At 40.8% G+C, this 72,089-nt stretch overlaps 7 protein-coding genes across 7 annotated transcripts; 6 read left to right on the forward strand and 1 right to left on the reverse strand.

Annotated features, from left to right (window-relative positions):
- Positions 1-1,420: 1,420 nt before the first annotated feature.
- On the reverse strand, positions 1,421-28,317 carry LOC139628028 (solute carrier organic anion transporter family member 3A1-like). Its single transcript, XM_071489345.1, has 10 exons — positions 27,740-28,317; positions 24,096-24,555; positions 6,357-6,455; positions 5,876-6,145; positions 5,618-5,782; positions 4,975-5,173; positions 3,811-3,946; positions 3,512-3,684; positions 2,356-2,420; positions 1,421-2,059 (listed from the first exon to the last, which is right to left on the reverse strand). The coding sequence occupies exons 1-10, from the start codon at positions 27,896-27,898 to the stop codon at positions 1,683-1,685; spliced, it is 2,103 nt and encodes a 700-aa protein (XP_071345446.1). The 5' UTR covers positions 27,899-28,317; the 3' UTR covers positions 1,421-1,682.
- A 5,786-nt stretch (positions 28,318-34,103) lies between these two features.
- LOC139628029 (high choriolytic enzyme 1-like) lies at positions 34,104-34,917 on the forward strand. Its single transcript, XM_071489346.1, has one exon. It carries the CDS (start codon positions 34,132-34,134, stop codon positions 34,915-34,917), a length of 786 nt encoding a protein of 261 aa, XP_071345447.1. The 5' UTR covers positions 34,104-34,131.
- A 5,922-nt stretch (positions 34,918-40,839) lies between these two features.
- Positions 40,840-43,126, forward strand: LOC139628415 (high choriolytic enzyme 1-like). The gene has a single exon (XM_071490075.1). The coding sequence runs from the start codon at positions 40,846-40,848 to the stop codon at positions 41,629-41,631; it is 786 nt and encodes a 261-aa protein (XP_071346176.1). The 5' UTR covers positions 40,840-40,845; the 3' UTR covers positions 41,632-43,126.
- A 1,668-nt stretch (positions 43,127-44,794) lies between these two features.
- Positions 44,795-45,769, forward strand: LOC139628421 (high choriolytic enzyme 1-like). The gene has a single exon (XM_071490085.1). It carries the CDS (start codon positions 44,801-44,803, stop codon positions 45,584-45,586), a length of 786 nt encoding a protein of 261 aa, XP_071346186.1. The 5' UTR covers positions 44,795-44,800; the 3' UTR covers positions 45,587-45,769.
- A 2,909-nt stretch (positions 45,770-48,678) lies between these two features.
- On the forward strand, positions 48,679-49,945 carry LOC139628422 (high choriolytic enzyme 1-like). Its single transcript, XM_071490086.1, has one exon. The coding sequence runs from the start codon at positions 48,684-48,686 to the stop codon at positions 49,467-49,469; it is 786 nt and encodes a 261-aa protein (XP_071346187.1). The 5' UTR covers positions 48,679-48,683; the 3' UTR covers positions 49,470-49,945.
- A 1,808-nt stretch (positions 49,946-51,753) lies between these two features.
- LOC139627735 (high choriolytic enzyme 1-like) lies at positions 51,754-52,682 on the forward strand. The gene has a single exon (XM_071488779.1). It carries the CDS (start codon positions 51,754-51,756, stop codon positions 52,537-52,539), a length of 786 nt encoding a protein of 261 aa, XP_071344880.1. The 3' UTR covers positions 52,540-52,682.
- A 2,143-nt stretch (positions 52,683-54,825) lies between these two features.
- LOC139627734 (high choriolytic enzyme 1-like) lies at positions 54,826-55,859 on the forward strand. Its single transcript, XM_071488778.1, has one exon. It carries the CDS (start codon positions 54,826-54,828, stop codon positions 55,609-55,611), a length of 786 nt encoding a protein of 261 aa, XP_071344879.1. The 3' UTR covers positions 55,612-55,859.
- Positions 55,860-72,089: the final 16,230 nt, after the last annotated feature.

Below are 72,089 nucleotides of genomic sequence, written 5' to 3' on the forward strand. Positions count from 1 at the left end.
ATGTAATTGCAGTGTCACAGGTTCAGTTACCGAATCAGCTCAGATGTGTGTCTAATCCAAGTATTCATGAGCAGGCCTCCTAACTCCTTTATCCTCACCCATAGTCAGTTACTCTGGGTAAGATCATCATTTAAACAATGGGAAGGATTTTTTTTTTTAAATTACCTTTCGGGAGGTGTACCTAATTACTTTAAACACCAAAGGAAAAACAAAGAAGATCAACTGAATTGTGTGAAGTAGGAAAAAAAAGCAGTTCTATGGCTCTGAAATGGAAAATTGGTCTCAGACTCTTGTCTAGCATTCATAGCAAAACTCCACACTATAGCACAGTAAAGGGATAATTAATACATACACACTCAACACTCTACCATCAGCAAAAATGTCCTAAAATTCCCACTAGAACAAGAACAGGCCAATTACCCTGAAAGCTATTAAGAAAGACTGTTCCTTATTTTCTAAAATCTGAACAATTTGTGCAACGTCAACTCAAACTGAAGAGTTTGGCTCCAAAATGGGATATCCACCTTTTGAGAAAAAGTCAACCCCACGTTTAGCATAACAATGTACAATAAATGACTATACTGGTAAAATATTTTTGTAAACTTAACTTTTGGGCTATTTTATAAGATAATTAGTTATTTTCAAAACTACATTTTCAATTAATTTCATGCTCCTTATGATGATCTGGGTCTGGGTCTCTGGGGTTAAGGTTAAAGATAAGAACAGTTATTTTACAGTGGGTTAGGATTTAATTGGTTTGGTTTTAGGGGCAGAGATTTTATCAAAGCTTATTTTCTCCTTTCCTTTTATCCTAACTTTTTAACAATGTAGCCAGGCCTGACTAGAGTTATGACATCTCTGTAAGTTAAAAAACGTTGGTGAGGGTAAGGGGGTTATTGGCACAAAAGTGTGTTAAGAAGTGTTTGGTAGGGCTGCTAAGAGTGACACTCCCTGAATAGAAAAGGCCCAATTGCACTACAGCTGTATGATCTTTATATCTGGAAAGTGCTCCAAAAACAAGCTAAAAATGCATCATCAAACGATGACCGACCATGTTAACTTTCACTCTTTCTATCTGATGTTCAGACCTGAGAAATACTTCCTTCTAAAGGAAAATAAACTGTCTAATAAAGCTAATGAATAAACAGATTTGTACTCCTCACAGAGCTCTGAATCTGAAGTAAATCTGAACCTAATATGAATGTTATCACTTAACTCTTGATGTTAATGTAAAGAAAATAATTTCTGGGGTGTTGTGGTAGATGAACGGTCAAGGATGCATAACACATAAGTGCAACATCCGTCTTTGATATATGGTGTAGTTTATGTGTCATCCTTCTTTTCTCTCCCCGTGTTGGCTTTCAGTCCCTATTCGAGTGTCAAATAAGGGAAAAATGCCAAAAAAACCAAAAAAGTTTCGTTTTTTTTTTCTTTTGATAAAATACCAGATAATTTATATTTTAGTAAAAAATAGAAAATAAAAAATTGAGTGCAATGTGGATATAGAGCATTTTGGGAAACATCTCTTCAGTTTTGTCATTATGTTTGATGTTTTGGGTGAGAAGAAGATAAAACCCTTACTGAGGACATTCTTCCAAACCAATACGACACCAAAGAAACATTGCACATCAGGTCAGTTTCACATTAACAGTTCTAGTCTGCAGTCCCGGTGCAGAGTCCCACTATAAAACTGACTCCATGTTGTTACACATCTCATGGTCCTCCAGGTTGTATATGAACTTTGTCCTGTTGGCTGGGTTCTGCGTGATCTCCTTGCCCAAATTGTCTAGAGTCACATTGGAGGCGAAGAGTTCGGTGGGAGTGAGGTAACCCTCACTGTTCTTGATGTATTTCCTGTAGTTCTTTCTCAAACACTGCCACGTGGTGGTGTACAGGAGGAAGGCTGATGACTTGAGGACGATGGCGATACTGACATACAGATGCCTGTAGGCCACATTGTCGTATAGCAGGCAGGCTCCCTTCTCGCCGCAAACCGAGCTCCAGAACAGACAGGTGGAGTCGATGCCCATGCCAAAGATCAGAGGGGGAGGGATGAAGCCTGGAGAAGTGGGGATTATGGACAAACAGCAGGTCAAAAGATCAAAGAGTACCAGTTTGAATTAAGGTTTCCTAACTAGGTCAATGAAGTTCATTTCAACCAAGGTGCTCTGACATTTACATGACAGAATAAGACTACAGGGCAATAACAAGTGGAAAAAACACATCACTACGACTTATTACAGAAAGTGTACCAGTACAAATGGCGAATTTATAGGTGCTTGTCAAATACTATAATAAATATGCTGTTTAAAGAATACTATAAGACTTATGTTAATGTTAGCTGAAGTTTCTTACCTATAAGTCTCAGGAGCAGGAACAGAACTCCAAGGGCGTATGATTTAAGCTCTGGACTTACAGTTCTGAAACAAAGCAACACCTGGGATGAAAAATGTGCTCTAGTAATCTGAATGCTTAATAGCCACTTTCACAGACTACAGGTTCCTCTGCCACTGGGGTTAAGTAAGATCAGAGATCTCTGGGTTGCAAACCCCACAGGTGAAGAATATTTCTGGTTTACTGCGACTTGCAGCTGGTTTTGAACATTTGGCCATTGCTTCTATTGGTCATGATATGATTGTTGACACTTAAGTAGTTGCTGAGTTCTGGGGATGCAGCAAATTTCATCCTGAAATCTGAAATCAGTCCAGTTGTGAACGAGCCAACTTTATAGCCAGATTCTCTAAACTAGTGGTTCCCAACCTGTGGGCTGAGGCCCACTGGTGGGCCACAAAGGTATTGCAGATGGGCTGACAAATCATCACATCCATTTTCTATACCATTTATCTGTACAGGGTCGTGGGGGGGCTGGACCCAATCCCAGCTGACAGTGGCCGAGGGTGGGGTACATCCTAGAGAGGAAACCAGTCTACCACAGGGCTGACATATAGAGACAAATAACCATTCATGCTCACATTAACACCTACAGGTAATTTAGACCTAATGTTAACCTAATGTGCATGTCTTTGGACTGTGGGAGGAAGAAAGTGTGTATATGAGTTAGTAGTTTGTAGTATTGTATAGACTGCAAACTCATTGTATATTATTTCAGCAGTAGCACAAAAAATCTATAGACTGAAACATTTTATACTAATCATAAATGATACAGCATGTGGAACGTCAGACATAAATAAACTTGTAACTTCTGTAATATCATTTATTTGATCATATATTTAGAATAACAATCATTTAGTGGATAGACAGATTTCATTATGTAGGGTGATGTACATACACATCTACTCAACTGTCTGTTCTGTACCCTACAATGCTCTTTGTCACTATATATGACAAATTGTTGCCTTGTCTTTCAGTATTTCACTGTACCAGTGTCACCTTGACAAATCTCTCCTCTACATTTGAGAAGGCTAAAGCAATTCCATCATTTCGCCCTTGATCGGCCTTAAATGTCAACAGCTCCCTCTTGTGGAGTTATGTATAACAACAGGTGTCATACCTGATGAGGATGATGACAGAGGGCGTCTGGGCCATAGCTCCGATCATGCTGCACACACAGATAACACATAGGAAGGTGAGGAAGGCCTGCTGACAGCCTGGACTGGGACACTTTCCTGGTAAAGCCACTGCCTCTTCACTGTTGCTGGATATACACGCACAGCTGGTCAGGTTCTTACACAAAGACAAAAGGAGAGATTGGAGCGTAGTTACTCCACTGTCTAAAGAAAGGCTGTTGCACTGTTTAAATGAGTGGTCATCACACAGCTCATTTCAGTCAGTGTTATCGTCTCCACTCACTGGTTTGGTGCAGCCCGCGAAGCATGCTGAGAGGTAGGTGACTCCATTGGAACCACAGACAGGGCTCACTGATGCTGTGTAGCAGTTACAGTTACTGATGCATGCTGACTCAGGTCGCTGCCAGGACTGCAATGTCCTGTGGAGGAAGTCAAAGGTCATATTAAGGAGGATGTATGAGTACAATGTTCACATCAAGCAAAAATCACAAGTTGACAATCAAAGTTTTTTATGAAGACTTTACCATTTGACCCTGCATGGACATCAATTCATTTTTGACCACATGGGACACTCTATGGGCTGAATATTCAACCAGTGAACACTGAAGGCACCAAGTAATCAGTGAAGCAAAAGCAAATATTTGTGACAGTTGTCAGTTGCATAATGGATGCATTTGCTATTTATGTATTGGATATTCCCTTAAAGCACAATAAAAATTGAAAATGGTTAGGGTCTTTCATCTGTCATTTGAGAAATCACATTACAGATACAAATCACAATGATAACACATAAACCTGATTTTACTGTGGACCCAAGTAGGATCATTTTGTGTGTAACAGAGGAGCGATGGGAGGAAACATATGGTGACAGGAGTAATAACTGTTGTGTGATTTGAAGTCTCTTACACATGAGTTAGGAATAGATGGAGGAAGGGATTAAGGAATAAAGTTTAACATTTTGCTTTCCTGCCAAGAGTTAGATGAGAAGGTTGATGCCACTCTCATGGCTCCATTACAAACATGACTTCTGGACAGACCAAGGCAAGCTGCTTCCAGTGTTTATGCTACGCTAAGCTAACTGTCTGCTGACTGTAGCTTCTTATTTACTGTATTGGCCTGAGAGGAGTATTGATCTTCTCATCTTGGCAAGAAACAAAGAAAATTTATTTTTCAAAGTGTCCAATTATTCCTTTAAATGCTGCATTAATAGATCGGGTATTATAGTAAAGAGAAATATGGAAATACTAAAGTAGTAATAGCTACAACTAAACAACAAAGTTGCATGTTTGGAGAGCAAGTTGTGCATAACTAGAATATGTTTATTTTTTTGAATATCTTAAACTTCAAACAAGCATAGAAACATGAGGAAAAACAACAGTAAGGCCAATATACAACTAGAAAGTCTTGAAAAGACTCCTCATTCACATCAGCAGGTTATGACCCTTACTCATTGCCATAGGCCACTGTAACCCCAGCAACAGGTCCAGTGTCACATCCCAGGAAGAGAAAAGAGACGTAGCAGGCAGTGGACACCAGGTTGACCAGCATGGCCATACGGACAGCGCCCAGAGCAGACAGGTTTAGCTTCTTAACCAGCAGCCCTCCAAGAAAGATGCCCAGACAGGCACAGGGGATAGCTGTCATACCTGAGGAGAGAAAGACAGGGATGTCCATTGTCCCCCCCAAAAATTCAACTGGCATTTTCTTTGGTAGAGGTTTCTGCACTGCACAAATATTCTCATTATAGTTCTTAATTTTTTGGTTTACATAAGATTAAAGGAGCCATTTGTAAGTTGTGGTATTGTTACATAGCCAAAGTTACTATTAACAGCTTTAATTAACAGTCTAGAAGACATGTTGCGAATTCAGCATCATATTTCATGCCTTTCCTCTCCAAGAGCTGTTCCCAGCAGTGAAAGAACCCTATTGCTTTGTTTCTATTTATATCACTTCTTCTTTCTACTGAAGTTCGCACAAATAGCTCCTTTAACCTGCTTCTTCTGTCATGATGTTTTAATGGTTGAACAACTTGGTTGTGAAAAAAGGCTTTACCCAACGAGACAATCAGAGAAAGACAATGACCTGCCTACCTAGCAGCTGATTGGCTGAAGAGGTGGTAAGGTTAAACTGCTGCTCCAGGTATTTGCCAAGGAAAGCAGCAAAGCCAGCAACCACAGCAATCTCCATGCAGGCTGCCAGCGTGATGCAGCTGAACACTGGATTAGAGAGTAGGTGCCTGGTTACCCGAGGGATTACTGAGTCAATGACAAAGAGAAAAAAATGTTAGAAAAGATAAGGATATTTTGTTTCTTATCAGCTGTCTGCACACTTTCTCTTTTCCCCCTTACCTCTCAGATGCTCACAGACTGAGAGTCCACTGTTCATGTCAAAACCATGAATGGTCCCGTTGGGTTTAGAGCCTGGGTACTCCAGGGTCAGAGAAGAAGGCAGCATGGCCTGCTCACTCTCCCCTCCACCGTCCATGTCCTGCTCGTCCAGCGACTGGGGGAAGCCGAACATGAAGAGGGCTGACAGGAAGAGTAAGGCACCACAGAGGAGGAAGCCGCCCCACCATGCCCCGATCCAGCGAGGGTCATCTGGGGTGATGTCCAGCTTACCTGGGCAGGAGGTAGGGGAATTTACCACAATGAATGGACGCTCACATCAATGTGAAGAAATTTGGTTCCATTGGGAGTAAATTCAGTTTGCTATAATGTTGCAGTATTCTTATTTCTCCCAAAAGGGTCACTACAAATATAATTACCAACCAGTGAAAAAATTAAGGAATGTATCTGAAGAAATGCAAACAAAGAGTAAGCACCAACTCACTGGTGTCAATGAAGACAGCATCAACATAGACTTTGGTACAGACAGAACCTAAGATGAAGCCACAGGCCGGGCCGAACACCAATGTTGAAAATAAAATACCTGCATGACAAAGAGGGACAGAAGAATATAATATGTCAGTCAGTTAAACAGAAACTGCAACAGCAAAAACATTATATTTCAATGTTAGTATCATAAAATCAACATTTATTTTTGAATTATTTTTATTTAGTTCACTTTAACTTAGCTGAGCTGTAACTGCATTTCACTTGATCTTTCAGCAGAGGGCAGCATTATATCAAGACTCTAAAGTGTTTATAACTAGACCCTTTTATTAAATATGTTGTCACATGAAACTCTTTACACCAGAAAACACTCATGCTGTTAAATCCATTGTATGATTGGGAACCAAATATATTCTACTCAAACAAAGATCTGTTTTGAATCCATGCCAAAGGACTTTCAATTTCACCAGATGTCTCCCACTGACAGATTTATTCACTGTCACTGTAATATGCAGCTCATAGGTTTCTCAGGGTAATTGATCTAAGACTAGATTATTCAGCAGCATCATAAATAATCAAGCAGGAAATGGCTTCTTAGTGTAAGAGCAGTGAGGAAGCACTGATACACAGCTCTGGTTGACTTCCTCTTCTGTGCAAAGCTGCCCTGCTCTGGCCCAGAGGCTGAGAGGTTTCCAATAAGCAGCAGACTGCACAGGACTCTGTGTGTGTGTGTGTGTGTGCGCGTGTGGCAGTGAAACTCAGTTATCTATGCTGGTGGTAAGTGGCGTAAAAGCAGTGAGCTGAGAGCCCGGAGCAGAGGAGGCTGCTCCCTCCTGAAAGAATGAGACGGCCAGTCAGTTTCTCTGTGAGGGATGTAATGATCAGTGCTTATCGCCAGTGATAAATCTGAGAACAGAGTGGCTGCTGCATTTCTCGTAGTCTTATCAATGGATTTCTTCAGATGCAGGGAGATTTAGATTTCTGGTCACCATTTAAAAATTGTATGCATATGCATAAAGCTGTATCTTGGTACTGATGTTGACAGAGTTAATCAATGCTATTCAATGTTAACACCACTTATTCTGACTTTAGTGTCCTCAGGCAGTAGTAGAAGTAGTGGACGGCAGTGCAAACCTTACAGTCACACCAGATAAACAGCCTAAATTGGCTGTTTTGATGTGTCACACATTTGTAGCAGTTTGTTATCCAATAAAATGAGCTGAATGGATCGTATTAGTGTTAATGTTGGATTTAGTTTTGATGTAATTGCCGGCAGTGGTGCGTCTGCAGGCATTCTGCTAAAGGTTTGTTGATATTGTCAGTGTGATATCGCTGACTCAGAATCACAACTTGGAGGCTGAGATGAACAGTTTTCCCCAGCTAAAAGCTAATGTCAGCATGCTAACATACACTCAGTAACAATGCTAAAATGCTAACGTTCATCAAGTGCAGACGTTGTTACCAAGTTAAAAATCTTAATTTAGAATGTTAGCATGCTAACACTGGCTAATTAGCACTAAACAAAGTACGACTGATGGGAATGTCGTGAGCTTTTCAGGTATTTGGTCATAAACCAAAGTACTGGACATGCTGGAATTCTGATCTGATGATAATGTAAGATGTTACTACAGTTTATCTTGTGGGGACCATGACTTTCTGAACCAAATTTCATGGTAAACATGTTGAGCTCTGAGAGTCTGGACCAAAGAGGTGGACCAATTACCATTGCCGCATTTCTTGAAGACAGTTCTTACAATTACAAAAAATTAAAAAATAAATTAAGTAAACAAAAAACCAATACTTTTCTGCACTGAGTTGCTTTTTCACACCAAATGTTTCTAGCTATTCTATTTCAAATCTGATGGTTTTGTGTGCTCTATAATTAAAGATTATTATTATTATCATTACGTTACAAATCATTCATGTTAAGAAGAGTCATTAAACTTTGGCCATCCTCTTCCTGTTTGACTTTCTCTGTCAGCTAGAAACATTATGTTCATTTCAGTCACTGGTGCCAGTGGGACTGAAGTCAGGTGACAGAGGAGGTTACAGCAGGTCCAGCTCAACCCCCGACCAATGAACAACCTCCTATCTCCTGCTCTGCCCCCCACTAGGAATGAAATCACAGAAAAACACAGGACAACACAGCTAATCCATAATGTATGTGATGCAGGCAGGCTGGGGCACACACACACACACACACACACACACACACACACACACACAAATCATGGCAGTGACCCAGCAGAAAATGTTGGTGGCCAGCCAATCCGTGAATCCGATCTACAGTACACCAAAGCTCCACATCCTCTAAACTTCACTGTGGGTACAGCCAGCTTTACTTTGTCCTCCCTACACTGGAATAAGGTAAGCACCCACACAGGCCTTCAAAGGGAACAGCTGATGTTAATAGCAGCAATAAGCATGATGAGGGAGAATTACCAGTAAGCTTTTTTATGCTGTGAGAAAAGACAGAAAGCTCATAATCCTATAGTAACAGCTGCTGGACACCCGTCAGGAGAAGCAGTCAGGACTAAGGCCAGCCTGTTGTTTGCACTCAACAGTTGTTACATCTGAGGCCATTTCCTTGGAGACATGACTGAAGGGTCATGGCAGTGAAAGTTTTAAAGTTAAAACCTTTATTACTGTATACTAAAAACTATGTACAGTATTTAAATATTGTGTTTTCTTGACTTTGCTGAAAGATAGTTTACATACAATAATGTGAAATGTAAATGATGTGAATTATCATTACAGTGGCAGAGTTACATTTTGGCTTAAAATTGTGATGTATGGATTGTGACCTTCAGTTTTTAATGACTGATTTTAATTAAAAACGTACAGATTGTGTCCTATTTTTATATGATTCTACTGTGGGCAGTTTATGGAGTATGTGTGGCCTAAACCCAGTGCATATTTTGCCTGAAACTGTAAAATTAAAGAACATTTTAGCACTCCCCAAAAGACTGAAGTAGAAAACTGTATTATACTGTTATCTTCTTTAAAAAAAAGTCAAATTTAAAAAGCCTGTACAATGTGTAAAATCCTTCTCAAGAAAACGTATTTATTTACCTTATTATTATTATTTACTTATAAGCAATATTATGTTTTAGAAATACAACAAACTGTAATAGTCATTTCTTAAAGCTCCTGAGTCTTGAATAGCAAAATTTGTGTAATTTTAACCTGACAAATCTATTCTATTTCAATTTAAATTTTACTTGAAATAAAAGTTGCTCCATTGTAATTTGAAAAATTTTGCAAACAACAGCATCTGCTGCAACGATTTTGGAATTATGATGTGCATGCATCTTTAAATACATTAATTACAAAAATCAATACCTCTGAGATAGGTTTATTTTCACAGGGCTGGTTGGACTTTTGATTGCTCATTAGAGACTGAGTGTAAATCTCTCTGGACTTATTGACTGTGCAGTGATAGCAGTTCTGCCTCAGTGTAGAGCGAGAGCGAGATGCTCTCAGTGTTTTTCAGTGTAGCTGCACTTATGAAAGGACTGAACTGGGAGGAAGGACTGGAACATGCTGTCAGCAGAATCCGGTACAGGGAGATGGTCATGACCTTAAACTAGACTTTCAGAGTGATCATCCTGAGAAAGCTTATCTAGCAGTGATGGCACTTCTTAAAACTTCAGCTACACACTTGGGTAGAAAATCATAAAAACACTTGAATATTAGAAGACTTCTCTTTCTCAAACAATATCAACTACAGTAATTCTACTACATTAATACATTAACTTCATCAGCTCAGTCTTATCCAGTCTGGGCAATTTATCAACACACTTGACTTACACATTTACCTAATTATCCTTTAAAACTACCTCTAATTAGTTTAAATGTAGTTCTATCAGTAATCAATAAAAATAAATTAAATTAAATTAAAATATTTTCCAAAACACATTGTAATTCTTAGCTTCTTTTATATAACCCTAGACTGCATATCTGTTATGCAAAGCATGAAACCTGGCACCCAATGTGAAGATCTCAAACACACGTGGGCTTTTTAGCAGACCATGATTTTCCCTGGAGATGCTGCACTCTATAAAATATTTCCAGAGAGAGCCTTAATGGATTACCATTATTTCTATGCAAAAAAATCAGACTGCTGTTGTATCCTCCTTTACGCTGTTTTATACCTACTGTTTCTGAGCTGTGACAATGAACGCTGACATCAGGCCAGCGGGAGATAAAGGTCAAGGTACCACAGTCTTGCTGGACATCAAACCAACAAAAGATGATATTATTTTCTCTGGTGCACTTATTCCATATTCCTTTGACATGAGGCTCTCTGTGCTAAAGTGACTTTGCGTGACAAAAATGTATAATTCACAGGATCACTTATTAAAGTGCAGATGATTTGGGAAGACTTAGGACTTTAGAGATAACTCAGATATCCATGTAACGCTCTGGCAGCTTAGTCTTTGTGAGTCTGACCCGGCCATTTGGAAATGTCAGGCAGAGACACTCCACTTAAGCAGAGAGCTTGTAGAGGATCTGACAGCTCCTCCTCGTGTAGCTGAGTAAGTTTAATACTATATATAATATAGGCCTGTAGCTTAGCCTGAACCTGACACAAGTTTCTAAATGATTAATATCGAAATTACAATTATACATGATTACACCGCAAATGTACATACACACAAAAAAACAGGCACAAGGAGTGGCATCAAGCCAGCAGATCACTACATATTCAACCATATTAATAGAGTATATCAGGAGTAAATATTGCCTGTGAGAACTTATAACACTCTTCTATATGTGATCACGCATATTGTCAGTAATGCTTGTTCTCAGAGCCCAGTTTTCTTTCTACTAATTACCAGAAACATGTGTACATCATATTGCAAACCAGTATAACAGCACAGGTACAGGCACTTAATTACATATATGATAGGGTTGTGAACGATAAACCGATGCGACCGGATACTCGGTTCAACAAGTGAGAGATACGGCTGCATCGGTAGCAGCCTCCTCAATCGATACATATTATCACTGAATTCCTAGAGGAATCGGTTATAGAGTCATGGATCGGGTATCGCGAGACTTTGAATCAGTTGGCGGCGTTACACACGCGCCAGGTCTCTAAAACAACGCGAGAGCTGAGGCTGCCCGCGAAACGCCGTAGCTGCCTAGCTGGTATTAGCAAGAGTGAGAAACAAGGGACGACACGGAAAATGGAGGAGGTGGAGAACGAAAGCGTCAGTCTGACCGAAGGTGATAATGCACCGAGAAAGATTTTCAACACATCAGGGAAACAAAAATCCCAGGTGTGGACCGTTTTTGGGTTTTATAAGAAGGAAGGGAAGCTCGAACAAAGTTTGTTGTTACTATTCTGTGCTACTTTTACCTCTGGAGTTCCCATCCAACGATTCAGCCAGACTTTTTTTTGGTCCATGTCTAAAAACAAATACATTGACATGTGATTTTGTTCTGTTCTTGTTTTTGCCAGTGCCAGTCTTTTACATATTTAAAAAGAAACTATTGTACTGTCACTTTCATAGACTTGGCTTCTTTATTATATAAAATATCTACAACAAATATTAACCATAGAATCGAATCGTATCGTTCTTACACTGTATGGAATTGATTCGTATCGAATCGGTCTGTAATAAAAAGATATCGTTTTTGAATCGAATCGTAACCTGTGTATCTAGATGCATATCGAATCGTTTATCACAGAGAGATGTGCAACCCTAATATATGATGGAGCAGAAATATTACAAACATCTAACAACATTATACAATACGATCTGATGATTTTCACCAGTCATCAAAAGTAGGGTTTCTATATTTTTTATTTGTTTTATTTTATTTATTTATTTCATATTTTATTTGTTTGTTTATTTTATGAATTATATTTTCTGTAAATTTTATTTCTCAGCGTAAAGGTCTAAATGTTTTTTAAAGTTTTCTTCTCATAAGTCGAAAAATATTATGGTCATTTCCCATGCTTATTCTAATTTGCCAAATTTGCCTTCAGGGGATCAATGAAGTTTCTTCTTATCTTTTGTCATAAAAGTAGTTAGGGAGCTAAAACCCTCAAAAACAAGGGCTCTGTTTTACCGACTGGAATTAAGTGGAGGGTAGCTCAGTCTACCCACCTTTAATAAAACAAGTAGGACCAAGCTGATTTGTACAGAGTACTGTTAGAATAACAATATAAAACAATATATAAACTATAGTCTGTGTTAAAAAACAGTAATCACCTGGTATTTTGTTCTGTTTAATATTGTTAAATTTTCTTCAAACTCCCAATAAATAGTGGCACACTCAGAGGTGATAGAAATCAAGCCTAAGCTGATGACAGTGTTTTCCCTTTATACCCAGCAGTAATGAATGCAGCAGAGGCAAGGTCATACTCTGTGAGACGGCGCTCCTCTACCTGGTCACACTGCCAGCACATGAATAATTTCTCACTCAGACTCACATTATGGCACAGTTCAATCACTGGCACTTTGTATCTTGGCAAAGGTGCTCCTAAAAGGTGCACACATAAAACATCCTAGGCTGGTCTGAACGGACAGTGTGTGCTGAGTCAGCGTCCATTCCTTCCTCTGCTGTCCTACAGTGGAAGAGTAATAACTGCACTGGAGTAAAAACATTTTGCTGCAGTGGATTTTCAACTTGCAGCCTCACAGCACTTCATTATGTGCATCACAGCGATGAATAGAGTGTAAGATATGAGGCAGGAAGAGAGAAGTTGACCCAGCGGCTGCAGAGCTGGACCCCTTGAGCGGCGCAGGCTGCTCTTTTCCTTTACTGTGCTGTAATGTCCTGTAGGTTACTGTTCTTTACTGTAATGTTGCTGCCATGTGGCACTCTGCTGCAAGTCTTGAACATTTTGATTGTAGCTCAGCCTGAGCTAATGCGTATGTAGATGACTATGGGAAGGTCTACATGGGGTGTGAAAGTTTGTCAAATAATTCTTTTTTTTTACTTAAACTTCTTTTAAACCAGTGTTTAGTATAATGGTTAGTCCGTCTTACTGCACAGTTGTAATAACAAGGATGAAAATGTACTGGCTTTGTTAGGCCATACTTCAGCAAAATGCTAAAATCAGCCTGCTAACACGCTCACAATGATGCTAACAAAAACTTTGACCTGATGATGGCACTAGATGAAAACTTAGGGCTCATCAATGTTACTACAGTTCATCCTGAGGGGAACTTGAATGTGCATATCAAGTGTCAAGATAAGTCAATAGTTGCTAGTAGAAATTTGACTTAAAACTTAAAATGTGATTCTTGTGGTCATGCTAGAGGAAAAATTATGGAATCACCAAAGTTATTAACGATTCATTGTCTGGGAAGCATGAACATCTGTATAAAATTTCATATAACCCGCCATGAATGCAGACATCGCACTAGATAAGTGAAAACTTAAACAATCTTACAAATGCATAAAGCAGTACAAAGTGAAACACAAGTGTCTTTGCTAGTTTCAGACCAACGAAGTCGTCATTTTAGTAAATACACGTGCGCCCATGTGAGCAAACGTGGGCGTGTTGTGCACTAAAATGAGATGGCCAGGTGCAATGCCATGTTTTTTTTTAAAGTTATTTTTTACCTTTAGTCTAATAGCAATAGTGAGAGAGAGACAAGGAAGCCACGGGTTGAACCCAGGCCACTGCAGCTAGGACTAAGCCTTCATGGTATGCACTGCACTAAGTCAGCAACTGGGGCTCCCCCAGGTGCATTGCCATCTTGAGGCAACAGAAAGCACACTCAGTGCAGCCTCACAGGGCTGCTAGCGTGACATTTCTCATCACACAGATCCCTTTCTTTATTGTTTATACTGCAGTGGATCACTTCAGCATTACTACAATGTTTCTATCTATTTGTGTTCCCTCTCAAATGCCAGTATGCACAAGCAAAATAGTCTCTGCTTTGTTTTACCAGCTTGTTGCCTGAGCGATTGCTCACATCGAGGGCTGCAGAAATGAGTCCTAAAACCCAAATTTTTTTTACCATTTTAGCACTTCCGGTTCCCTCAACGCAAAGTCTATGGGTTTTTTGTTTGATGACTGGTATAATAAATTCAAGACATTTTCATGTTTTATGCTCTAACATAATGTATGTCAGTAAGTACCCAGGTGATGATTTCTTTAAGCTTTTATGTCTGTTAAAAAAAGGGAGTTGCTAACAAGGGGCTAAATGAGACCACAGATGTTGTCCGGGATGTAAAATGTCATCACACATCAACAGTGATCTACTTAGCAGTCCACCTTTACAGCCTCACTGTATTTATACTCACACTTTTGCAAACTATTACTAACTTTTTAAGAGAAAACATCAGCTTTTTACTATTTACTTATGTTTGTATTTAGGCTACAAAAATCATAAACGAGCTTATTTCCTACACTAATCCAGAGCCAATGTAAAAATCCCATTGGGTTTTTGTCAAGGGAACCAGGGTGATAATACATCATCCCGGCAGCACTCTATTGACTGGACGCAAACATACATACGTTGTACATACATACAGGAAAAAAACACACAAAGGTGTTGGACACTTAGTAAAACCCCACTCAACATATAAGAAAGAACAGGCTGCAGTAATGACACAGAACAGAGACAGAAGAGGCGTAAACTGGGGGACAACTAGTAAGTGTTTCCTGGTTTGCTCTTGAGTATTCCCAGTGTCCTCAATTTCTCAATCAGGCAGTATTGATCCCTGTGGGGGCGAAAATGTGGCCACAACCGAGCAGCCTCTCCGTCTATCATCTGGTTTGGTAGTGAGCCCGTGGAGAGCTGCTATTTTAATATTTAATCATCTGGTTAGATGTTTGCTAAACAACTTCTAACTGCCTCTCTGTCACGTTGCATTATTCAAGGCTTTTCTTACAATGTAACTGTGTCTTCACACGTCAAGCTTGTCAAACAAACCCACTGCCTGGAGACTGGGAGAAAGCAGCAGCAGAAATACAAAGCAGCAAGTAGCACATACGTACTGTATAAAGACTGGTCTCCATGCAATTACAGAGCCACAGCAGACAACCCAGCAGTCACATTGTAGGAGGTAACCATGGTGATCAACATGCCTCAATTGTCAAAAAAAGGGAGAAGAGAGAGGGGGTGGTGGAGAGAAAAGAATAATAGTCAATCTATAAGTGTCAAAGGATGAAGCTTGAGGGGTGTTACGAACAAAACAGTTGCTTATTGATTAGCAAAGGCCACTTTGCACTGAGCCACGACAAACAACAGTGCACTTGATAACAAATCTGAGTCAAAATGTCAGTCCAAAATGCAATGTGTGCAAATTTCCAAACTAAGTCACAACTCAAGAGTGAGAGAAAAAACAACAAACTGTGGTACCTCTAAGGACTGTGGTTAACAGACGTCCTTGGTTGACTGACTAGACTGTCAGATCCAGTCCATCACTGGGCTAACATAAACAGACAGACACAATCAGACTCATACTCACAGGCTGTGCTGTCACTTACAAGTCCAACTGAAATTAGTTTTTGCTGTCAAAAGTCATAGAGTTTTTTTTTTTACAGCTGTAATATTTTGGCATTAGTCAGTCATCACAATTTTGATGGACTTCCATTAAACTTTGTACACATGCTCATAGTCCCAAGAGGATAAATCCTACCAACTCTTTTTTAGCGCCACCATGACATTGACATTTGTGGTTTTACATGAAATGCCCCGACAACTTATAAATTTGTCCCCATTAAATTTTGTTCAGACATTCAGAAAAAGCAGGAAAAATAATGAAAACAAATTTCCAGCGACCTCTGTGTGGAAGCTAATGGGGATCAAAATAAAGACATAAAGCAAGAAAGAAAGAAATCATAAAGGTTATTCAAATGCTGGACCCTCCTGAGGAGCCAGTCTTGATAACCACTGAACCGCTACTGTTTTCTAAAATGCTTCTTTATTATCAGCTATTATTTTTGTTCTTTCACATAAGGATTAAATAAGGTATTTTAGAGATGGTAAATGTATGATTTGCCAATGGGTTATCACATTATAACATATTATCATACTCAGTAATTCAGTAAAGTGAAGTGTATTCCTTTACATATTCTACAATAGCATGGAAATATCAAGTGTAACATCAGGCATCTGGTATGAGTTGGCCTCTAGCCAAGCAGGGGGTAGGGTGGGTTGCTGGGTGCTGTGCAAGCCTCGTTTACATGCCTCCCTCTCCTCCATCCTCTGTCCATCCCTTCCTCCCTCCTCTCCTCTCCTCCTCTCTGAGTGCTGCTGGCAGAGACTGTGCAGATCAAAGCATGTACAGAACAAACCGCAGGCCTTCTCACCCTGCAAGAGGTCTGCACTGAAACGCAAGCAGGGACAATACAACTGGCCAAGGCCTAGCGGAGAAGACAGTGAGAAGGTGCAACTAGCCACATGGTATCCAGAGACTAATAGTGTATTTTTTTGTTCCTCCCATAAAATTGTATCAATTAATCTGTAAGATGACTCGCTTAAGTACATATAAATAGGGCTGGATAGATTTTTATTTTAATGATCCATAATTGATTCTTAAGATCCCAAGATTGATCTTTACATCTATGCTAAATGTTATGTGTGTACATGTTATTCAACATTCAGGTAGGTTCATGATGTGTAACATGCTTTGTGGAAATCAAATGTTATTGCAACGTGCACAAAAAAGGTTCAGTTAAAAACTGAACATAGATGATAGCTGGCAATAAGAGCCGTCTGGTGTCACATCAGTCTCGTAACCTGTAACTGAATAATTACAGTCTGCAGGTTTACAGGACTGTTGTGACTCAGGATGGTTCACTGACTCTGGCTGTCTTGTAGCCAATCTAGAGATCAGTTTGTCCCAGCCGGTGAGTTAACACTAGCTAGCAGCTGTCTTAGACTGATGTCAGCACAAACAGAGCAGATGAATTAGTAAGTGTTTTGCACAAGCAGGCTTAAAAATATAGATGTATCATGTTTTACTCATTTTGCATTTGTCAAGGAAAATAAATCTTTAGTCCACAGTTTGATGAGCAGGACCTGTGTTTACAGTTTAGCCAATAATGTGCATTATAAGTTCCCGGGACAGATTCTGATCAAATTGACTTGAATCAAATTGAATTGAAAGATCAGTGCCAATATGCATCCCTTTGCAGAAGCAGTTTGATTTATAGTGTGACTGTACTTCCACTTATACAGGCCTACATTATGATGCAATAATTAAACATCACAGCTAGAAAATTTGCATGAACCACAGCAGCTACAGATATGGAATCTCAGGACTGATGACAATAACCAGCAATTACTGATACAATGCCAATAATTTTGTATTTGCAAAAAAGTGAAGGGGACAATTCTTACAATTTTTCTATAGAAATTGCAGGTAATCCACTGTCATTTTAATCTGACAGAAAACTTTGTATGACTGAAAAGCCCCCACATCAACATGATACTACAAAATACTTAATGCAGTGTGTTGTTTCATTAATCACCACCTTCATTCTGTTCCTTGCTGCATGATACTCACAGATACGGCTGTTTGACATCAGTCTGACTGAAATATGATTATTCTTGCTGTGTTTATTCAAAGTCACAGAAGAACTGCAGCTATTGTAAGAAACAGCTCCCTATTATCTGATGTAATTGTTGGCTGAAATTGTGTTATCATACGCACAACAATAATTACATTCTCTTGATTATGAGTTAATAATATATGGGCCACCTTTACACCATGAACCCATAATAAAGAAATGATTGTTTTTCACATGAAGATATACATTTCTGTGGGATGATTTCCCATGCTCTGCACCAACATCTTAACCAAGTAACCTACACATTATTTTATTTTATTTTATTTTTTTTAGTAATAATGGGAGTCTCTCATTTTTTCTCTCCTCTGCCTCATCCTCTCCAACTCCCCAGACGGAGCTCTGCCACTGGCAGGTCGCTGAGCGGTGAGCAGGAACAGGAATGGCACACCTCAGTGCCTGCCTCTGTACTGTTGCCTTGGCAACTTAGGCAGACAGTGCTGTAATGTGTGTTATGTCAGCCTCTTGGTTTGTGCTATAAGTATAACCACAGTCCTCTGCTGCAGGCCTGTGAACATTTGGAGAAGTTGAGAATGAAGTGCTTTGCTTAAGGGCTTCTATGTGAGAGAGGTCATCCACCCACAACTTCCCTCTCAAATGTGGATGCGGGAAATATTGGATCTTTAATTATTAGTCAGCAATCTTCTCTTCACAAGACCACTTCTCTAACCTTCAACCAGCACTTAGATTTTTTCATTGCAACAAACACATTTTCACAAATGCAATACTGTAGTGCATCATAACACCATTTAGTAAAGAAACAAAAAAATATCACAAGTATTGATGGGCTGCTGATGGATTCATCCCATCACACAAAACATGTTTAATAACCTTGGATATTTCCATCCACTGTCCACACTCATTATCTAAGCAGGGCAAAGTAAGTCAATACTGGCAGTACACTATCACAGAAAAATGTTGCTGGCCCTGTTTTGTCTCCTACATATAGAAGTGAAAGTGAAAAATTACACAAAGTGATAGTGAAGTATGTAACTTTTTTTTAAATACAATTTTTGAGAAATTAAATTGTGCACTTGTAGTTGGATAGCTACAATATACTGTATATCAGTTTTTGCAAAAATAAAGCAAATGTGTCCATATATATTTGTAATGTGTCTTGTTCATGTGTATGACCTTGAAACCAGGACAGATTGATGCATATGTAGTCTACCTTTTTTATTAATTCTATTATTCTATTAGAGATATTCTTGTTTTGATCTGGACAGAAAACTATGAACAGACTAAAATTTCACCTAACCTGCGAGTCAGATTCACTCAACAGGACAATGGCACAGGGACACACACACATGTGCACACTAACACTGACGCTGCAGGAAACATGATAGGTTTTGATGTGAGCTAGAGGACAGGACAGGCTATATAAGCAGAAAGTGTAGATCAGTATCAAGAAGAAGAGCTGAGCAATCGGCACGAGCTGCAGCAGAAACTGGTTGAAAATGTTGGAGAAAATGAGTCATCAACTGAAATGCATTATGCATCTACAGTAAATCCACAGACAAAGAGAACACACTACCGGACGTGCACCATAGCAATCAGCACTTAGCTAAGAGAATGCAGACTTTTAAATCACATAGCTACTGTGGGCTGACATGTTATTATACATCCTGCAAGATTTATTTTTATTTTTATTTTTAGAGTTGGTACTCAAAGCAACAACCTGCCACACTGCTTTCTGCTTCCTGCTTTACTACCATTTGTCCAACTAATAATGACTAATTGTGATTCAGTGAAGATTATTTCAGTAATAAGGTTTTGTTTAATACAATACATGGGAAACTGTTTATAGTGATTAACTGCTTATATGGATCAAAAGCGTGCGACAGAATCATTCCTATACAAATGCTGTTTAAATGATTTGCTTATAGTAATCAAGACATCTGTGGCAGTGTTCATTTAGGGTCTTTTCATAAATGACAACAAACTGAAAATAAATGTAAAACTGTTGTAGCCTTCTAATGTAAACTGTCATGTGTTCAGACTCTCTTCTAACTTGTAGGTTTTTGGACTTTTTTGAGTGTCCTGTTATATCTTTACCACCGTGGGTCAGTGAGTTATTTTGTCCTCCTGTTCCTGCTCTGCTCAGGTTTGGGGACTTTTACAGTGCGTAATTATCGTCTCCACTCTCTCACAGCAGCAGTGTGTTACGTGAGGGGAGTGTAATGCTTTCACCCTAACCATTCAGATGAGGCTCAGAGCAGGAGAGCGCCACAGCACAGTTTATGTTGTTGTTTTATATATATATATATATATATATATATATATATACACAAATTTCAATTGCAAGGTAATCTCCATGAGAAATAAAATAGGGGAAAAAATTAGTTATAATAATTATCAGCTCAGGGATGATTTTGTCCCAGACAGACTTGATCACTTTAAGCGGTTTCCACTGTATTGTAATCTTATAATCCTGAAATCAGCCTCTCTGTTCATTGAGGAGAGTCAATCATTTAGTTCACATGTGAATGATTAATGTCACAGTCATGTTTCAATTATGCCGACATAATCACTCCATTCACTTTAGGATAGATATTGTGATTGTACAGGTTTTATTGTGCCATTGGCCTTTGTATCTCATTACTTACAGCTAACTGGAATTGCAAGTCAGCCTAATGCAAGAGCATGAAGGACTCAAACTGCTGCTGGTTGTTGTTTAGTGCAGGAATCAAGGATTTTCTGTTTTTGACTTTGCCAGGACTGACTCTAAATCATCTCTTTTGTTCATTGTGAGCTATAAATTTCACTACTTCACTTCTTCACGACTATAACTAAAACTTCTTTGATGGTGAATAGATTAAGGATTGCAGGAAAACAGTTCAAGAGTTCAAAAAACACAATGAGCACCTGAGCAAAGAAAATAAGGAGCTCACAGAGAGACATGGAAGTGTGCTAGCTTGAAGAAGCCATGGACATTGTGCACAGAGTGGGCTGAAAGGAGGACTTGGACAGACATGTAGTCATATTATTTGCTCAGCGATTTATCAAGGAGGAGATGGCATCAAAGATTCACCCATGTGCAGGGAGAGAGGCACACACTTCATTGAGATGCTGCCACTGTAGGACAGGGAGGCAAGGAAAAACCCGTGGTCACAGATTGAACAGGCTTGTTGGGCTGGGAAATGAGTACTACCAAGAACCACATGGTTGCATAGAGGGTCGGCAGATTGGCTAAACAGAAGGATGGTTTTATCTGCACTAAATTGATTTGGATTTACCAGTGAGATGATCGAATATTATTTAGTTACGGAACCAAAAGATCTGTTGGTACTGCACTTTGTTTCAACAGGTTTCCAGGTGATATTCTCACACACAGGGCAGATGGAGAAGGCCATTGGTTAATAGCTATCTTAAAATTTGAAAGTAATTTCTTCATTTATTTAATTTATTTAGCGTATGGTCATATACTTGGTCATGCTGGAGGATATCACTAAGGTGATATCAGAACTCAAAACCCTCTACCCTACAAATTTTCTTTTTACTTTACTTTATCCCAGATGAATGGGAAGATTTATTTGTAGGAATTGTCAGATAAATATACGGAGATGTTTAAATCTGGGGGAAAAAACAATACTCCTGGTATAATCCTAATGTTACCAGCAAGTCCAGAATTTATTAGTGACTTGCTGCTGATTTGGTCATGGAGCCTGGCTCGGACACCTCCATTTCCTAAGCCCCATTAACTGTTCACTGTATAACAGAAATAAAACTAAATTCTGGCGGTAAAATCAAGAAAAGAAAAGGCTACTGGAAATTTAACTTTAGCTTGATAAAAATAAATACTAATGATACTGCACAAAGATAGAAGATACAATAAGTGAAACTGAAAGTACTGAGACCATAGACAATCTGTAAAAAATTGGAATTTCAAAAACATAAAATTGGGGAATTTTCTATAACATTCAGTTACAGGAAAGCAGAACTGAGTAATGAGGATAAAAAAAGGCTAATGACATTGCAATCCAAATTAGATTATAGCTATCTCAGAAGGGCCCAGGGTGCATTTCTGAGATCAGCAGCAAAGTGGATAATGGAAGGAGAAAATAATATTTTGTATTCCAGCAATGTGGACAAGGGACAGAAAAATAAGGTAGTGGCAAGCTTATTGATAAATGGGGTAGACTTCGGATGCTAGACTCATTGAAAAGGAAGCTTGCACATTTTATAGTAACTATCTAGTAATAATTTACACATCTACATACTCCCTCACTGACTCACCAGCTTTTTCTTTTCTTTATTTAAAGAAATTTGTGAGTCAGATCTAAAGAAAGAACAATTGGATGGCTGATTTTTATAAATTCTTTTGGAAAGAAATCTATTGTTCAAGGCAGTGCCAGAATGCACAGAAAGACATGAACTAATGTCAAGCATGAAACAAGGTCTAATTACACTTATTGCCAAGCATGGCAAGGATAAAAGGTTACCAGACAATTTAAGACCAATTACACTACTCAACACTGACTATAAATTGCTATCTGGATGTATTGCAGCTAGAATGAAAAAAGGCCTGACCCAGATAATGAAACAACGCAATCTGGTTTCCTCAGTGGGAGATCCATTCACAGCAACATAAAACTGGCTCTAGACCTGATTGATTACAGTGATACATTTTATTGTGGATTTCTATAAAGCCTTTGATTTGGTGAAACAACCTCTCATATTGAAAATTTCAAATCAGTTTGGTTTTGGTAAGAAATTTTGAAATTTATTTGGTATGTTATGTAAGGATACTAAAAGCTGAGTAGCTTTGGAACAAGGTTGCACTTGGCACAAGAATTATGGTTAGGAAGGGCATTGGACCAGGTTGCATCAACTCTCCTTTATTATTTATAACGGTCACTGAATTACTGTCCATTATAAATAAGAAGGCATAAACATAAATGGAAGACATTATAATATGTCAATTTGCGAACAAAACAACATTATTTTTAAAAGATGAAAAAAAATTTCCATGATGCTGGACTCCATTAATCAATTCCACAATACGACAGGCATAAAATTAAACATCAACAAATGTGAAATTCTTGTGTTTCATGATCAACTGGACCCATTCAATTTGTAACATACTGGTTAAAACAAAAGAAGACTTATCACCGTCACCAAAGACAAAGAAATAAGGGAGAAAGAAAATGTTTGTAAGAATATTGATAAATGTAAAATCCCTTTGACGTCATGGTTAGATAGGGACACTTTATTCAGAAACTATATTATCTAAGATGGGAAGTCTGTCAAGAGCCATTTATTACACTTTTCCATTATAAACAATATAATATAACAACATATGACATACAAGAAAAATGCTCTTCAAGAAGCTTCAATGAAGATATTTATCCTTTCCAATTTTTTCCTAAAGCCAAAGAAATAACATTAAAATTTTTTGAATGACTGATTCTACCCACCCAATCACCTTTTACAGAAAATTAAATATTATAATGTTGATTAAAGCTGAAGTACACATGAGGGAGAGAAATTTGAATTTTCTGATAAACAATCTGATTATGTTAGGTAAGCACTTTATTCATGGATGTGACTATTTAAAGATCAAGCCCCATATCAATGGATGGAACAATGAACTAAAGCTATCTGCAAAATCTCTTCAATATATGATGGACAGAAACATCCTGAAACCTTTACTCTAACAGACTTGTTTATATTAGTTGAATAAGACCCTAACCCTTTATTTCTTTCAGTCTCATTTGCCTCTGTTTGCCATCGATACATGTTTTATTACTGTAATAAAGGTTTGTACTGGAATATTTTGAATTTAAGAAATAGCCGTGTTGATGAAGGTGCTGTTTGGTCCCGAGTTCAGTCTCCGTATCTGAATTGGTTTAATATCGTTAAAAATGTTACTAGCTCAGCAAACCCCTCCCAACACACATTTATCACATCATAATTGTTTCTGTGGCGTATGTGGTCTTTGAGTAAGTTTTTAACCATGTTCACAAGGGAACATATTGTATATCACGGCAGGGCTGACCAGGGGTGGCTTTTAGCCAGCAGTGAGTAGAGCTCCACTGCAAGAAGCTTTGATTTCAGTAATGGAGGTGTTTTAGCATGCTCACTTTAGCTTGAGGATTTGGTGATAAAAAAATTAGCTTGGTAATTTTAAAATGAAAAATAACTACCAAGAATAGAGAATTGACGACTGTACAGTAGCTGAGAGTGACTCACCTATATACAGTGAAGAGTCTTTCCTGTGGACATGGTCATCGATATAGGACACTCCCAGAGGCTGGACAGGTGTGGCTCCAATGCCCAGCAGAACTTGGGCTCCAATCAGCAGAAGGTACATCATGTTGGTGTTGGCTCTGTTGCCACATTTAAACCCAGAGTCTCGGTTTTCTGACCTGGAGTTGTTGGAGCAGACGTCCCTGCCGTCCTCCGCGTGCCACGAGTCCCCGGCCTCATACTCATACTGATGAGTCAGGAACTCCGGCAGGGCTGATAGCAGTGCCCCCAGTGCCATGACAATCCCTCCACAACCAATCAGACGGGGTCTGTGGGCCTTGGCGCCAAAGTAGCTGACAAACAGGATGAGGGCCAGGTTGCCAATTTCGAAGCTGCTGGCTATGACGCCCACATCGGCACTCTGGAGGTTGAAGCGTCTCTCCAGAGTGGTTAAAACACTTACCTGGCAGAGAGATAGAAAAAGAGAGAGAGAGAGAGAGAGAGAGAGAGCAGGTGTTATGAAGTGCTTTTACAACTAGTAGCCATTTAGGACCTCTAATTACATCACAACCAACCCATATAAAGGCAGGCTTATACACTTCATTTCATAAACAGTATTTTCTACTGTATTACTAGCTGTAATTATTCTCAAGGGAATATGAATTTTATATATTTTCCATCCCATTTTAATGTTTGTGTAAAAATATGAAGCCAGTGTTTAGCTTCAGGTGTTATTCAGTGGAAGCAGATTGGAAACGCAGCCATCTGCCACTCCCTCAGCGCTTGTACCAACATCAGCAACCTGTTGATAACACACAGAGGCTGGGATGCTCTGCGGGGGGGTAATTCTTCCAACATCTTCATCCCCATACTCCTCCTCTGTCTCCCAAAACAACCCTGAGGCAAGCCTGACGCCAGCCTGGGAGAAAGGGATGAGCGCATGTGTGTGACTTCAGGCAAGAAACCTCATGCAGCTGTTCTAATTATGCAACGGGCACAAACACAATCTCACCAGCTGTTTTCTGGGTGTGTTTAAGTGATGAACTGGCCCCTTACATCAAATGTGTGCTGGTCCATCTACAGGACCGACAGTAAAAGGAAGAATTATGTTAAACTTTTCCTAATTATTCATCCACAGCAAAATGTACAGCACATGTCTCAAGACTTCTGAGTCAATTTGAGATAAAAAGGAGAATTTAACCATGAACGTGCAAGTAAAATCAGATGGCTCACATATAACATCCACTCTTCATTTTTCCGTATTGCTTGTCTTGTTTGTCTTTTCACACCAAACTCCACTGCAAAATCAGACAACTTCTAGTTGGCTTGTTTATCACCAACTAATGATTGTTTTCATTATTGATAATTGTTTTCTCTATGAAATGTCAGAAAACCATTAAAATAAAAAGATGATGGCTTTAATGGTTTTTTTTTTTTTTTTTTTTTTTTTTTTGAGAACGCAAAGATTAAACATAGAAAAGCTCCAAATTCTAACAATTTAGAAACTGGAACAAGGTAATGCTACCTTGAAAAATTGATTCAACGATTGATCATTATACGATCTGTTGATCAATCAATCAATTACTCATCCACTCATTTAAGCTCTAGCAGCTTATATTTGGCACTTTGTAGAACAACAGCTATACTTTATTAAGGATGGTCCACAAAGCAGCTCTTCCTTAATTTGACCTTCCAATGAAAGGGTACTCTGGTAGAAGCAGACTGTTTCCATATATATATATAAATATATTTTTTAAAATGCAATGAATAATACGAATGCTGAAGGAGAAAGAAGTGAGTAATAAGCCACCAGAGGGGTCTGGACAACAGTAACAAAGCCAGACAACTGGCAGCCCCCCCAACCCCCCTCACCCTTTTTCCAAAAAAGGAAGAACAATCTGTAATTCACGTCTAAAATGGGAGGATGGCTGTCACGGGTTTATTATTCCAACTGTGAAACACTAACCTAGTTCTGTCACCATGCAGCACAATTGGGGGGACTGACAGACAAGATGTTGCCACTTAAAAATTACTTAACGTTTCCTGAACATTCAGCTTGTGTCCACTGTTAATGCAGAATTATGACAAAGTTGTAAGTCATAGTTCCTTGACATTGGAAGCTGCAAGGACACAGTACAGGCGTCACAACATCTGGACGACAGGGTAAAGATTTATTCTTGAGGCCCTGAAAGATTTCTGTATGGCCTCCTGAAGAACAGCTGCTTTCCAACACCTGTATTTACAGACAGAGAAAACCTGCCCATTTCAGTTTGATGAATTCAGAAATTCTAATTTGTTACGCAGGTGCTGCTGCTGTGCTGACAGTGATGACCTTCAGTCACTATAGCTTCCCCCTGTGCCAAGGATTTAGTTTTTAGTTCAGTTTACTGTCATTTGTCTGTTTAAAAAACAAAAACAAATGTGCTACTGAAAACAGAGACAAAGAGACAGACAACAAAAGATTATGACAAACAATATTTTATATGAGAGGATAGACTGCTTTTGTCTGCAGAGGGATTTGCTAAAGGCTCACTTTTGCTTTGGGATGCTGTTTTAAAAGAGAAAGTTGCATTACAGGAAAATGCTAATTGACTTTGAATTTAAACCAAAATGTAAAGTACTTGTACAGTATTCCTGGATCCTGGAGACCAGCCCATGATAGGCTGGTTCTCATGACAGTCTAACCCTGACCTTTCACCTTTCCTCTTGCAAAATGTTTCCTTATTTGTGCTGGTTTCGCTGAGCTTAAAGAAGCATTTCTAATGAGCGACACTTTTCACTGTAGAGGAAAGCTCTAACTTCTTAAGTAAAGGTTTTCAGTCCCTGAGATCAATACAAGTGACTTTCAGTCTCATTCTCTCATGAACCTACAATTATCCATAGTATCAACACACCTATCAAGCCAATTGGCTTTAAGCAAGAAGCTAGTAATCCAGAATACAATGGCATTCATAAATATTTGCAGTTCAGCACATTTTTATTATTATTTCTGTTTTGCTGTGGCTTCTAAACCAACCATCCATCTGAGCATTTACTGAGTTGACATCAATCTAATGATATCAGTGTACGGAGTAGCACATTATTTTGATGTCACAGCGTTATTGAGTTAAAACAAAATTGAGCCATCTTTTCTGAAAAAAGAATATAAGATGTTGTCGCCTCTGTTGTGGCGATCACGTCATCTTCTATAGGCCTGTATCCTCCAGTGTCAAAGGCCTCCTGCATTACTGAGGGATATGGGTGCAGGAAGAGCCGGTAGGTTGGATGAACCTCCCGACCGGTGTTTCGTAACCGGCTCTCCGGCAGACCATCCGTATACGCATATAAAATTCTCCAGCAACAACGTGGAGCCTACGGTCGCCGTGACGCGCTTTGTGTCATGCAGATGGTGCATAGGCCTGATGGATAATACGCAGCAACTCATCAATCAGTGACAGCACCGCGTCTCTTGGTTACTGGAGGATGTGATTATTTTAATGTGATCAGAATAATATGATTATTTACCGCAGCAGCTGAAGCGCCGCATCGTTACTCACTGTCTGCCTGTGCCTGTATGAAGGGCGCTGCGTTAACCCGATGTTACCTGAGATACACTGAGATACGACGTTTCTTCAGACCAACATCGTGGCTGGTCTGTGGAAACTCACCAGATAGGCGCCCACGGTGCCCTGTGCCAACATGAGCGCACATTCCGACACCAGGAAAATCTTAATGTTGGAAAAACACGAGGTCTTCTTCTGGTTGTCATCCTGCTCCGGGTCGTCGGTGCTGCTCCGCTCGGTGCAGATCTGGTTTTTAACCTGCATCCTTCGGCTCAGGCTCCGGTCGGCTTGGACGGCATGAAACTGAACGGGTCCGGTCCGGCGGAGCGCATCGGATTCTGGTGACGACCTGCACTGCAGAAGTGCGAATCTCCTGTCAATAGCCTGTCTAGGCTGGAATATACAGCGAGAAATGCTGCTGTCCACTCAGCATTACGCACAGTCCGTCAGCGACCTCTCTTCACCGCCTGTCCAGCCAGTGCGTATCGGCTACATCATATTTAAATACGTAGGTTACGCATGTATATGTATGACGGCTTCTGAGACCCGACGTAGAATTACGGGATGCTGTTTCTCCACATCCGGGATGTTACATCTCCTCCCAGGACCGGTGCCGACTAGTTTTGGTTTCTGTGCCCGGTTCCGATCCGCAGCTCTGCATACTGCAGGCTGTGTTATGATGCTCCTCCCATTCAAACAGCGAGGCAGGACGAGAGAGGTGTAATCTCTCTCTCTCTCTCTCTTTCTCTCTCTCTGTTCCTCCTCCTCTCCTTCAACGTGTTTCTCCACATCATCATTTTTACCTGTGTAGACGTCCGGCTTTTGTCATTGCCACAAAGCTGCAACATTTCATCAGCGGACTCACTGAAGTATCCCCCAAAACCCCCACGAAGACAAACTGCTGGACATAAAATGACTTAGCACAATTTGGTTTTATTTCTTCTTTATTATCAGCCCAGTTTACAGGGCACACAGCCGCTCCTCTGTTAGTGCAGCTGATTTTACATGTGTAATAAAAATCTGGAATACACTGAAAATGGCCTGTCCTCCTTTCCTTCAACTTATTTCAGCCACTAATTGTGTAAATTTCAGTAACTGAAATGTTGTTTTTTTTTCTAGTGGGAAAAAAAAATCATTGAGCGTTTTAGTGCTTATTGTTGACATGATCTTAGGTCAGAGCTGATGGTCCTGCTGCTTTAACTTACTGCAGCACACTTGAACTTATAATATGTATACACGAATAATTGCACACCCTCTCTATGGGACAGGGGCAAAAAAAGAAAGACAGTAAAGAAAAGGGTTTCTCAGTGGCTCACCTGGTAGAGCACATACCACTTGGGCTCATTCTTCAGGTTCGGATCCTGCCCGGGCCCTTTGCTACTTGTCATCCCCTCTCTCTCTCCCTCAACTTCCCTGTCACTCTCTCACTGCCTCTATCACATTAAAGGCAAAACAATTTGAAAGAAAAGAAACATCTCTACTGTGTGTTGACACTTATTTGTTTTAGAGTAAATTTTTACCCTAAGTCACTGATGTGGCACTTGGAGTGTCTTTAGGGAAATGTGACGTATGGATGTGTCCTATTAGAGCATAGACATATGCTCTAATAGGACACATAGGACCTAGGCCACATCCCCATGCATGCCAGTGTCATGTTATGTTTTGTTACTGTAATAGTAGCTTTAGCTTAGGTAATCTATCTTCATGGTTGACTGAAGTGTACTCAGCTGGCTTCAGGATGGTTAAAAATTCAACACTTGCCACACAAGAACTCCATTACACACATCAGTGGCCCACTGTTGTGTTGTACTGCTGTCGCTGTTCTACATGAAAACATTCCCTATTAGTAGTATTTTATCAGTGTGGAGAAATGCTCAGGGACCACTACAGTCTGCACTATATTTATTTTATGATTTCTCATGTGCACTTTAACCTGTAAGCTGCTATATTTTGATACTTGGTATCATACGTGGTATGATTCTTTCCCAAGTGACTTCCAAGGGGCAGTAGAAAGGTCTTTGGCTTTAGCTTATTGTTATGAAGTAAATGTTGATTGAACAATATAATAGCTGTAGAATAATGTCACAACAAGCATTTCCTTAGAAAACTCTCTTACATTATGCAATTATGGCTGCCTTTGGGTATGAAATCTTCCAGGAAAATGAAGGCTTGATTTTCGGCACAAAGGAAATGTGTCTGTCACTTAGGGATGTCACAAGAACTGAGAGTTCAGTACATAGGAGATGTCAACATTTTGAAAATATGCTGGTGCTTGTTTTTCTACAGTGCCATAAATACCCATGGTACCACTGATGTCATAGGTACTGAAGAGGGCAGTATAATAACCCTACAAGTGTTCTAGTTTGACATAAAATTTAAAGAGAAGAAGGCAAGCACAGTAAATGACAACATGTGGAATGGCAGCAGCAAGATGTACTAATATAGCGACAGCTCATAATGTGAGCTGGATGCTCACAACATTAGTAGGCTACCATCATAATTGTTTTGTTAAAATATGACACTGACTTCTTAAATGAACAAACTTCTTATTTTAACACCAATGGTGTGGTGGCTACACCTGCAGCCACACAGCAGTAAACATCACTAACCCCCATGCACTGACACCTTTTGTGTTATCTTTGACTTTTTGACACTTTTACACCCATACTGCACATACATTCAAACACATAAATGATGACACATAGTTTTTTATTTCATACAACATACCTATGGTTTATTTAGTATTTGGTAGACATGCATTAGTTTTATTTGTAGCACAAACATTTTATTAACTTTTGTATATTCAACATTTATGTTCATTTATATAAATTTATCTTGAGAAGTTCTAATTATTTTTTTCTGTTTTTCTTCTTCTTCTTCTTCTTGGAAGTTTATTTACAAATTGATGCATTACTGCCATCAACTGGACTGGAGTGTGGATCAAAATGTGTAGTAGTCTTTTAGTTGTGATTATTGTGTATTTCTTTAGACTTAGGTTTGGCATAAGGATGTTTCTTTTTTGCAGAATCAATAGGATCTTTAAATCAATCTACAGACTACCTGTCCTGTTTTGTTTATTTGTTAGTTAAACTGTTGGTGTTTATGCGTTGTGTGTACAGCCGGATTGATCAGACAGTATACAAGTTCCCTTTTGTTCCTTGTCTGTTAGGTCAGTTGGTTTATCATGTTACTTTGCTAACACAGCCTGATTTTAGTTCTGTCAATGTGACCTTTTTTATGGGCCAAGAACATTCTCACTTGTTTTGTAAATTGTTTTTTTTTCATTTGGGTAAATAAAATTCTCATATTCAAAATACACCTGTCGCTCCTCATGCCCTCAAGCTCGGTCCCTCACAACTGGTCGCTCACATTGTCAATTTAAACTACTACTTGCACATTGACAGTGTGTGTGCATGTGTGTTAGCACACTGTGTGTGCAGCAGCATCTGTTTTTTGCTCTGTAATTGCATTTGGTATTGAGATTGAAATTTCTGGCACTGTGACACCCTATTGTCACTGCACAACCAAAAAAGAGGACAGTGCTTTTGTTTTCCCAGTAGCTATAAGTAGCTTTCCCCAGTTAGTGGAAATTGCGGAGAGTGTAACAGCTGGAGTCAGTATGGAAACTCTGCCCAGCAAAAAAAATAGCCTTTTCATTGGAGAAGAAGGCAAAGAAGGTGAAAAGTGACAGACACAAGGGAAAACAAGAGTGAACCTCAGATGAGCATTCACTTGATGGCGAGAGTCATGGTCGGAGACATTACAGTCAACAGTAATACCATTTGGAAATGCTAAGGGGGGAAAAATTGAAAGGTTGCCGGGTTGCACTTTAATAATAAGAAGGTGGTGTGTTCTGTTAAAGGGCATATATAGTTGTAAAGTCTACATAACAGCTGTTATGAGAACAGAAATTGTTACCACTAAGCTGCCATGCCTGCAAGAAGGGAACAGCTGCTACGATGCTTCTGTCCAGTGAATGCACTGATTGTGCTTTCTCATTTCTAAGAAAGTACAAAGAATAAAAAAATATCCCACAGCTGATATTGCTGGTGCTCTGCAAGCTATCCAGCTACCAGTCAAGTGAATGTAATGCCACTCTCCATTGTGCCATTTAAAGTTAATGCCCTCTGGAAATCTGGAATGGATGTGATGGCTGAATTACAAGGGCTCAGCTGTACTATCATCTTAAGTTCTATATCAGCAAATTTAAACCTACACTGCTGTTTTAAAAAAAAATCTATTTACACATTTTACCAGATATAAAATGCAAACATTCACCTTGAGTCTCTCACACCAATTTTCTTTCTTTCTTCATTTTTATAAAAACAAAAACATGTCACGTTTTTTTTGTTGTGTCTGTCACCGATCTGAATGATGAGGTTCATCTACTCTGAAGTTTGTCATGTAGAAGAAATGCAAGTAAAGTGGCAGAACAGGCACAGCAGTGAAAAAACAAAACCACAGGGTGAAAATCCTCCATCATGACCGTGAAATAAGAGAGCACTGAGTGCCAAGGTCACTTACCACTCACTCTGCAGCTTTTGGCTCCACAATATTCCTCTGACCATTCAGGACCAATTCAGTAGCATCTGAAGCAGCACAATCTATCAGAGAAACTGTGGACTCAGCAAGAAGAGCGTCCATTTCTCATGGAGTCATTCAGAGTACCCAGGGTGATTTAAGATCAACCACAGTGCCTGCTGATGCAGTGCAAGCCAACTGATGACATTATTTTAGGATGCCTCTTAATCACAAGGTCCAGAGACAGAGGAATGCATTTATGCATTTATCCTGTAACAAACAAATAAATCACCAAAACACAGATGTTAATGATTTTATGAGTTTATCCTGAATGCAAAAACCTTTCATGCCCTTTGCAGGTTTTGGATTCATCCTCAGAAACAAGTGTATTATTGTTGTTTTTGCAGAAAATATAAATAAAACTGCATATATACAGTGCGTCTCTTCTGTGACTGATTTCTCAGTAATTGTTGAACATCTTTGTAAAGCAGTGGAACGACAGGAACACCCACTTCAATTTTAAGGGACTGACAAAAAAACTACATTGAAGCTGCGCTGAAAACATCTGAACATCATTTTTGCTTTCTCACCATTTCAGCTTAAACAGTAAAATAAAAAATTTCAATAGTGTTAGATCTTCATCCATGAAAACCATTTGCCATCACTTTTCATGTGGCCTTAAGGACATAACCAGTGATAGGTTTGTTGGGTATATGAGACCTCTGTGAGCTGTAGGACATGGGAGTCCTTTGACAGACGCTGTGTCTCTGACAGTGACCTTCTTGCTGTTGGCTGCCTGTCGTGTTGTTGATATAGAGACTTGAGGTCATTCTACTCTTGACCTCACTAGAAATATCAATAATAGATAGCACCATTGAAATGACTTATGTGAGCTGGACGATTTGAGAATTTGGTTTCCATTTTACCTTCTGTCTACAACAGTATGTAAGACCTGGACCAGCTCACTGAGATTTTATAAAAGGCTGATGATTTTCACTAAGAGCTGTGAGCTGTAATACAAATCTCTGCAGATCTGTGTGCAGATGCTTTGTTTTAAACTGTAGTGCACTCACATGTTATGACCATATCTCTAATGAACGGCCCAGTGATCACTGCACCAACAAGGCCCCATGTTACTGTAACAGGTCAAAAAGCAACTTGAAGTATCCTGCTTATGTCCTGGTTTCCGAAAGCTGGAATACATTGTATCACAGTTTTGAGAGACCCGGAAATGACAGGTAGAGTACTTCCATAGAAATCGGGATACTGTAGCATGTGAGCACCTTATCCAGGTTATTCTTCATTAAACTCAAGTTTATGAACTTTAGATAAAAAAATATTAGCAATTATTCCTCACAGCAGAGAAGCAAGAACCAAAGAATTTTAGGCATTTTACATGAAAAATGATGCTTGATTAATTATTTAAAACTTCTTCACTGTTGATCAATTAGTTAAATGATCATTTTAGCTCTGAACTAATTGGTGATAGACATAAGAGGCACAGTCTGTGATCAACTGTATTAGGAATAGTCTCCCTCTTTTATATAATTTTTAAATGAAAACTAAATCCCCCCCAAAAATATAGTATAGTATAAAACACCTTACAAAGGCAAAGATCCACTATCTTTGCTTAAGTTGAGCTTGTTTTCATGTAACTAGTGTGAAATCTTCTCAAACAATACAATAAAAAGAAAACAATAAAAAGTATTTCCATGAAAATACCCCACCCACTAAATCAACCATTTCAATCCATCTAATGATCAGAGCTCACAAAACATGTTGAAACAGTGGGTTTGTCTGTGGAGTCCTCCCTTCACAGGTTTATTTAGGACTAGCAGTGTGGACCCCAGCCCATAATCCTCCTGCAGACACACCTGCAGAGGAGAGTATAAAGACCCTGGACTGCACTGACTCAAACATCAACCTTCAACCAGTCTTTCCTCAGAAGCTCCACAGCCTCCAGACTGACCCTGAAGATGACTCCCTCTGCCAGCCTGCTGCTGCTGCTCCTGCTTGGCCTCTCTCAGGCTCATCCTCTCCAGGAGGAAGGAGGCGCAGAAGAAGTCCCAGACACCATGGACATCACCACCAGGATTCTGACTTCTAACAACGCTACCAATGAGATCCTGCTGGAAGGAGACCTGCTAGCTCCCAGAACCAGAAACGCAATGATGTGCTGGTCCCAGAACTGCCTGTGGAGAAAAGCCTCCAACGGCTTGGTGATGATCCCCTTCACCATGAGCGGTGAGTTCACCAGCTGGGAGAGGCAGACGATCGACAACGCCATGAAGTCCTTCCACAGCAGTACCTGCATCCGCTTCGTCCCCCGTAAGAACGAGTACGACTACATCAGCATCGAGAACAGAGCTGGATGTTTCTCCTCTCTGGGCAGAGAGGGAGGTAGGCAGGTGCTCTCTCTCAACAGGCAGGGCTGCCTCTACCACGGCATCATCCAGCACGAGATCAACCACGCTCTGGGCTTCCAGCACGAACAGACCAGGAGCGACCGCGACTACTACGTCAGGATCAACTGGGAGAACATCGACCCACAGATGGCCTACAACTTCTACAAGCAGTCCACCAACAACCTGAACACTCCCTACGACTACTCCTCCATCATGCACTACGGAAAAACAGCCTTCTCCATCCAGTACGGGGCGGACTCCATCACCCCCATCCCCGACCCCAACGTCCAGATCGGCCAGAGGCAGGGTATGTCCTACTGGGACATCAGGAGGATCAACACGCTCTACGGCTGCTAATAGCAATGCTGATGTCAAATGCTTTTTTCTTTTTGTTTTTCTGTAATAAAAGTTACTTTTATCTATGGAACCAATGGTGAAGCTTCATGTCCCTTTTACCACATTCTTTCAAATAGTCAGAGAACAGAATAAATGACCCCCAACATGCCTAAAATGTCTGTAATAAAGATAAAGCAACATGACTGATGTATCGTTATTTTCTTTGTCTATCAGTGTTCATACCTGTGAAAAGTTTCCATATGCGCACATTAGCACAAACATGCAATCAATGAGCAATGTGTGGGATTGCTCAATAATTAATGAATATCTGCAAAACATTAGAAGTAGAAATCTCTTTCACTTTGATTTCAAGGGACTGAAACAAAAACTATTTTGTAACGGTGTAGTCATTTTTCTTTAGTTTCTGCGCAACTGACCAATTGTCTAAAGAATGAGAAAGGTATGCTGAACAAAAAAATACTCAGGATAACACTACAAAAATATTACAATATGTGTAAAAAAAAAAAAGAAGTTTTCAAAATAATACAAAAACTGAAACAAATTCTTGAGAAAATAATTAGGAGATCTGCAAACAGGTAAATTTAAAGCTTTTGTAGACATAAGCTTTGAAACTGAGATTTTTTCATTTGTAATAAATTCTGAAATGTGTGACTTACGGTCTATGTACTACACTGAACCAGCTTTGACATATTTTAAACAGCTAAATGATTGTCAAAAGAGGAACTGGACTGTAGAATCAGTCCCTGGAGATCTGTAGCCAGAGGTTTTGTTTTTTAACTATACAAAACAAAAAAGTTATTACAATATCTCTCATGAACGAAAACAATGTAACAGCCCCGTTGTTGATCAAAAAGTCAGACCAATGAAGGAACAGGGTCCTGTGATAATGTCATATGTTTAGGCCAAATTAAAAGGACCTTTTCATAGATTCTACTCTGTACGCATGTCTTTAGATATTCATATTATATGTTCAGTGGTTTCGTTGAGTACTGGTTATAAATTGACTATTTGGGAGTAATGCAAAGCTATAGTCTATATATACATATTTCTGAAACTGTGATGAAAAAGAAGTTGGTTTGAAGTGTGTATAAAAAGAAAATAAAAGAAAGCTAACGACAAAATCCTAAAATCTCTCTTGGACATTCTTTATGCACTTTAGAGATGGTCCCTAACTTCAGCTCATCATTTTCTCATCTACTGTTAAATCAGACAGGGTGCAGGCTTCAGCACAGGATGATGAGTTAAAACTAACACCTGTGTAACATGAGTCAAGTTTCATAACAAATCTGGTGAAAACTAATAAAGTTAGCGAGGATGAATCCCTCTGTGTATCATTGCCTGTTTGTGCCTCTTGTGTATAATCATCAAATTTCTGTCACAGAGCTGAGCATCTGACTTAAACAAAAATAAAACCAAGTGATCTCCTTTTCTTGTAAGATGGAGACGGTTTCTCCATTCAGCTATGTTAATGTCGGCCAGAGGCAGGGTATGTCCTACTGGGACATCAGGAGGATCAACACGCTCTACGGCTGCTAGCAGCAATGCTGATATCAAATGCAACAAATTCACACTTTTTTCTGTTTGTTTTTTCTGTCAATTAAAAACCACTATAATCTATGAAAAAAATAGTAAAGATTAATGTCCCTTTTCCAACATTCTTTCAGAATATATGACCCCCCAACATGTCTAAAACGTCTGTAATAAAGCTGAAGCAACATGACTGATGTATCATTATTTTCTTTATCTATCAGTGTTCATACCTGCAAAATTTTTACATATGCACACATTAGCAAAAACATGCAATCACTGTGAAATGTGATGGACTGCTCAATAATTGAATATCTACAAAACAGTGGCAGTAGAAATCTCTTCTACTGATCTGTGATTTTTCCTTGACTGATGAGGGCAGTCTAATAACCCCCAAGCGTTCTAGTGTGAAATCAAACTCAAGACAACTAAAAGTCAGACTGCACACAGCGACACAGAGCATTTCAAATGAAAGGAGGAAACATCATAAACTTATTTAAGCAGCTCAAGGAATGATATCCAGATTTGTACACTGCATTCAGTGTGAGTGATTTATTATATTATATTTAAGTGTTAACTTTAACCTGTTCATGTCATGAAATGTTTCTGTTATTGTTTGTGAACTGTGGCAGCTAGTATCTGTTGTAGCAATGGTCCGCATGCAATGTTCTCAAAGGCCAATGTTGGCTTGTTTAGGCTAATAACATGAGCTGGGTGATGACCAGTGGCACTGGCAGGATTATGTTTCATTATATGCACCACTTTAGGTTTCCCACTGGGACTGCCACCCGTCTTGTATAATATATAGGATCATCCTGCATTTGAGGATAAAATGCTGCAATATGTCCTGTATCCTGTGCTGTGAATAATGTAATGTCAAATAAAAGCAAACTAGTTATAACCTACAGTTGAATTGGAGAAGTTATCAATAAGTGGAGTGACAATTTCTTCGTGCTGTGAGAAAATACATGTATGCTTGCCCTTTATACATAAAAGTAACCCTCCAGTGTGATGTACTGATGGCTCACCTGGTGGAGTGCAGATCTTAAAGGCCCTTTGCTGCAGGTCATCTGCTTTCCTCTCTAATACTAATTGTGAAGCAGTAGTACATCGCATTTTTTATTACCCTTGATATTTTTAGGTTATAAGCACATGAGAGAGTGTGAATCGGCATTTTGAAATCTCAAAAAATGTTCGGTAATTAAGCAGGCAACAGATTCCCCCATTTAGCTAAATAGACAAACAAAATCATAAAAACAATATGTACTCACAGTGTGTACAGCATTACAGCTGCTAGCACCTCTGATGCTGACAACATTAGCAGGCTACTGTCGTTATCATTCAGTCTGACAAAATATAACACAACATTTTTAAATGAATATTTTGACACCATTCGTCTGTCACCATGTTAGTCCATATAAGTTTGCAAACAGACTATATGGGGGTGAGATAATGTGTGTGTGTGTGTGTGTGTGTGTGTGTGTGTGTGTGTGTGTGTGTGTGTGTGTGCGTGCGCACCAACAAATTCATGTGTGTTAGCACACTGTGCAGCAGCAGCCTCTGTTGTCTTCTATTTTTGTTTTGGTATCAAATTCAATATCAAGAATCCTGGAATTTTGTTGGTATTGGTACTGACTTCCAAATATCTGGTGTCGTGGCATCCTGTTCTGTACAGATGTCTTTAGATATTTGTATGATATGTTTGATGGTTTAATTGAATACTGGATAAAAATGGACTACTTGGGAGTAATGCAAAGCTATAGCCTATAAACATATATGTCTGCATCTCTGATGAAAATGAAGTTGGTTCTATGTGTTTAAAAAAACTGAGAAAAAAGAAAGCTAACGACAAAATCCTACAATGTCTCTTAGACATTCTTCATGCACTTCAGAGATGGCCCCAAACTTCAGCTCATCATTTTCCTATTTACTATCAAGTCACACAGGGTGCAGGCTTCAGCACTGGAGGATGACTTAAAACTAACACCTGTGTAACATCAGTCAAGCTTTATCTGTCTGAATAACAAATCTGGTGAAAACTAATAGAGTTAGTGACGATGAATCCCACTGAGTATTAGCAAGAGTTAGTGACTTTCCTGTACAAATGGTAAATGTCTGATAATTAATTTATATAAACCTGGGTAAATTTCTGTGTTTCTAGCCTGTGGCCTACTTTGCTTACATTGTGGCAAATCATCATGAAAAGTCATGATGATTTGGTGACTAATGCTTAATTCCCACTCTACACGTATAGTATAGCTGGGCGATACGACTTCAAATCAATATCAGGATTATTTCAAACTATCACCTCGATTACAATCAAGAACCATTACTTTGGCACTTATCGGCCTCCCTCTTTCTTTGAGCCATGCACTCTTCATATTCGGCAATGTGACTGTTTTTCAAGTCATTAAACACATTGGTGGTGTAACCTTTGGTCGCTATCCATGTAGCATTCACCAGTGTCTTGTAGTCTTGACTAAATCAGGAGCTGAGGTGGGTGTCTGCATTGTCATTTGCTAAAGTCTCCTTTTCTGCCCATCCAGACTGCAACGCAACCCTGGAGTTTTCAATCTAAAACAGTCTGTGGTCTTTCCAAATTTTAGGGAATTGAAAACTCCATAGTACTGGACGCCAAATGTAAATGTAGCAAAAGTGATGCGTTTTAAAACTAAAATGTGTTAGTGTGGACATGGCCTGAGGCTCAGTGTTTGTGCTCGTGTCACCCATATCATAAGCAAGAACTAATGTTAGTTGGATGGGGGTGGGGGCACATTACTGAACAGGAGGTAGTATTTTATTTTATTTTTATTTTCTTTTAAAGGGAAGTGAGGATTATTTCACGTGGGATTGTGTGAGGCAGTCATGCATAGTCAGTGTGTTGCCTGCAGGAGATCCAGATCAGCACGGTGCCATTTTAGAGAAGCAGCAGGAAGCACGCCTATTCTGTCCTCACTCTCACATGTCTGAACAAGGCTAGACAGATAGTGTACAAAAACTCAGCCAAACCGTCTTCAGGTATATGGTTTTTACTGATGCCGTTTCTGTAAAACTGAACAATACAGAACAGAATTTACTTACATACAATAGATAAACATACATAAAATACTGACACTGTAAACATGTGCAGAATCACTTTTTACAAACAATACTTACAGACAAATCTACTCCAAGGCTGAAATGTAAGGAAACACTGCACACTGCAGGCTGCTCGCCTTAGACTGCTAGGCTTAGACTGCTAGCACATGGAGGAGGGAAAAATAAAACTTAAGGAAAACAAAAGTTAAAATAGTGATCTATACCAGAAGTCACCAGTAGGTGGCAACAAGAGCAGGGGATCAGCACAACGCCACAGAAGCAGAGTAATGTGATGCTGTGAATAGGGTCAATGGGAAAAACGTGTTTCAGACATTTTTTAAAGGACACCCGCCAAAACAACCCAATATCCATTTAAAAGTACACTTCATTTAGAATATTTTCAGTGCTTTACTTTCCTTTGGTACTACATCTTAACTATGCATTCCTATGCACAAGCGTACCTACAGGGCTCACTGTATTATGCCACAGCTGCAGGTCAGCTGGGTGAATCAGAAAGAGCTAAAATTCACTTTGTTTTGATGGGAAGATGAAGTGCTGAAAATATTCTAAATGAAGTGTACATTTAAACGGATATTGGATTGTTTCAGTGGGCATCTTTTAAAAGTGTCTGAAACACGTGTTTTCTGCTGGTCCCCGTCCACAGCAGCACATGGCTCTGCCTCTGTGCTGGTGCTCCCTGCTGCTTCTCTAAACTTGCAGCGTGCTGATCTGAATCTACTGCAGGCAACACACTGACTATGCATGACTACTTCACACAACCCAACGTAAAATTACCCAAACTCTCCCCTTAAATGGACAGTAAATGAATACAGGCAATGAGGAAAATATGAACCAAAATGAACTGGTAATTGCCCAGCCCTACTATGTAGACACCAATCACCTACTGTGATACTAAAGAGAAAATCTGAAGCAGACGATGGAGAACTAATTTGTATTACTTCTATATTCTTGGTTGAAGTAGAGTGTGGATAATGTCTATCTACATGTTCTTCTAAGATGATATTAGGTCTTATTCATTAAAGACCATATAAAGTGTTCAGCTTAAGAAAATCCCACCTAGTGAAGCTGTTTTCGTCCATCTAATGATCAGAGATAACAAAACATGTTGAAATAGTAGGTTTGTCTATGGAGTCCTCCCTTCACAGGTTTATTTAGGACTAGCAGTGTGGACCCCAGCCCATAATCCTCCTGCAGACACACCTGCAGAGGAGAGTATAAAGACCCTAGACTGCACTGAGTCAAACATCAACCTTCAACCAGTCTGTCCTCAGAAGCTCCACAGCCTCCAGACTGACCCTGAAGATGACTCTCTCTGCCAGCCTGCTGCTGCTTCTCCTGCTTGGCCTCTCTCAGGCTCATCCTCTCCAGGAGGAAGGAAGTGCAGAAGAAATCCCAGACACCATGGACATCACCACCAGGATTCTGACTTCTAACAATGCTACCAATGAGATCCTGCTGGAAGGAGACCTGCTAGCTCCCAGAACCAGAAACGCAATGATGTGCTGGTCCCAGAACTGCCTGTGGAGAAAAGCCTCCAACGGCTTGGTGATGATCCCCTTCACCATGAGCGGTGAGTTCACCAGCTGGGAGAGGCAGACGATCGACAACGCCATGAAGTCCTTCCACAGCAGTACCTGCATCCGCTTCGTCCCCCGTAAGAACGAGTACGACTACATCAGCATCGAGAACAGAGCTGGATGTTTCTCCTCTCTGGGCAGAGAGGGAGGTAGACAGGTGCTCTCTCTCAACAGGCAGGGCTGCCTCTACCACGGCATCATCCAGCACGAGATCAACCACGCTCTGGGCTTCCAGCACGAACAGACCAGGAGCGACCGCGACTACTACGTCAGGATCAACTGGGAGAACATCGACCCACAGATGGCCTACAACTTCTACAAGCAGTCCACCAACAACCTGAACACTCCCTACGACTACTCCTCCATCATGCACTATGGAAAAACAGCCTTCTCCATCCAGTACGGGGCGGACTCCATCACCCCCATCCCCGACCCCAACGTCCAGATCGGCCAGAGGCAGGGCATGTCCTACTGGGACATCAGGAGGATCAACACGCTCTATGGCTGCTAACAGCAATGCTGATGTGAAATGCACAAATTTTTCTGTTTGTTTTTTCTGTGTCAATTAAAAACCTCTATAATCTATGGAAAAAATAGTAAAGATTAATGTCCCTTTTCCAACATTCTTTCAGAATATATGTCTAAAATGTCTGTAATAAAAGTAAAGCATCACTGACATTGTATCATTATTTCTTTATCTATCAGTGTTCATTAATGCAGAAATTCTACATATGCACACATTAGCAAAAACATGCAATCAGTGAGCAATGTGACTGGTCTGTTCAGTAACTGATGGATAGCTGCAAAATATTGGAAGTAGAAATCTCTTCCACTTTGATTTCATGGGACTGAAGAAACAGTAACTTCTTTTTGTTAACTTTCTCTACAACTGACAAGTTGTCAAACCAATGAGAAAGGTTCTCCAAACAAAAATAATATGTAATAATAATAAACATAATGATAGCATAAGATTATAATGACGACCTTTCAATAGAATCAGATTCTTTTTTTTTATTCCAACTGAGAAACGTCCAACAATCAGGGTATTGATAAAAACAGATGAGAAACAATACACGTGCAACAATATACACAATACAATAAAACACACAACACTATAAAACATCAAACACTATAAAAACACAGATCACAATAAAAACATCAGACACTAAAAACACCACACACTATAAAGTGAGAATTTACATGTGCAAATTTAGCAGGGTTATTGCACACAGGATGAAGGAGTTTTTAGTCCTATTACACCTGAACTCTTAATCTACAGCCTGAGGGAAGGGCTTCAAACTCAGAGTAAAGAGGGTGGTTTGTGCAGTCCAAAATAGATCTGACCTTGCGGAGAACCTGCTGATTAAAGATAGCTGTCAGGGGGGTCAGTGAGACACCTGTCACCTTAGCAGCCACCTTTACAATCTGGCTCAGATGTTTTTTGTCTGTCATGCTCAGGTTACCACACCAGGCAATCATACACAATGTTAGGACAGATTCAATAAAAGATTTATAAAATAGCAACATAATTTTTCTGTCCGCATTAAAACATTTAACTTCCTATGTAAGTACAAATATTGATGTCCCTTCTTACAGACCACCTCAGAATTTGCATGAAATTTCAGCTCACTGTCAATGACTGTTCCAAGATATTTATACTGATCAACAAGATGTCTTTAATAAGGCTAAAGTGACATGACTGGTGTATCATCACTTCTTTATCTATCAGTGGTCATACCTGTGAGAAGTTTAAGATTGCCTTTATTAGTCCCACAGTGGGGAAATTCACAATATGCACATATTAGCACAAACATGTAATCACTGACCAATGTGATGGATTGCTCAATAACTGCTGAGTATCTGCAAAACATTCAAAGTACTAGGAATTGAGTGATTACACTCATACTGTGTAGTCTGCTCTTTAGCTGCTCATACATGGGTAGCACCTTCAGCATGTTGTTTAAGATCAGACATCCTTCCATGGGCTACTGAAAAAGCTTTATGTGTTGCCAGGAACAGAGCAGAGTCACCGATTCTCTCTCTATTCAGTCCTATATCTGACAGCCTTTGCCTTTATTTTGGTAGCGACAGTGAGAGAGAGACGGGAAAGTGAGGGAGAGAGAGGGGGGACAACATGCAGTAGAAGGCTACCACAGATGCTGACATATATTTTCTCACAGCAACCAGAGCTTCTCAGTCTATTGCTCATTGATAAACATCCCCAATCCACTTGTAGACTATTTCTGCTTTGGTATTGCTTGACATTACATTATTGACAGTGCCCGTTTTTAACAAAAACAAATTTCTGAGGTGCAAGTTGTGTCACAACACTATGTTGTTATGTATCCTTGGGTATCTTTAAGGGGTTATATGGAAATTCTGGAGATTTCTTGGTGGGTATACAGCGTATGTCTGCATATCAAGCACACTACACCACTGCCCCACAGCTTGATGCTGCCACCATCAGGTTTCACTGCTGGGATAGTATTGGACATGTGATGATTGGTGCCTGGTTTCCTAGACATGATGCTTCAAAATGAAGCCAAACACTTCAATTTTGGTTTCATCAGATCTTTTTTCTCACAGTCTGAGAGTCCTTTAGGTGTTATTTTGCAAACTCCAAGCAGCTTTCATGTGTCTTTCAATGAGGAGAGGAAACTCTGCTATAAATCTCAGATCAGTGGAGGGCTACAGTGATGGCTGTCCTCCTGAAAGGTTCTCCCATCTCCATACAAGATCTCTGGAGCTCAGCCAGAGTGACCATCAGGTTCTTGGTCACCTTTCTCACCTTTTCCCCCGATTGTTCAGTTTGGACGGGCGGTAAGCCTTCCCCAGATCTTTGTCTCAACACAATCCTGTCTCTGAGCTCTACAGGCAGTTTCTTTGACCTCATGGCTTGGTTTTCGTTCTGATCTATATTGTCAGCTGTAAGACCCTATACACACAGGCGTGTGCCTTTCCAAATATTGTCCAGTTAATTGAATTTACCACAGGTAGGCTCCAGTAAAGGTGTAGAAACATCACTGGAGGGAACCTGAGTTAAATCTTTAGCATCATGGCAAGGGTCTGAATACTTATATCAATGTGAATTGAAGTTTTCCCTTTTTTGTAAATTCACAAGAATTTATGAAATTCTGTTTTGTTTCGTCTTTATGGGGTTTTGAGTGTAGATTCTGTAGAGAAAAAATGTGAAGTTTGTGACAAATTGTGTTAATCCTGTGGGAAAAACAGCAACAATTGTTGCAAATATTCAGATGCTGTCTGTATCAATTCAGAGTGTATTATCTGTTCCTATCTTTTTTGTATCAATAGTATCAGTGGGTCTCAAAGAAATAAAAATAAAAATCATTCCGTTTAAAGTAAGAGTGGTTCTTCTCAGACAATGAGTCTTATTGATTTAAGACCATATAGTGTTCATCTTAAGAAAACACAACCTAGTGAAGCTGTGTTCTTAAATCTATTGATCAGAGAAAACAAGCCATGTTGAAACAGTGGGTTTGTCTATGGAGTCCTCCCTTCACAGGTTTATTTAGGACTAGCAGTGTGGACCCCAGCCCATAATCCTCCTGCAGACACACCTGCAGAGGAGAGTATAAAAACCCTGGACTGCACTGACTCAAACATCAACCTTCAACCAGTCTGTCCTCAGAAGCTCCACAGCCTCCAGACTGACCCTGAAGATGACTCTCTCTGCCAGCCTGCTGCTGCTGCTCCTGCTTGGCCTCTCTCAGGCTCATCCTCTCCAGGAGGAAGGAGGCGCAGAAGAAGTCCCAGACACCATGGACATCACCACCAGGATTCTGACTTCTAACAATGCTACCAATGAGATCCTGCTGGAAGGAGACCTGCTAGCTCCCAGAACCAGAAACGCAATGATGTGCTGGTCCCAGAACTGCCTGTGGAGAAAAGCCTCCAACGGCTTGGTGATGATCCCCTTCACCATGAGCGGTGAGTTCACCAGCTGGGAGAGGCAGACGATCGACAACGCCATGAAGTCCTTCCACAGCAGTACCTGCATCCGCTTCGTCCCCCGTAAGAACGAGTACGACTACATCAGCATCGAGAACAGAGCTGGATGTTTCTCCTCTCTGGGCAGAGAGGGAGGTAGACAGGTGCTCTCTCTCAACAGGCAGGGCTGCCTCTACCACGGCATCATCCAGCACGAGATCAACCACGCTCTGGGCTTCCAGCACGAACAGACCAGGAGCGACCGCGACTACTACGTCAGGATCAACTGGGAGAACATCGACCCACAGATGGCCTACAACTTCTACAAGCAGTCCACCAACAACCTGAACACTCCCTACGACTACTCCTCCATCATGCACTATGGAAAAACAGCCTTCTCCATCCAGTACGGGGCGGACTCCATCACCCCCATCCCCGACCCCAACGTCCAGATCGGTCAGAGGCAGGGTATGTCCTACTGGGACATCAGGAGGATCAACACGCTCTACGGCTGCTAGCAGCAATGCTGATATCAAATGCAACAAATTCACACTTTTTTCTGTTTGTTTTTTCTGTGTCAATTAAAAACCACTATAATCTATGGAAAAAATAGTAAAGATTAATGTCCCTTTTCCAACATTCTTTCAGAATATATGACCCCCAACATGTCTAAAACGTCTGTAATAAAGCTGAAGCAACATGACTGATGTATCATTATTTTTTCTGTTTGTTTTTCTGTCATTAGTCAAAAGTTACTATTACCCATGGAACCAATGGTAAAGATTAATGTCCCTTTTACCACATTCATTCAAATAGTCAGAGGACAGGATATATGACCTCCAACATGCCTAAAATGTCTGTAATAAAAGTAAAGCAATGTGACTGATGTTGTATCATTATTTTCTTTATCTATCAGTGTTCATACCTGTGAAAAGTTTACATATGCACACATTAGCACAAACATGCAATCGGTGAGCAATATGATAAATTGCTTAATAACATTTGAATATCTCAAAAATATTGTAAGTAGAAATAGTATTTCTTCCATTAAATATTTGCATTAATTGGTTTGTCACAATTTGTCACAAACCTCACACTTGTTCAACATGGTTTTACTGGGTTGGATTGACTTAACCTGAACACTTTATATGGTTTCATCAGAGTTGCAGACATATTTAAATATAGATTAACAAATTTTGCAGGCAGTTTCATCCAAAGTGTATTACAAGTGAGGGGCAACACCAAAGCCTCAGTGAAGAAGGAGACCACGGGGCAAGTACTAAGAACTACATCTATTCATGGGGTGCAATGAAATCAGGTAAAGAAGCTCACCTAAAGTGCATAGTAAGTGCTAGTTAGGCATATTTGGGTTTAGAGGTGTTAGGAAAGAAGATGCTCTTGAAAGAGATGAGTTGTCAAGAAATTCTTGGCGATAGAGGTACTTCCCTTCTCTGACAGGATACGGTAGCTTGTTCCACCGTCCAGGAACCACAGACAAGAACACTGGACTTCAGTTGTGTTGTGTGCAGAGATGGCAATGCCAAACGACATTCCTTAAAGGAACGCAGTGACCAAGAAGGGTCATAGCCTGTATGATTGAGTTCAAGTAGATGGGTTCAGACCTATAAATCACTCTGAGGGCAAGCTTTAGTTACCTGAATTTGTTTTGGGCAGCCATGGGTAGCAAGTGTAGGTCAATGAAAAGCAGAATGACGTGCAAGTTTGGGCTGATCAAAGACTAGATGTGGATGCTGAACCATCTGTAAGGGTTCCTTTCACTATGCGCGACAGGAGAACCACCGGAAGGGCACCACAGTTGCTTAGGTGAGAGACATCCATAGCCTTGACAAAGAGTGGGTGGTGGAAAAAAAATTCTTGAGAAAATAATTAGGAGATCTGCAAACAGGTAAATTTAAAGCTTTTGTAGACATAAGCTTTGAAACTGAGATTTTTTCATTTGTAATAAATTCTGAGATGTGTGACTTACGGTCTATGTACTACACTGAACCAGCTTTGACATATTTTAAACAGCTAAATGATTGTCAAAAGAGGAACTGGACTGTAGAATCAGTCCCTGGAGATCTGTAGCCAGAGGTTTTGTTTTTTAACTATACAAAACAAAAAAGTTATTACAATATCTCTCATGAACGAAAACAATGTAACAGCCCCGTTGTTGATCAAAAAGTCAGACCAATGAAGGAACAGGGTCCTGTGATAATGTCATATGTTTAGGCCAAATTAAAAGGACCTTTTCATAGATTCTACACTGTACGCATGTCTTTAGATATTCATATTATATGTTCAGTGGTTTCGTTGAGTACTGGTTATAAATTGACTATTTGGGAGTAATGCAAAGCTATAGTCTATATATACATATTTCTGAAACTGTGATGAAAAAGAAGTTGGTTTGAAGTGTGTATAAAAAGAAAATAAAAGAAAGCTAACGACAAAATCCTAAAATCTCTCTTGGACATTCTTTATGCACTTTAGAGATGGTCCCTAACTTCAGCTCATCATTTTCTCATCTACTGTTAAATCAGACAGGGTGCAGGCTTCAGCACAGGATGATGAGTTAAAACTAACACCTGTGTAACATGAGTCAAGTTTCATAACAAATCTGGTGAAAACTAATAAAGTTAGCGAGGATGAATCCCTCTGTGTATCATTGCCTGTTTGTGCCTCTTGTGTATAATCATCAAATTTCTGTCACAGAGCTGAGCATCTGACTTAAACAAAAATAAAACCAAGTGATCTCCTTTTCTTGTAAGATGGAGAAGGTTTCTCCATTCAGCTATGTTAATGTCTGATTATTTAAATTAAATAAGACTAAGTATCCTCCTGCGTTTTTTGTCTGTAGGCTATTTGTTTACATTCTGGAAAATCATGATAAGAGTCATACTACTTTGGTGACTAGTACTTCAGCTTCACACCATATATACAGTGTCACCTCCATGACTCTGCTAATAAATAGAAAGTCTGAATGAAGGAGAACTTTTTTGTCTTACTCTAAATTGGTTTACAAACCTTTAAGCTCAATTAACATCAGAGATCGTGCCACCACTTAAAACAGTGAGTTGTCTTGGTTATAGGAGAGTGTGGATGAAGTGTATGTGTTTTCAATTTGACAGAGTTACAGAAGAAGTGTGAGGTTTGTGACAAATTGTGACAAACCAATTACTGCAAATATTTGGATGCTGTCTGAATCCATTCAGAGTGTATTATCTGTTCCTATCTTTCGTATCACTATCATCAGGAGGTCTCAAAGAAATGATAATATAAATCCCTCTGTTTTCAGTAAGGGTAGTTCTTCTCAGATAATATGAGCTTTATTTGGCTGAAGACCATATAAAGTGTTCAGCTTAAGAAAATCCCACCTAGTGAAGCTGTGTTCGTCCATCTAATGATCAGACAAACCATGTTGAAACAGTGGGTTTGTCTATGAAGTCCTCCCTTCACAGGTTTATTTAGGACTAGCAGTGTGGACCCCAGCCCATAATCCTCCTGCAGACACACCTGCAGAGGAGAGTATAAAAACCCTGGACTGCACTGAGTCAAACATCAGCCTTCAACCAGTCTGTCCTCAGAAGCTCCACAGCCTCCAGACTGACCCTGAAGATGACTCCCTCTGCCAGCCTGCTGCTGCTGCTCCTGCTTGGCCTCTCTCAGGCTCATCCTCTCCAGGAGGAAGGAGGCGCAGAAGAAGTCCCAGACACCATGGACATCACCACCAGGATTCTGACTTCTAACAACGCTACCAATGAGATCCTGCTGGAAGGAGACCTGCTAGCTCCCAGAACCAGAAACGCAATGATGTGCTGGTCCCAGAACTGCCTGTGGAGAAAAGCCTCCAACGGCTTGGTGATGATCCCCTTCACCATGAGCGGTGAGTTCACCAGCTGGGAGAGGCAGACGATCGACAACGCCATGAAGTCCTTCCACAGCAGTACCTGCATCCGCTTCGTCCCCCGTAAGAACGAGTACGACTACATCAGCATCGAGAACAGAGCTGGATGTTTCTCCTCTCTGGGCAGAGAGGGAGGTAGGCAGGTGCTCTCTCTCAACAGGCAGGGCTGCCTCTACCACGGCATCATCCAGCACGAGATCAACCACGCTCTGGGCTTCCAGCACGAACAGACCAGGAGCGACCGCGACTACTACGTCAGGATCAACTGGGAGAACATCGACCCACAGATGGCCTACAACTTCTACAAGCAGTCCACCAACAACCTGAACACTCCCTACGACTACTCCTCCATCATGCACTACGGAAAAACAGCCTTCTCCATCCAGTACGGGGCGGACTCCATCACCCCCATCCCCGACCCCAACGTCCAGATCGGCCAGAGGCAGGGTATGTCCTACTGGGACATCAGGAGGATCAACACGCTCTACAGCTGCTAATAGCAATGCTGATGTCAAATGCTTTTTTCTTTTTGTTTTTCTGTAATAAAAGTTACTTTTATCTATGGAACCAATGGTGAAGCTTCATGTCCCTTTTACCACATTCTTTCAAATAGTCAGAGAACAGAATAAATGACCCCCAACATGCCTAAAATGTCTGTAATAAAGATAAAGCAACATGACTGATGTATCGTTATTTTCTTTGTCTATCAGTGTTCATACCTGTGAAAAGTTTCCATATGCACACATTAGCACAAACATGCAATCAATGAGCAATGTGTGGGATTGCTCAATAATTAATGAATATCTGCAAAACATTAGAAGTAGAAATCTCTTTCACTTTGATTTCAAGGGACTGAAACAAAAACTATTTTGTAACGGTGTAGTCATTTTTCTTTAGTTTCTGCGCAACTGACCAATTGTCTAAAGAATGAGAAAGGTATGCTGAACAAAAAAATACTCAGGATAACACTACAAAAATATTACAATATGTGTAAAAAAAAAAAAGAAGTTTTCAAAATAATACAAAAACTGAAACAAATTCTTGAGAAAATAATTAGGAGATCTGCAAACAGGTAAATTTAAAGCTTTTGTAGACATAAGCTTTGAAACTGAGATTTTTTCATTTGTAATAAATTCTGAGATGTGTGACTTACAGTCTATGTACTACACTGAACCAGCTTTGACATATTTTAAACAGCTAAATGATTGTCAAAAGAGGAACTGGACTGTAGAATCAGTCCCTGGAGATCTGTAGCCAGAGGTTTTGTTTTTTAACTATACAAAACAAAAAAGTTATTACAATATCTCTCATGAACGAAAACAATGTAACAGCCCCGTTGTTGATCAAAAAGTCAGACCAATGAAGGAACAGGGTCCTGTGATAATGTTATATGTTTAGGCCAAATTAAAAGGACCTTTTCATAGATTCTACTCTGTACGCATGTCTTTAGATATTCATATTATATGTTCAGTGGTTTCGTTGAGTACTGGTTATAAATTGACTATTTGGGAGTAATGCAAAGCTATAGTCTATATATACATATTTCTGAAACTGTGATGAAAAAGAAGTTGGTTTGAAGTGTGTATAAAAAGAAAATAAAAGAAAGCTAACGACAAAATCCTAAAATCTCTCTTGGACATTCTTTATGCACTTTAGAGATGGTCCCTAACTTCAGCTCATCATTTTCTCATCTACTGTTAAATCAGACAGGGTGCAGGCTTCAGCACAGGATGATGAGTTAAAACTAACACCTGTGTAACATGAGTCAAGTTTCATAACAAATCTGGTGAAAACTAATAAAGTTAGCGAGGATGAATCCCTCTGCGTATCATTGCCTGTTTGTGCCTCTTATGTATAATCATCAAATTTCTGTCACAGAGCTGAGCATCTGACTTAAAAAAAAATAAAACCAAGTGATCTCCTTTTCTTGTAAGATGGAGAAGGTTTCTCCATTCAGCTATGTTAATGTCTGATTATTTAAATTAAATAAGACTAAGTATCCTCCTGCGTTTTTTGTCTGTAGGCTATTTGTTTACATTCTGGAAAATCATGATAAGAGTCATACTACTTTGGTGACTAGTACTTCAGCTTCACACCTTATATACAGTGTCACCTCCATGACTCTGCTAATAAATAGAAAGTCTGAATGAAGGAGAACTTTTTTGTCTTACTCTAAATTGGTTTACAAACCTTTAAGCTCAATTAACATCAGAGATCGTGCCACCACTTAAAACAGTGAGTTGTCTTGGTTATAGGAGAGTGTGGATGAAGTGTATGTGTTTTCAATTTGACAGAGTTATAGAAGAAGTGTGAGGTTTGTGACAAATTGTGACAAACCAATTACTGCAAATATTTGGATGCTGTCTGAATCCATTCAGAGTGTATTATCTGTTCCTATCTTTCGTATCACTATCATCAGGAGGTCTCAAAGAAATGATAATATAAATCCCTCTGTTTTCAGTAAGGGTAGCTCTTCTCAGATAATATGAGCTTTATTTGGCTGAAGACCATATAAAGTGTTCAGCTTAAGAAAATCCCACCTAGTGAAGCTGTGTTCGTCCATCTAATGATCAGACAAACCATGTTGAAACAGTGGGTTTGTCTATGGAGTCCTCCCTTCACAGGTTTATTTAGGACTAGCAGTGTGGACCCCAGCCCATAATCCTCCTGCAGACACACCTGCAGAGGAGAGTATAAAGACCCTGGACTGCACTGAGTCAAACATCAGCCTTCAACCAGTCTTTCCTCAGAAGCTCCACAGCCTCCAGACTGACCCTGAAGATGACTCCCTCTGCCAGCCTGCTGCTGCTTCTCCTGCTTGGCCTCTCTCAGGCTCATCCTCTTCAGGAGGAAGGAAGTGCAGAAGAAGTCCCAGACACCATGGACATCACCACCAGGATTCTGACTTCTAACAATGCTACCAATGAGATCCTGCTGGAAGGAGACCTGCTAGCTCCCAGAACCAGAAACGCAATGATGTGCTGGTCCCAGAACTGCCTGTGGAGAAAAGCCTCCAACGGCTTGGTGATGATCCCCTTCACCATGAGCGGTGAGTTCACTAGCTGGGAGAGGCAGACGATCGACAACGCCATGAAGTCCTTCCACAGCAGTACCTGCATCCGCTTCGTCCCCCGTAAGAACGAGTACGACTACATCAGCATCGAGAACAGAGCTGGATGTTTCTCCTCTCTGGGCAGAGAGGGAGGTAGACAGGTGCTCTCTCTCAACAGGCAGGGCTGCCTCTACCACGGCATCATCCAGCACGAGATCAACCACGCTCTGGGCTTCCAGCACGAACAGACCAGGAGCGACCGCGACTACTACGTCAGGATCAACTGGGAGAACATCGACCCACAGATGGCCTACAACTTCTACAAGCAGTCCACCAACAACCTGAACACTCCCTACGACTACTCCTCCATCATGCACTACGGAAAAACAGCCTTCTCCATCCAGTACGGGGCGGACTCCATCACCCCCATCCCCGACCCCAACGTCCAGATCGGCCAGAGGCAGGGTATGTCCTACTGGGACATCAGGAGGATCAACACGCTCTACAGCTGCTAATAGCAATGCTGATGTCAAATGCTTTTTTCTTTTTGTTTTTCTGTAATAAAAGTTACTTTTATCTATGGAACCAATGGTGAAGCTTCATGTCCCTTTTACCACATTCTTTCAAATAGTCAGAGAACAGAATAAATGACCCCCAACATGCCTAAAATGTCTGTAATAAAGATAAAGCAACATGACTGATATATCGTTATTTTCTTTGTCTATCAGTGTTCATACCTGTGAAAAGTTTCCATATGCGCACATTAGCACAAACATGCAATCAATGAGCAATGTGTGGGATTGCTCAATAATTAATGAATATCTGCAAAACATTAGAAGTAGAAATCTCTTTCACTTTGATTTCAAGGGACTGAAACAAAAACTATTTTGTAACGGTGTAGTCATTTTTCTTTAGTTTCTGCGCAACTGACCAATTGTCTAAAGAATGAGAAAGGTATGCTGAACAAAAAAATACTCAGGATAACACTACAAAAATATTACAATATGTGTAAAAAAAAAAAAGAAGTTTTCAAAATAATACAAAAACTGAAACAAATTCTTGAGAAAATAATTAGGAGATCTGCAAACAGGTAAATTTAAAGCTTTTGTAGACATAAGCTTTGAAACTGAGATTTTTTCATTTGTAATAAATTCTGAAATGTGTGACTTACGGTCTATGTACTACACTGAACCAGCTTTGACATATTTTAAACAGCTAAATGATTGTCAAAAGAGGAACTGGACTGTAGAATCAGTCCCTGGAGATCTGTAGCCAGAGGTTTTGTTTTTTAACTATACAAAACAAAAAAGTTATCACAATATCTCTCATGAACGAAAACAATGTAACAGCCCCGTTGTTGATCAAAAAGTCAGACCAATGAAGGAACAGGGTCCTGTGATAATGTCATATGTTTAGGCCAAATTAAAAGGACCTTTTCATAGATTCTACTCTGTACGCATGTCTTTAGATATTCATATTATATGTTCAGTGGTTTCGTTGAGTACTGGTTATAAATTGACTATTTGGGAGTAATGCAAAGCTATAGTCTATATATACATATTTCTGAAACTGTGATGAAAAAGAAGTTGGTTTGAAGTGTGTATAAAAAGAAAATAAAAGAAAGCTAACGACAAAATCCTAAAATCTCTCTTGGACATTCTTTATGCACTTTAGAGATGGTCCCTAACTTCAGCTCATCATTTTCTCATCTACTGTTAAATCAGACAGGGTGCAGGCTTCAGCACAGGATGATGAGTTAAAACTAACACCTGTGTAACATGAGTCAAGTTTCATAACAAATCTGGTGAAAACTAATAAAGTTAGCGAGGATGAATCCCTCTGTGTATCATTGCCTGTTTGTGCCTCTTATGTATAATCATCAAATTTCTGTCACAGAGCTGAGCATCTGACTTAAAAAAAAATAAAACCAAGTGATCTCCTTTTCTTGTAAGATGGAGAAGGTTTCTCCATTCAGCTATGTTAATGTCTGATTATTTAAATTACATAAGACTAAGTATACTTCTATGTTTTTTGTCTGTAGGCTATTTGTTTACATTCTGGAAAATCATGATAAGAAGTCATACTACTTTGGTGACTAGTACTTCAGCTTCACACCTTATATACAGTGTCACCTCCATGACTCTGATAATAAATAGAAAGTCTGAATGATGGAGAACTTTTTTGTCTTACTCTAAAAAGGTTTTGAAGAACCTTTAAGCTCAATTGACATCAGAGATCGTGCCACCACTTAAAACAGTGAGTTGTCTTGGTTATAGGAGAGTGTGAATGATGTGTATGTGTTTTCAATTTGACAGAGTTATTGAAAAATGTGAGGTTTGTGACAAATTGTGACAAACCAATTACTGCAAATATTTGGATGCTGTGTGAATCCATTCAGAGTGTATTATCTGTTCCTATCTTTCGTATCACTATCATCAGGAGGTCTCAAAGAAATGATAATATAAATCCCTCTGTTTTCAGTAAGGGTAGTTCTTCTCAGATAATATGAGCTTTATTTGGCTGAAGACCATATAAAGTGTTCAGCTTAAGAAAATCCCACCTAGTGAAGCTGTGTTCGTCCATCTAATGATCAGACAAACCATGTTGAAACAGTGGGTTTGTCTATGGAGTCCTCCCTTCACAGGTTTATTTAGGACTAGCAGTGTGGACCCCAGCCCATAATCCTCCTGCAGACACACCTGCAGAGGAGAGTATAAAGACCCTGGACTGCACTGACTCAAACATCAACCTTCAACCAGTCTGTCCTCAGAAGCTCCACAGCCTCCAGACTGACCCTGAAGATGACTCCCTCTGCCAGCCTGCTGCTGCTTCTCCTGCTTGGCCTCTCTCAGGCTCATCCTCTCCAGGAGGAAGGAGGCGCAGAAGAAGTCCCAGACACCATGGACATCACCACCAGGATTCTGACTTCTAACAACGCTACCAATGAGATCCTGCTGGAAGGAGACCTGCTAGCTCCCAGAACCAGAAACGCAATGATGTGCTGGTCCCAGAACTGCCTGTGGAGAAAAGCCTCCAACGGCTTGGTGATGATCCCCTTCACCATGAGCGGTGAGTTCACCAGCTGGGAGAGGCAGACGATCGACAACGCCATGAAGTCCTTCCACAGCAGTACCTGCATCCGCTTCGTCCCCCGTCAGAATGAGTACGACTACATCAGCATCGAGAACAGAGCTGGATGTTTCTCCTCTCTGGGCAGAGAGGGAGGTAGACAGGTGCTCTCTCTCAACAGGCAGGGCTGCCTCTACCACGGCATCATCCAGCACGAGATCAACCACGCTCTGGGCTTCCAGCACGAACAGACCAGGAGCGACCGCGACTACTACGTCAGGATCAACTGGGAGAACATCGACCCACAAATGGCCTACAACTTCTACAAGCAGTCCACCAACAACCTGAACACTCCCTACGACTACTCCTCCATCATGCACTACGGAAAAACAGCCTTCTCCATCCAGTACGGGGCGGACTCCATCACCCCCATCCCCGACCCCAACGTCCAGATCGGTCAGAGGCAGGGTATGTCCTACTGGGACATCAGGAGGATCAACACGCTCTACGGCTGCTAACAACAATGCTTCTTATCAAAGTTATCATTTAGCAAAATGCAATAAGAACACACTTTATTCCACTTATCCATAATTTTCAAAATACAGTATAACTTTGGTATGAATGCTATCAATTCCATGTTATAGTAGCATAAAATATATACGAAAGTCAAGGAGTAAATGAAATAAATCAATGTCTGCAATAAAGTCAGTTCAAAAAACGACTGATTCTTGTGTTATGTAAGTTTTACATATCTACACATATCGCACAAACCTTGACTGTGGTCAACAGACCACAAGAAAACAAATCTCCCAGCTGGCATTGTTTTTTATTGTTTAAACTACTGTAAAATAACAGGAACACTTACAATTTCTCAGAGTGACATCTGAAGACCCAGTCCTTTTTTTAGCTCCACAATGAAACAGGTGCTTAGACTCTATAGCCCAGTGGGGGTGTGATGTGAGTAGGTGGGTGAAAATATGTGTGTGTGCGTGTGCGGTGGGGGGGGTATTCATCTGCTGTTTTAATGCAAGAGACAATAGCTATCGGCTTAAAAGATAATGTTTTTTTTAACATAGTATGGTTTACATATTTGATGAATGAGTTGGGGAATTGTTGCTTTTTTTAGGTTCATGCACCTCAGATGAGTTGTGGGGTCGAAACTGATTTTTTCCACCCCTTTACCCCAGTGAGAGTCAGCGTTTCCGTGTTCATCCCATCTGTTTTCATCTTCCTGTGGTATCTCTCACCTCGGCTGCCTGCCTGCCAAATATCTCTGCCATGAAGCGAGAATATTTCCTACAGGCTCTGCGATGCATAGGACCCTCCTCCAATCACGGCAGACAGACAGAAAGCAGCTTCCCACCTTATGCTGCACTACAGCAAATTAATACACCTTACAGAAAAGATCTGTAAACCAGCAGTCGTTTGTAGGTCTTTTATACCAGTAAGATCAGTAAAGAATGTGCAACAGCAAAATTCACACACTGAAAATGGCTTTTTATTGAAATCAAAAAATGTAAACTATCATAGCCACTGCAGCATCACATTCACAATCATTATGTTCCCGGTCAGCATAAATAAATATGTAACTAACTAAAGCCAAAAGTTTATATTCATAATTTTGTGTTTTCTCTCTTACTCAGATATGCTAAAGCACCACAAATAGCAAAAACAAAATCCACAGCTGAAGCCTATGATCATTATAATGCCTGCCAAATGATAACACTGTGGGAGAAAGATCTAATTTGCATGGACCTTCCATTATCTTACAGCATCTCTGGATAGGATAAGGTAAGTGCCCTAAATGTAAATATTAGTGCCTGTATAGTTTATCTATTTACATTTTAAAGTGTTCTGTAGTGCCCTCTGGAGGTCACTAAAATTAATGACAATAAAGATTCAATCCAAACAAATCAGTGGTGGAGGAAGTATTCAGATCCTTTACATCAGTAAATAATATCAATAAGAGTTCACATTGTGCTGAAAAAAAAAAACACCTGAGTATATCATATATTTTGTTTGCAAAATCTTAGTCTATGAGATTGTGTATCATATCTAAAATGCAGATCAAGGTTGAAGTAGAAAGTACAATAAAATGAAAATACTGAAGTAACTTACATGTGCCTAAATACTGGAGGCACAGGATTTAGGTAAATATATTAAGTTACTCTTCACCATTGAATCAAAAATAAAATGGGTCATTAAATGACAGGATTGACTGTGCAAAGACAGAAAGCCACACAACACACACTAATAAAACAAGCACTGTATTGCATGTGGACTTTGTTCCACTAGATGGCAGCAAAGCGCCTGATCCTCCTGCTTTGAGTATGCCCTTTATTTTCTCCTTATCCAAGCTATTACGTTATTGCTAATCCTAAACTCTGCAGCAAGATTACTCACTAAGACGTGATGTTTAATGTGAATAATATTGCTCTAGAGAATATCAGGGAACTATTAATGGAACTATTAATGTCTTATTTTATTTTATTTAGCCTTTATTTTACTAGGCATGAAATTCTTATTTACAGTAAGGGCCTTGTGTATACCTCAGGTCCTCTGAGCAAAGCCTACTAGTTGTATTTCAGTCAGGACTGAAAACATGGGGGGACTTTGCATTTGCTGCCCTGGGTCCCAGGCTGTGGAACAGCCTCCCCTTGAGAGTCAGGTCAACAAACTCTCTTGGGTGTTTTGGGTGCCAAAGCTAAAGACCTATCTTTTTTTCTTAGTGTGGTATTTAGTGTTTATTTTCCTTTGCTTTGTTTCCCAATGTAATTTTGCTTTTATTCTGTTCTCTTAACCTTTAATTCTTTTGTAAAGCACTGTGTAACATGGATTTTGAAAAGGTGTTATATAGAAAAAAAATTGTTACTCTCATATACTCATATTGTGCACATGTACATGTTATTTCTGTACTGCATCAACCTGTTACTTAAGTCTGTACTGTGCTGTCATTTCACTTATATATTGTGCCGGCATTGCTCTTAGAATCTTTTTTTCCTCTTCTTTGTTTACTACTCTCTGGTTTTGCTTTGGCACAATTCCCCCCCTGATGCCATTAAAATTTCATTTTGTCCTGTCATATCCTGGTCTAGAGATGACAGGAGGTTACATATTCAAATCCCCTAAGACTGGGAGGGGAAATGAGAAACTCATCCCTTTCATCCCTAAACATGCAGTATACTGTACTACATTATATTGCAAGATTATATAATATATACATTACTGTCACTCATACAGGAGACTGGTTTTAGTGAGCAGCTACCAGATGTCACTCTGCAAACCATCTCTGGAGGCATGAATGTTCAATACACAAAACCAGTTTACTTCCAGGTTGTTGCCCATATGACGAGGTCTCCGTATCTAACTGTGAGGAAGTTGGACGCCTTGCACAAGGAGCGCTAAATATTAGTAGTTGTTGGTGGGACAGCAATATCCTCCATTTAGAAAGTTAGTTAACATAAATTTCCTCCTGACCTTTTGCATAACAACCTCCATCTGAACAGCCATATCTCCAAAAAACAGCCCCCCAAAAAGATATCCCCACTTTGACACTTTTTTTTTGTGTTTTCAAAGTCGACATTTTAGGATTATCATAGTGTATCATAGTGCTTTTTTCAAAGCCTTCTTTGATCCTACATCCCTTTCATCTATAGACAGAAATGAAACACTGATAAGAAAAATTCAAGGTGGCCAGCAGCTATATTACATGTAGCTACTGCCTCATCTACCTCATCCACTTACATACACATCTATCAGGAACACACACACACACACACACACTTTTATTTTAAAAAGCTAGTAAATACAATCCCACTTTGCCACTTATTTTACTTAAAATCCACCACAAACCATCCACTCTGATAGCACCACATTGTTAACAAACAATATGGATTTAGCATTTTGAATAAGGAAGTAATCCTGCCAGCAAATTGCCAAACTGCAAAGTATCTGAATACTGAGACATTTTCAAGTCACTATGCCAGTGTGTGTGTGTGTGTGTATGTGTGTGTGCTTTGATGCAATGGTCTATTTTTTCCAATACTTGCAGTGAATATTATCCACTGTTATATGTTGTTGGGTGTAAGCTTTGAAGCATCAGTCTTATTATAAATAGCCCAAGTCACCATTTTTATGTGTGGTGCTGCCAAATGAATGATAGCTGGTCTTCCTGGGACCCTCTTAGAAAGTTCATCAGTAATACCGATGCTACATGTCATTTCAATGAGGTACAGTAGCTTCACAGGTAAGAAGATAAGATGATATGACAGGATCATCATCATGTACTAATTATTCATCAGTTCATTATTCAGTGTCAATTTAAAAAGTTTTTAAAAAATTTTTTTTTGCAAGGGGTGGCTCATGATTATGAACCTACAGAAGAATGTCATCAACTTTTTGATTTCTTGAAAATTAGGCAAGACTTCTAGATCACACACAGCTGCCAGGCAGTGTGCCTGCTCTAATCCCTTAACATGGGTGCCGAAGTGAAAAACAAGATGCACGCACAAATCCAGTGTGCCAGAGTAGGTCTCCCTGCACAGATCCATACAGATTTCACGACAGGAGCCCTGGGTGAAGACAGTGAGTATACCCAAGTGAAAAACGGAAGATGCAATTCTTTTAGTCAGAGAAAGCACTGCCATTGGTTCCTGCCTTTGTCAATCATTCCAGCTTGAAGACAGATATCTGAAGGCATGAGGCATCTTTAATCAAATGTCTTTCTTCTCTTTAACAACAAAGTAATCCAATGGAATAACCGACTCCTATTTTTGGCTGGATTGCAATAGAAGCACCAGCCCTATAATTGCAAATGTCCTCGACTGACTGAGTGAGTGATTAAATGATCATAGTTCCACCATTGGTCAGCTGAATGCCACATGACTCAGTTGGAGTTTCCCCATCGGCCATTGCTCTTTCAAAATGAACTGGCACAGTTTCTATCACAGGCTAACAGCCTGTGCCAATTTTGTATATTTGTGGCCAGAGGGTAGCCAGCAGCCGAATTACCCGCAGATGTCTCCTTCTCTCCATTACAAACGGACCAGGGCAGTAAAACCAGTAGAAACACAGAATAAAGTAGTGTCAATCTAAAAATCTGTGATTCACAAATGCTTTCTGGCAGACACAGGACATCCTAGAATAGCTGGAAACTCCCTATCTTTGATAACTGATGAACCAGACATTCAAGATGGTTTAACAAGCAGCTGTATTATCCACAAAGATGTCCTTCCTTCCATAACAAATTGACCAGGGGAGCACATGTGACAATCCACCAAGCAGGCAAGTCCCGGGCGTGAGTCCGAACTACTTTTCATTCCCCTTCTTTTTGGCACTTTTTACTGTTTTTTACCGACAGTCGATGTCTTCATAACAAACGGATCAGGGGATTTAAAAAACAACGAATACAGCAGTTTCACTTTAACCCTTGTGTGGTATTCATATTGTTGTTACTCAGCCAGTGTTTGTGGGTCTGGTGGACCCGTTGCATTTTGTGGTTTTTAATGCCTCACAATCAAACACTTTTATGTTAAAATACTCAACAGATGTTTACTTCATCCCAATTACAAGCAGTATAAACAGTATATATGGTTAATATTTGCCCTTTACCTTTGTTAGATCACATTTATAACTTATTATTTAAAACGTAATAAAGAAAATCAGTTAAAATCAAGATATGAGTGGAAACAAATTTACAAGTGAAGCAAGGTTTTTCAAAACTACTGGCTTTTATTTCTTTGCACAACACAAGCTGAACACATGAACACATAGAGTAAACATATCAGTCAAGACAACACATCAGCCCCATTGAACACATGACCTTTAGCCACTAGCCGATACAACACATGAGGGGCAGAGTTTTACTGTGTGTGTGTTGAAGATATACTTTTTGCACTTGATGCATGCATATTGTGTTTTTCTGTCCATCTTGGGTCCGCACACTTCGCACCGCTTGTTCTTGTTGCTGGTGTTCACAACCTAGAATAATGAAAAGATCAGGAATTTTACACCTCTCTCTGTCACAAGACATGAGTGCCAGACATATACTGCAACAGCATCACACACTTACTTCAGGCTCTGCAGATTGTGGTTCTGTAGGTTGGGTGGATAGGGCACCAGCATTCTCCTCCTGAATCCTCCTCACGATGGCTGCAGAGGCTGGGGTTCTGGGACATGTTGTCTTTCCTCGATTTGTAGTCTCACCAATTCCTTTCCCAGATCCTCGAGAAAGAGGCGTCTCTTCTGGAGCTTCCCTCTGTTCCACTCTGGGTTCAGTGCCATCCAAATGACAAAGGCGTTGTATGCTGATACGTCCAACATGTCAAAGAATATCATCAGTGGCCAGCGTAGAGTCCTCCGTTTGCAGCTGTAGGCCGTCACCAGCTTGTCCATGTTGTCTACCCCTCCTTTTGTGGCATTATAATCCATGATGATCTCTGGTTTGTGATGTTCCTGGTCACAGATTCTTCCATCCCCGTGCAGTGTACTCATGAGTACCACATTCTTGTCTCAGTGTTGATGCTTGAATTTTGCAACAATGATGCAACCTTGTGTGGGAACCGCAGGTGCAGAAACACAAAACTTACATTTAGTCACTCTTTCTCTCTCTCTCTGTCACTCTCTCTCTCACACACACACACACACACACGCACACACACTAACAGCAGGCCCAGACAGGAGGAGGACAGAGTGTAGGTACACAGAACATCAATTTCCACACTTATGGACCCGGACATCTTATATGTAATAGAAATGTGTAGGGGGGGTGTACGGTGTGTGGTCATTAAAAATGTATTCTGATATATGTTCTTCACAGAAAATGAGCCAAGGCCAGTGAGTCTGAGTTTGAAAAATTAATTAATTGTATCATTTTTCTTTTAATAAAAAATGAAAACGGGTCCCACAGACCCGAACACCACATAAGGGTTAAAAATCAGTGATTTGTCGACGCTCTTCGGCGGACACACCGCATCTCGGCGTGGATGCACTTAAGATCCAGATGTCCGATATTCAAATATATAGTTAAAAACTACCAAGGTGTGAAAGTGTATCTTAAAATGTGGTTTCAAACAGGATAGGAAAAAAAAAAAAAAAAACAGTAAAGAGAACCACAACGCTGACGCATGCGCACAGGGGATAAGACGTTCTTGACAGGCGTAGTACGGAGTAGTATGTCTGTCAGTGGTCAAACTGAAGTGCGCATTTTCATTCATCCAGCCCAGTACAGTGAAGGCTGACACCTCCACCTATTGGTATAATATATTATGCAGGCATCAGCCCATACAAGACATGTCTCTGTTTTCAGAACAATCCTAAAAAAAACATATAGTAACTGTAAAAGCTATTTCAAATATATATACATATATTTTGTAGATGTTATAAACTTATGTACAGAGGATGTATCATGTATCACTGATCCCCCGATCCCCCCTGCCCCCCTATAGAACTACTGCTCATTCCTGTTCCATTGCACAGTGTAAATATCTAAACAGAATATATTTATATTTTTTTTTGACATTTTCTATATTTTTTGCACTACATTCCCCATGTCTTTATTATTATTGTAAATATCTTAATTTTATTTTAATTTACAATTAAACTTGTAATTCTACCTTTGATTTTACTCTCAGTCTATGTTACTGTTTGCACCAAACATCAGCATAGATTCCTTGTATGTGGAAATATACTTGGCAATAAAACTGATTCTGATTCTGGGGTATATGTGATAATATACCCCCTTATGTCATATATGGCAACATCACTTTTGATATAGGGATATACATATCATATATTGCATTTCTGTATGTGTATGGAGTTGTTATTTTGATAAAAAAAGTTTATTTATTCACCTTTAAGAGCACAGAGCAGAACACACGCATGTCAGAATTCTGAATTCTGTGATCTCATTGTGACGTATCACTCGGGATCAAAGCCACATTAGAACGTAAACTTAAACAGACTTAACAAAGCACCTGGCAGACACACAGTGGATCTGGTTTCATTGGAGATAGCCTAAATTTCAGAGTTCCTCCTCAAAAATCAATTAGCTTTCTGATGCATGTGACTTCAAGACACAAGGTAAAATTTTCATTTTTTTTTTTCATGTCATATTCTCATTTAATGAGTGTCATTATGAAAAAAAGTTTTGTTTAGTGTTTAAGATCAGGAAACTTTTCGACAAAATCCCACATATAACTTCTATATCGACAAAGAGAGATTTTGTTACTGTATTATGTAGTTGTATTGCTTACTGCAATGTTAAGTGATAGTGTGTATCCCTAAGGTCACTGCTGTGGGTTTGTGTTGCTGCAGTTTTTCATATCTGTTTTGGATTTCACGCAGTGAGACATTACTTGCTCACATTTAACAAATATGCATTTAATCTATAACCACTTTATACTGGGGGTAACACATGGAAGAGTTGTGCACGTACTTCAATAGTGAGCAACCAATAGCTTCTGGATGATTTTTGAAATGGATTTGATGTGTTTGTGAGCAGCTGGAGGGTGTCAGTAACATACAGTAGGCTAACTGATATCTGATGTGAGGCCTCAATCTTGCTCTATGGCATGGGCTATGGTTCTGTAAAGCAGAGTGCAGGGACAGCACTAGGTGTGCTAGCCTGAGAAACCAGAGGTTTGGTACTGGAGCAAGTGCCAAAGTTTAATACACCCCACACTTCAGAAGAGGGCCATTTTAATGTATTTTCTGGAATTCTCCAAACTGACCCTAAAATGTTTTGAGTTTGTTGTCCCATGTTGGACTGGTTGGCCAGGTCCCTGAGGTGGGACCAAACAAGGCCAACATCCAGAGGAAAGTGTTAGGGAAAAACCTAAACCCAGGTAGCCAGGGCTGGGGGCCCAAAAGGGTTGAGAAGCAAAATGTGGGGTGTGAGGCTCTCCCAGGCCCAAGAGAGCAGGGTTGCAAGCCCAGAGCCACTGTCTGGTGTCAAAAACCACAGTCAGGTCCAAGACACAGGTTCTCCTCCCATGTCTGGGCATGGAGCCAGTGCCAGAGTTGAGAACCATGTAATTAATATATCCTACACCATAAAAAAGGACCCTTCATGTGTGTTTCTCCGTAAAGATTTCTCCAATCCTCCAATTTTTTTTCTTTTGCTCCTCACCCCAGGACCAGTTTCTCAACTCCTAGCACTGACTCTAGGCATCCAACCGTTCATTTACAAACCTGGTAACACTTACACCAGCTCCATGGAGCAGACTATGGTTTTAGACAACAGGCACTGGCTCCACACCTCCAGCCCTCCCTTCTCAGGCCTGGGAGGTCCTCACATGTGCTGCTTGGCCAAGTCTCTTGAGTGGTTCTACGCAAGGAGCCAGGGTTGGTATAAATCACAGACCCTGGTAGCCTAGGCTTGGGGCCTTGAGCCAGTGCTAGCAGTTGTGGAGGCAAGACAAGCAGCAGATGTAAGGCTTTCTCGGGCATAAGAAGACAGAACAGTTGGCCTAGACTGCACTGTAAAGGAGGACCCCTCATGTGTATTTCTCCAGTCTCATCAAAATATTTTTCAGCTTTTTGAATTTTTTGGGGTTTTTTTTGCTCCTTGGCCCAGCCTCTGTTTCTCAACTCCTGGCACTGGCTCCAGTCCTCCTGCCCTTCATACCCAGACCCAGGAGGAATGCACACCTGCACCTTTGCGGGACTGTGGTTTTCGACACCTGGCACTGGATCCCAGAATGAAAGCCAACCAGCCAGGGCTTCCATTCCTGGCTATTTGGACCAGGAAACTCAGACCTTCTCCTTGGTTGGACTTGGTTGGTTTTTAATGACTCACACTAGCTCCAGGTTTTCAGTCCTACTTTCTAGGGCCTGGGAGGAACTTACACTTCCTCTGTAGACTGGAGTGTTGTTTTTGATGCCATTCCCCTAGCCTTGCCTTCTGTGGACTGGGAAGGGGTCACATCGACGGCTTTGCCTGCGCTCTGCTTTGCAACCCCTGGCACAAAGTCAGGGCCCCAAACTCTTCATGCCCAGACCCGGGAGAAATGCATACCTGTGCCTGTGCATACCTGAAGCACATCCAGTAGTGATGAGACAGGGGACTGGACACATCCAGCATTGATGTCAAAAAGGACTGAAAACATCAAGCAGTGATGACAAAAAGGACTGAAAACATCCAAGTGTGAATTCACAACAGATTGACCACATCTAACTGTGATGACAACAAAGAGTGCAAACATCCAACAGTGATGTCACAAAGGATGTTTGAAATCCACCTGTGATATAACAAAGGATTAAGCACATCCAAATGTCATATCACAAAGGACTGGACACATCCACCTGTGATGTCACAAAGGAGTACAAACATCCAACAGTGAAGTCACAAAGGACTGGTCAAGTACGTCTTTAATGTCACAAAGGACTGGTCAAGAATGCCTTTGATGTCACAAAGGATGGGCATATCCAACAGTGATGTCACAAAGGACCGGCCAGATCCACGCTTGATGTCACAAAGGACTTACCACATCCAGTAGTGACCACATAAGGTGGTAGTGACCACCAATAAATATTGACATCAATTCTTTGTGATCATTACATCATTACATTACATCATTACATCCAACAATGATGTAACAAAGGACTGGTCAAGTACGCCTTTGATGTCACAAAGGATTGAGCACTTCCAAATGCATTGATACAAAGGACCAGCCAGATCCACGTGTGATGTTACAAAGGATTTAGCACATCCAGTAGTGATGAGACAGGGGACTGGACACATCCAGCAGTGATATCAAAAAGGACTGAAAACATCCAGCAGTGATGTCAAAAAGGAATGAAAACATCCAAGTGTGAATTCACAACAGATTAACCACATCTAACTGTGATGACAAAGAGTGCAAACATCCAACTGTGATGTCACAAAGGACGTCTGAAATCCACCTGTGATATAACAAAGGATTAAGCACATCCAAATGTCATATCACAAAGGACTGGACACATCCACCTATGATGTCACAAAGGACTGGTCAAGTACACCTTTGATGTCACAGAGGATTGAGCAGATCCAAATGCATTATACAAAGGACTGGCCAGATCCACGTGTGATGTCACAAAGGACTGACCACATCCGGTAGTGACAATACAAGGGACTGGACACATCCAGTGGCGATGTCACAGAAAACTGAAATCATCCAAGCATGAATTCACAATGCTTTAATCACATCCACCTGTGATGTCACAAAGGAGTGCAAACATCCAACAGTGATGTCACAAAGGACTGGTCAAGTACGTCTTTGATGTCACAAAGGATTGAGCACATCCAAATGCATTGATGTAAAGAATCAGAATCAGAATCAGAATCAGTTTTATTGCCAAGTATGTTTTCACATACAAGGAATTTTTTCTGGTGATTGGTGCAATTGATCAGCAACAGTGGGGCTCTCTAGCCTTGTTGATGAGGCTAATAGCAGATGGGAAGAAGCTATTTTTGTGGCGAGAGGTTTTGGTCCTGAAGGACCGCAGCCTCCTGCCAGAGGGGAGTGTCTCAAAGAGTTTGTGTCCAGGGTGGGAGGAGTCAGCTACAATCTTCCCTGCACGCCTCAGAGTCCTTGAGGCGTACAGGTCCTGGAGGGACGGAAGATTGCAGCCAATCACCTTCTCAGCAGAGTGGATGATACGCTGCAGTCTGTTATTGTCCCTCTCCGTGGCAGCAGCGTACCAGATGGTGATGGAGGAGGTGAGGATGGACTCAATGATGGAGGTGTAGAAGTTCACCATCATAGTCCTTGGCAGGTTGAACTTCTTCAATTGCCTCAGGAAATATATCCTCTGCTGAGCTTTTTTGATGAGGGAGCTGATGTTTAGCTCCCATTTGAGATCCTGTGTGATGGTGGTTCCCAAGAAGCGAAAATGCTCCACGGTAGCCACGGAGGAGTCACACAGGGAGATGGGGGTGGGTGGGGCTGGGCTCTTCCTGAAGTCCACTATCATTTCCACTGTCTTCAGAGCATTTAGCTCTAGGTTGTTCTGCCTGCACCAGGTCACCAGACGCTCAGTCTCCCACCTGTAGGCAGACTCATCGCCATCAGAGATGAGTCCAATGAGAGTGGTGTCGTCTGCAAACTTCAGGAGCTTGACAGACTGATGGCTGGAGGTGCAGGTGTTGGTGTACAGGGAGAAGAGCAGAGGAGAAAGAACGCAGCCTTGCGGGGATCCAGTGCTGATGGTCTGGGAGTCAGACACGTGCTTTCCTAGCTTCACGTGCTGCCTCCTGTCAGACAGGAAGTCGGTGATCCACCTGCAGGTGGAGTCAGGCACGCTCAGCTGGGAGAGCTTGTCCTGCAGCAGAGCCGGGATGATGGTGTTGAAGGCAGAGCTGAAGTCCACAAACAGGATCCTGGCATAGGTCCCTGAGGAGTCCAGGTGCTGGAGGATGAAGTGGAGAGCCATGTTGACGGCGTCGTCTACAGACCTGTTGGCTCTGTAGGCGAACTGCAGGGGGTCCAGGAGTGGGTCAGTGATGGATTTGAGATGGGACAGGACAAGGCGCTCAAATGATTTCATGACCACAGAGGTCAGGGCAATGGGTCTGTAGTCATTTAGTCCTGTGGGCCTTGGTTTTTTGGGGACAGGGATGATGGTGGAGGATTTTAAGCAGGCTGGCACGTGGCAGGTCTCCAGTGAGGTGTTGAAGATGTCCGTGAACACTGGAGACAGCTGATCAGCACAGTGCTTCAGGGATGATGGAGAGACAGAGTCAGGACCGGCTGCTTTGCGGGGGTTCTGCTTCTTAAAAAGCCTGTTGACATCTCTCTCCAGGATAGAGAGAGACGTTCCTTTGGTAGGGGAGGAGGGGGGTTCTGATGTGGCTCTGATGTGGAGGTTAGTGTCAGGCTTGTCCCACTGTCTTTCAAAGCGGCAGTAGAACTCATTCAGATCGTTGGCCAGACGGAAGTCATTAATGGAGTGGGGGGGGTTTAGGTTTGTAGTTTGTGATCTTTCTGAGCCCTTTCCAGACAGAAGCAGAGTCATTGGCTGAGAACTGGAGCTGAAGTTTCTCAGAGTACAGTCGTTTAGCTTCTCTCACAGCCTTGCTAAACCTGTACTTGGACTCTTTAAACTTGTCCCTGTCCCCACTCCTGAAAGCTTCCTCCTTTTGCCTCCTGAGCTGACTGAGCTTAGCTGTGAACCAGGGTTTGTCATTGTTATAACTCACCCTGGTGCGTGATGGGATGCAGCAGTCCTCACAGAAGCTGATGTATGACGTCACAGTCTCTGTGAACTCATCCAGACTGTTGGAAGCAGTCCTGAACACCTCCCAGTCAGTGCAGTCCAAACATGCCCGCAGATCCTCTATGGCTTCACTGCTCCACTGCTTTGATGTCTTCGCAACAGGTTTACACAGTTTTAGTTTCTGCCTGTATGTGGGAATCAGGTGGACCATGACATGGTCAGAGTGGCCCAGTGCAGCCCGGGGGACTGGTCAGAGACCGGTCAGATCCACGTGTGATGACACAAAGGACTGACTGAATCCAGTAGTGACCACACAAGGGACTGGACACATCCAGTAGCGATGTCACAGAGAACTGAAATCATCCAAGCGTGAATTCACAACATTTTGACCACATCCAACTGTGATGACACAAAAAACTGCTATCATCCATTAGTAATGTCACATAGAACTGGCCTAATGCTGTGATGTCACTATGGACTGGACACATCCAATTCTGATGGCAGAAAGGATTAACCACATCCAACAGTGATATCAGAAAGTACTGGCCAAATCCATGTGTGATGTTACAAAGGATTTAGCACATCCAATAGTGATGAGACAGGGGACTGGACACATCCAGCATTGATGTCAAAAAGGACTGAAAACATCAAGCAGTGATGACAAAAAGGACTGAAAACATCCAAGTGTGAATTCACAACAGATTGACCACATCTAACTGTGATGACAACAAAGAGTGCAAACATCCAACAGTGATGTCACAAAGGATGTTTGAAATCCACCTGTGATATAACAAAGGATTGAGCACATCCAAATGTCATATCACAAAGGACTGGACACATCCACCTGTGATGTCACAGAGGAGTGCAAACATCCAACAGTGATGTCACAAAGCTTGGCTTTCATTCAATGGAATTGTCAAGTCCACCTTTAATGTCACAAAAGATTAAGCACATCCAAATGCATTGATACAAAGGACCGACCACATCCACTTGTGATGTGGCCAAAGGAGTGCAAACATCCAACAGTGATGTCAGAAAGTACTGGCCAAATCCATGTGTGATGTTACAAAGGATTTAGCACATCCAGTAGTGATAACACAGGGGACTGGACACATCCAGCAGTGATGTCAAAAAGGACTGAAAACATCCAAGTGTGAATTCACAACAGATTGACCACATCTAACTGTGATGACAAAAAAGAGTGCAAACATCCAACAGTGATGTCACAAAGGACGTTTGAAATCCACCTGTGATATAACAAAGGATTAAGCACATCCAAATGACATATCACAAAGGACGGGACACATCCAACAGTGATGTAACAAAGGACTGGTCAAGAATGCTTTTGATGTCACAAAGGATTGAGCACATCCAACAGTGATGTCACAAAGGACTGGTTAAGTACGCCTTTGATGTCACAAAGGATTGAGCACATCCAAATGCATTGATACAAAGGACCGGCCATATCCACGTGTGATGTCACAAAGGACTGACCACATCCAGTAGTGACCACACAAGGGACTGGACACATCCAGTAGCAATGTCACAGAGAAATGAAATCATCCAAGCGTGAATTCACAACGCTTTGACCACATCCAACTGTGATGACACAAAAGACTGCTATCATCCATTAGTAATGTCACATAGGACTGGCCTAATACTGTGATGTCACTATGGACTAGACACATCCAATTCTGATGGCAGAAAGGATTAACCACATCCAACAGTGATATCAGAAAGTACTGGCCAAATCCATGTGTGATGTTACAAAGGATTTAGCACATCCAGTAGTGATGAGACAGGGGACTGGACACATCCAGCATTGATGTCAAAAAGGACTGAAAACATCCAGCAGTGATGTCAAAAAGGACTGAAAACATCCAAGTGTGAATTCACAACAGATTGACTACATCTAACTGTGATGACAAAAAAGAGTACAAACATCCAACAATGATGTCACAAAGGACTGGTCAAGTACGCGTTTGATGTCACAAAGGATTGAGCACATCCAACTGTGATGTCACAAAGGATTGGTCAAATATGCCATTGAAAAATATCCAGTTTTCTGCTTTGGTTTCCGGAGCTCTTTCACCAGAGAAGAGCTCATTAATATCAGAGAAACAACTCCAGTGGATTTTTTTCCTACTTTTCTCGACTCACCTGTGGAATTATTGGACATTTTTGTCAGAGGTGCACTGACCGTTGCTCTCGCAGTGAAACGCCGGAGGAGAGGAAAACGTGCTGGTGCGCTTGCTCGTCTCCGCCGGCGCGGACTCCGCACACCGCTCCCAGGTATCTTTCTCTCCAACGTGCGTTCACTGCCCAACAAACTGGATGAACTTCAGCTACTGGTGCAGAAGAACAGAGACTTTCCTTCATCTGCCGTCCTGTGCTTCACGGAGACGTGGCTGTGTGGATCGATTCCGAACTCTGCGCTGGAGCTGGCCGGCTTCCAGCTCTTCAGAGCGGATCGCGACACAGAGCTGTCCGGCAAAACGAAAGGTGGAGGAATCTGCTTTTATGCTAACAGTGGCTGGTGCAGAGACGTGACAATGATCCTGCAGCACTGTTCTCCTGACCTGGAGACTTTCATCATAAACTGCAGGCCCTTCTACTCCCCCCGTGAGTTCACCTCATTCATCCTGGTCGGTGTTTACATCCCACCACAGGCCACAGCAGATACTGTGTGTGGAGCGGACCAACCCGGACTCCGTAGTTATTGTCCTTGGTGACTTTAACAAAGGTAACCTCAGCCACGAACTGCCCAAATACAGACAGTTTGTTAATTGCCCGACCAGAGAGGGGAACACTCTGGACCACTGTTACACCACAATCAGTGGTGCTTATCACGCCGTCCCCCGGGCTGCACTGGGCCACTCTGACCTTGTCATGGTCCACCTGATTCCCACATACAGGCAGAAACTAAAACTGTGTAAACCTGTTGCGAGGACATCGAAGCAGTGGAGCAGTGAAGCCATAGAGGATCTGCGGGCATGTTTGGACTGCACTAACTGGGATGTGTTCAGGACTGCTTCCAACAGTCTGGATGAGTTCACAGAGGCTGTGACGTCATACATCAGCTTCTGTGAGGACTGCTGTATCCCATCACGCACCAGGGTGAGTTATAACAATGACAAACCCTGGTTCACAGCTAAGCTCAGTCAGCTCAGGAGGCAAAAGGAGGAAGCTTTCAGGAGTGGGGACAGGGACAGGTTTAAAGAGTCCAAGTACAGGTTTAGCAAGGCGGTGAGAGAAGCTAAACAACTGTACTCTGAGAAACTTCAGCTCCAGTTCTCAGCCAACGACTCTGCTTCTGTCTGGAAAGGGCTCAGACAGATCACTAACTACAAACCTAAACACCCCCACTCCATTAATGACTTCCATCTGGCCAACGATCTGAATGAGTTCTACTGCCGCTTTGAAAGACAATGGGACAAGCCTGACACTAACCTCCACATCAGAGCCACATCAGAACCCCCCTCCACCTCCCCTACCAAAGGAACGTCTCTCTCTATCCTGGAGAGAGATGTCAACAGGCTTTTTAAGATGCAGAACCCCCGCAAAGCAGCAGGTCCTGACTCTGTCTCTCCATCACCCCTGCAGCACTGTGCTGATCAGCTGTCTCCAGTGTTCACAGACATCTTCAACACCTCACTGGAGACCTGCCACGTGCCAGCCTGCTTAAAATCCTCCACCATCATCCCTGTCCCCAAAAAACCAAGGCCCACAGGACTAAATGACTACAGACCCATTGCCCTGACCTCTGTGGTCATGAAATCATTTGAGCGCCTTGTCCTGTCCC

Source organism: Trachinotus anak, unplaced genomic scaffold (assembly GCF_046630095.1).
Source record: "Trachinotus anak isolate AG129_WGS33_773 ecotype Australia unplaced genomic scaffold, CSIRO_AGI_Tana_v1 ptg000011l, whole genome shotgun sequence".
Lineage (NCBI taxonomy): Eukaryota > Metazoa > Chordata > Actinopteri > Carangiformes > Carangidae > Trachinotus > Trachinotus anak.

Coding starts and splice junctions, on each gene's coding strand:
- LOC139628028 (XM_071489345.1), bottom strand. CDS start 27,898: ATGCAGGTTAAAAACCAGATCTGCACCGAGCGGAGCAGCACCGACGAC. Junction 24,556..27,739: donor GCACCGTGGGCGCCTATCTG/GTGAGTTTCCAC, acceptor TCTCTCTGCCAG/GTAAGTGTTTTAACCACTCT. Junction 3,947..4,974: donor ACAGTGGCCTATGGCAATGA/GTAAGGGTCATA, acceptor CTTCCTCCACAG/GACATTGCAGTCCTGGCAGC.
- LOC139628029 (XM_071489346.1), top strand. CDS start 34,132: ATGACTCCCTCTGCCAGCCTGCTGCTGCTGCTCCTGCTTGGCCTCTCT.
- LOC139628415 (XM_071490075.1), top strand. CDS start 40,846: ATGACTCTCTCTGCCAGCCTGCTGCTGCTTCTCCTGCTTGGCCTCTCT.
- LOC139628421 (XM_071490085.1), top strand. CDS start 44,801: ATGACTCTCTCTGCCAGCCTGCTGCTGCTGCTCCTGCTTGGCCTCTCT.
- LOC139628422 (XM_071490086.1), top strand. CDS start 48,684: ATGACTCCCTCTGCCAGCCTGCTGCTGCTGCTCCTGCTTGGCCTCTCT.
- LOC139627735 (XM_071488779.1), top strand. CDS start 51,754: ATGACTCCCTCTGCCAGCCTGCTGCTGCTTCTCCTGCTTGGCCTCTCT.
- LOC139627734 (XM_071488778.1), top strand. CDS start 54,826: ATGACTCCCTCTGCCAGCCTGCTGCTGCTTCTCCTGCTTGGCCTCTCT.